The sequence below is a fragment of the Lathyrus oleraceus genome, chromosome 4, assembly GCF_024323335.1.
Source record: "Lathyrus oleraceus cultivar Zhongwan6 chromosome 4, CAAS_Psat_ZW6_1.0, whole genome shotgun sequence".
Lineage (NCBI taxonomy): Eukaryota > Viridiplantae > Streptophyta > Magnoliopsida > Fabales > Fabaceae > Lathyrus > Lathyrus oleraceus.
The window spans coordinates 134,503,683-134,575,771 of NC_066582.1; the positions used below are offsets into that span (position 1 = coordinate 134,503,683).

At 37.1% G+C, this 72,089-nt stretch overlaps 3 protein-coding genes across 3 annotated transcripts; all 3 read left to right on the top strand.

The window, feature by feature from the left end:
- Window positions 1-4,358: 4,358 nt before the first annotated feature.
- Window positions 4,359-15,871, top strand: LOC127074065 (subtilisin-like protease SBT5.4). The gene is made up of 11 exons (XM_051015333.1): window positions 4,359-4,523; window positions 4,658-4,767; window positions 4,848-4,945; window positions 5,075-5,236; window positions 13,360-13,474; window positions 13,573-14,113; window positions 14,204-14,301; window positions 14,389-14,634; window positions 14,712-14,826; window positions 14,905-15,118; window positions 15,206-15,871. The coding sequence occupies exons 1-11, from the start codon at window positions 4,428-4,430 to the stop codon at window positions 15,763-15,765; spliced, it is 2,355 nt and encodes a 784-aa protein (XP_050871290.1). The 5' UTR covers window positions 4,359-4,427; the 3' UTR covers window positions 15,766-15,871.
- Window positions 15,872-24,410: 8,539 nt separating this feature from the next.
- LOC127136392 (uncharacterized mitochondrial protein AtMg00810-like) lies at window positions 24,411-24,977 on the top strand. Its single transcript, XM_051062952.1, has one exon. It carries the CDS (start codon window positions 24,411-24,413, stop codon window positions 24,975-24,977), a length of 567 nt encoding a protein of 188 aa, XP_050918909.1.
- A 41,663-nt stretch (window positions 24,978-66,640) lies between these two features.
- LOC127074064 (subtilisin-like protease SBT5.4) lies at window positions 66,641-69,968 on the top strand. The gene is made up of 10 exons (XM_051015332.1): window positions 66,641-66,802; window positions 66,921-67,030; window positions 67,122-67,219; window positions 67,327-67,488; window positions 67,578-67,692; window positions 67,824-68,438; window positions 68,514-68,759; window positions 68,847-68,961; window positions 69,064-69,277; window positions 69,356-69,968. The coding sequence occupies exons 1-10, from the start codon at window positions 66,725-66,727 to the stop codon at window positions 69,904-69,906; spliced, it is 2,304 nt and encodes a 767-aa protein (XP_050871289.1). The 5' UTR covers window positions 66,641-66,724; the 3' UTR covers window positions 69,907-69,968.
- The last annotated feature ends 2,121 nt before the right edge of the window (window positions 69,969-72,089 follow it).

The following is a 72,089-nucleotide window of genomic DNA, read 5'->3' on the forward strand; positions in this document are numbered from 1 at the left end:
GCTGTTGTGTCTGATGTTTTGGGTGATGTTCTACTGCTGCAATATGGAGTTCTTAGTTTTCTTTCAAATTGTGTATTTTGTGGCAGTCCTAATTGATGCCTGTTTTGTAATATGTAGGGCTCTTAAAAGAGTTCCTTTGTGTTGTTCATTGTCTCAGCTATCACAGCTGTGTATAATGATGGTTTGTACTGCATAACTATTATGTTTTAACATGTTTAATGTTATAACATCTGTCCTGACATTCTCTGACAGACTAATTGACATTTATTTTGTCTAATTGGTCACCTTTGGTCAATTTTGACTAAAAAGGGGGAGAAGTGTTGATATGGAATTTGGAAGCAGTTGTGGAGTTGTGAGATATTTGTGGCTGATCTGGAGGACAACTATTATTGAAGGAAGTGCACAGGTGTTAAAACAGGTGTTATTCTGTTTAAACAGATGTCAAAGGGGATGTCTGATATGGTGTACAGGTGCTGATGTTGAAGCAAATGTCAGAATGACATTCTGGCTAGTATAGGTGCTGAAGTTACAGTAGCTGTTGTTTGATGAATGCACAGATTTAGGGGGGAAGAAGTACCCTTGTGCATTGTGCACTTTGTGTGTCTTACTAGTTGCATCCATAACTAGTAATTCTATTGTTTGTTGCACAGATTTAGGGGGAGGAGAAGTACCCTTGTGCATGTGTGCATTACTAGTAGTTATATCCAGTAATTGTTATTGCTTCTGTTGCTGATTAAACTACTGATAAGTTGTTTAACTGCTGATAGTTTGCCTTGTGAACAAAAAGGACAGATATATGTTTTAGCCAAAATTTGCCAAATGGGGAGTTTGTTGATTCTAAGTATTGGCAGCAATTTTGGTAAAACAAAGAGTGTTCACAAGATGTCATGTGTGATGTCTTAACATAAGATATCCTATGTACCTGCTGGAGTTCAAGAACATGTGCAAGCAGGATTGTTTCAGAATGCCACATACAATGTCATGGCTTCTGATATTGGATGTACCTGCTGGAGCTTAAATGAAAGACATGTTCATGCATGATTGTTTCAGATGACATACACAAGGTCATGACATCTGATATGGTTGCACCTGCTAAAAACTGTAAAAGGAATTATTGGATTTTGCAGGATTTTTCCAGGATGTCAGACCCGATGTCATGACATCCTGTACACAGAACATTCAGTATGAATGTCTGGTGTTTTGTGATTGCACAATTAATGGCAATCTTTGGATGATTGAAGATATGATTAGCTGGCACATTCAATCATGGATTACAACCAGATTTACTTATTTTCCAAAGAGATCTAACCAGCTGTTATAAAAAGATTTGATTGGAAAATAGATTTAGGGTTTTCAAGATGTCCAAGCCCAGCAGAATGCTTCTATAAAAAGGGACTTAGAAAACCTGTTTGAACACACAACCAATACTGAGCGAAATACAGAGAGAGAGCTAGGGTTTGTGTCTGTTTAGTCGTAAGACTTGTAGGTCATTCAAGTCATTCATTGATGATTGAATTGGATTGATTTGTGGTTGTAATTTGTCACTCTAAAGCTGTTAAGCAAGAGTGTGTGTCTTCTTGATCAAAGCTGTGAAGCAAGATCAAGAGTGTGCCTTCTTGATTGAAACTGTGAAGTAAAATCAAGAGTGTGTAATTGAAAAGTATTTTCTTTTCTCAAGGGATTGTTGTTTAAAATCACTGGTGTATGATTGTAAGGGAAGTGAGTGGGTTCTCATATCTAAGAGTGCTTAGGTAGAAATTGCACGGGTAGAGATTAGGTGAGAAACACTGTAACTTGTTGAAGTGTACGGAGAGTCTTTGAACTAATTATATTTTAGTGAATTTCCTTCCTGGCTTGGTAGCCCCCAGACGTAGGTGAGTTGCACCGAACTGGGTTAACAATTGCTTGTGTTATTTGTTTTACAATTCTGTATCTTTATCCATTGTGTGTTAACAGATATTAGTGTCGTAACATTACCTTCGACATCTTATATCTGATACCAGAATTTCAGAATGGATCTCAATTCGTATGAATCAACTCAGAAATTTTCAGATCCAAACTGTGTGAAAAATTGGCATCAAACTCGTGATTTTGGCTCTTTTCAAGTCGTTTTGTGTTATGGTCAGATGTGTTTGATCATGGGAAATAAGTTTGCACGTGTGAGAAGTGGTCCCAAGTTGATTTTCACATGTTTCCACATTATAGGTCATGATGCAAAACATAGTTTAGGCTACCATATTCATACTTAGGCCAATTTGAATCCACTCGTGCATTTTTCAATTTTCTTTTAGCCAAATGATCACTTCATGGAGTAAAACATGATGCAAAAAGAACCAAGTCCAAAGGAGCTTTGAGGTGAAAGTTACATGTTTGGGAAGTTGAGGTCGTGACCTGAGTTTTAGGGTGGGCAATTGGTTAAGTAGGTTAAGGCATGTTTGGTCATTTTGAGGTCCCAAGTTGATGACACCATAAATTTTGATTCCCTCATGCATTTTGAGCCAAACTTGGGCCAAATGATGTTTGACATAAGCTTAACAAGATGCAAAAGGAATGAGATCAAAAGAGTACTTTAGCTGAAAATGACAAGGGTGAAAAGTATGGGTCATAGAAAGGTTTTGGCCGATTTTTACAACCTGGTCTTTTGCAGAAATGAGGTCCTTAATGAATGAATTGATATTTTACCCCTGAATCAAAGTTGTAGAGATTCCAAAAGGCACATTTGGCTCAAAGAATCTTGCCAATTGGATAAAAATTGAAAGAGTTATGGAGTATGGACCAAAGGCATGTCATACTTGCAAATTAGGTCAAACCAACTTGTACCCCTTTGTGCAAACTTGATGTTGTCTTGCATCTCAAGTCATAATGATGATAGAATAAGCATCCCTCGATGGAAACTTGATTAGGGCTTGAGTGATATTGAGAATGGCTTGATGATTGAGTGATGTGCCATGAAAACAAACACATGGACCAACTTTGAATCACAATGAGCAAACTTGCATTTCCCTTGATCAAAAGATCTTTGTCATGCCTTGATTTGGAGCATGATCACCTATATGAGTAACAAGAACAACAAATACCAATCTCTCAATGAGGCTAGGGTTAGTTGTCAAGCATAACAAGATGAAACCATAAAGTGGCGATGCTTGTGATCCCATGCCCAAATGCAATAGTCATGCATGATATGATTTGATGCATGCAAAGGAAAAATGGAGGGTAAATTTTGGGGTATGACAACTACCAGAACTCTTTTGCAAAGTCTTTCGATATACAAAATAAAAGTAAAAAAAATATTAAAAAGTTGACTACCGAAACTCTTTTGCATAACATTTCAGAATACAAAATAAAAGTTAAAAAATATTTTTTTAAATGGTAAGTTAATTAAAAATATATAAGGGCATAGTTGATATTTTTTTATAAATTATCGGGATATAGGAACAAATGTAGAGGTATCAGATAAAATTTTCAGAAAATCAATACTTTTTTTTCCAGAAAATTTTCAAAAAATAAATACTTTTAAATTAATAATTAATTAAGACAATTCGATTAAATCATAACAAGACACTCATTTATTTCAAAAATAAATGTCATTATAATTTTTTAATGTAATTTTTTTTTACAATTGTACCATTTAAATATTAATATATACTCATCTTTTAACATGTTAATAATATTAATAAGGTTAATTCAGAAAAAAATAGTATTTTTTAACTACTTTTGTATTTTTTAATTTGCAAGCAAAAACTTTAAAAAACACTTATTTTAATAGGAACAAAATGGTAAATGTAAAGATAGTTAAATTGATATTGAATTTTAAATAAATAATAATAAAATAAATAAAAATGATAAAAATTTGAAATGCAAGTAAACAAATTTGTGTAAAATCAATGTTAAAGAGAGAATGTAAACACTTTGGGTTCTATTATTTTAAAAGTTTAGTAAAAGAATTAATGTTAAAGAAAGAATGATATTGTTACCACTTAAATAAAATAATATATCAAGTAAAAGTTCAATTACTTAAAAAGATAGCATAAATGAACTCTTGTTACCACTCTCTAAAGTATATTGTTCTGTTAAAATTTTTTACAGAATAATTTAAAAAAAGTTTTAAATAAAAAATTGATTTAAATAATAAATTTATTAAAAAAATGCAAAAAATGAGTAAAGCACAAAGAAGAAAGTTTAACATAGGTAAAAAATAATACTTATAAAAAACAAACATATACTATAAAATAGATTAAATTATTAATATAGTCTATTCAATTGACCTATTTATTACAACCCTGAAAAACGTTGAACAAATTATAGCCTTTTCACAACGCTTAGGCCAAATCGTTATTACCAGAGGAGGTGAAATTGGTTTTACAAACAGTCAGAAACAAGTTATAAAAACAGTGGAATGCATTGTTATTTTCTCAAACATAATTCTAATGAGAAAAACAACAATGTTTTCATCCATTGGTCATACCTTAATGTTACTTCTCCTTTGCCTTTTTCTCCATAAACCCACCCAAGCTATCAAAAAAGTAAGTTTATAACATTAAAAATTGTTACCATAGTTTGTAACATCATTGGAATTCATTTCATTTAATTTTTTGTTTTAAGTTTCCTTATGTTTTTTTTTCTTGACATAAATTTCTTCATGTCGTGTTTTTGTTAGTCCTATGTTGTATACTTAGGACAACAATCTTATGGTTCAAGACTTTCAGCTCTTGATGTTGAATCTGTCACAAACTCTCATTATGCTATGCTTGGATCATATATTGGAAGGTAAAAATTTTAACCCTATTTTCATGAATTTTGTTATAGAAAAATAAATATTTAATATTGAGATTATTTTTCTTAAACAGCGCGGAGAAGGCGAAAGAAGCAATATTTTACTCTTATAGTAAATATTTTAATGGCTTTGCGGCATTGCTTGATGAAGATGAAGTTGCAAAGATTTCAAGTGAGATGTGTAACTTTATTTGTTTATTAATGATGATTTTTTATAACTATATTGCACTGTAATTGATATGGTCATTTTAATTTTTAACATATAGTTATTTTAATCAAGTCTTTGTAATTGTTGGTGCAGAGAATCCAAATGTGTTATCAATTTTCTTAAACAAACCACGAGAGCTTCACACAACTCATTCATGGGATTTTCTTGGATTTGAAAGAAATGGTGTTATTTCAAATCGTTCAATATGGAGCAAATCCAAAGGAGAAGATATAATTATTGGAAATTTAGACACCGGTAATGAATTTTGATTTTTTGATTTTTTTTTTATTTTTTTATGTGCAATGTGGCTTATGAGATATGATTTGAAGCATTTGATAGATATTGTTATTGTTTTCTATAGACATTTCATTTATATGTTTTCACTCACCACTTAAGGTTAATTATCAATTTTATTCATTTTGTACAAGCTTTTTCTTTACTAAACCTCTTGGAGAAGTTAGCATCCCTTCAACAATTTTTTAAGATATAAATACAAAACTCTAATTATTCATAGAAACGTGTTATTGAATAAAAACATGTATTTAAAAAGCCAGTATGATTTTTATTAATCATGGTAAGCTCCTCCATTTGGGATATTCTTTCAGTAACTTGATTTTGTTGAGGGGTGTAAAGAGATGTAGATTGATGTTCAATGTCTACCTCTTTGTAGAAAATGGTGAATTTTTTGAAGTGTACTTTGTGATATCATCTGATTTCAAAACTTGAATCTCGCTACTAGTTTTCTTTTTCAATCCAATGCTTAAATCTCCAAAATACTAATGCAAGCTCTAACTTGGATTTGAAAAAATAAATACAACACGTTATGGTGTAATCATCTATAAAGATAATGTAATATTTTCTCTCTTTAAGTGAAGTCATCCTTTGAGGTCCAAATATATATAAAAGAGTTTTTTGGGCTTGGGCTGGAGAGTTGGAGTGGATTTTAAAACCCCAAAATATGGAACAGAGTTGGACGAATCATCTTTCCATCATAGAGGAAACATTTATTCATCCTTGATTATTTCTCTGGTATGATGCTTCTTATCAATGTCGTAAACACGTGTGATAGGTGGTGTGAATTATGGATTTAACCCAGGCCTTATCAAGCAGTTCATCTCAGGCGACCCAACCCAATTGGGCGACCAATAGATCTATTTTGAGTGGATATTGCTCTTTAGACATAAATCTACCCAGTCCCTTGTCACTTTCTCATACCTCTATTAGGGCCTAATAAAACTATCCCATTCCACAGTCCCTCAAACACAAGGCCTTGAAAAGGGTGAAGTAATTTATCCTAAACATATATACTGTTTTAGGATTTCGCGACTCCCCTAAGCAAAACATGAGGCGAGTCCCCCAAGTAAGCTTGGGTAGAATAAAAAATATAAGGAATCAATCTTACTTTGAATGTAAGCCCCTTTGGTGTTTTTGATTGTATTACCTCATTTTGTAGGCATCATATTCCTTCTGAGGCTTATTAATGAAAACATTCTGACTTTATGGCGATTCCCTTTTAACTTTGTCATGGTTTATCCATTAATTTCAAAGTTCACATTGCTTTGGCTACACAAATTTCATGCTTTGGACGAGTCCCTTAAGCACTACTTGGGGCAAGTCCCTTAAGGGTTGCTTGAGTTTTCCCTTTTTAAGGACCCTTTAGTGGCGGTTGTATGCCTCATAAGGCAGCAAGGATATTTCATAGAAGTTCCAGGGTTTAATAGCCTTGTGGGCGGAAAAGATACTTCATTGAAGTTTCAACATTCAACAACCTTATGGGCGGAAAAGATACTTCATTGAAGTTCCAACATTCAATAGCCTCATTTGTGGCAACGATAATTCATTGAAGTTCCAACAATTTAATAGCCTCGTGGGCAGAAATGATACTTCATTTAAGTTATATCATTCAATAGCCTAATGGGCGATAAGAATACTTCATTGGAGTTCCAACATTCAATAGCTTCATGGGCGACATGGATACTTCATTGAAGTTCCAGCGTTCAATAGCCCCGGGGGTGACAATGATTCTTCATAGATGTTCTTGCCTTCAACAGCGTCGTGGGTGGCAATAATACTTCATTTAATTTGCAACATTAAATAGCCTTGTGGGCGATAAGGATACTTCATTGAATTTCTAGCATTCAAAAGTCTCGTGGGTGGCAAGGATACTTCGTCGAATTTTCAACATTCAATAGCCTCGTAGGCAACAACGATACTTCATTGAAAATCCATAATTTAATATGCTTAACCTCATTAAAAAACCCAAACCCCATTAAAAAAATAGTGTTAACCTACCCTTAATATTGTTAAAATCAAAATGCAAAGGTAATTCATATATTGGAAGCCCAAAACCTCTCTCCTTATTAAAAAAGAATCAATAAATGACTAACTATAATAATATCTCAGGTTACTCGAGTTCTGAGTTTTTGAGATGAGTCTTATATCTAGCTCTTTAAGTTTGTAGGCATTGTGAGCTAGTTTTTGGCATACATGATATATACCTTCCCAATTAGGCCGCAGTTTCCCCAAGCGAGCGGTCATAAACACTTACCTAAGTACGATGTCACATTTTTGAGTTCCATTGGAACCACTTTGAATTTGTATCTTTTGGTGGATCTTTGTTTTGTGGAGAATTCCATGATGTAGGGGATGTCGCACATTTCCGTTATATATCATTTTTCACTTAGTTGAACTGAGAACGTCTCCATGTGGGCGTCTCAATCTCAACTGTAGCATGGCATCAATGCTATATACCATTATAAAAGGAGTCTCCTTGATAGTTGAATGAGGAGTGGTGTGATACGACCATAATACCTCATGAAGTTGTTCGACCCACAAACATTTGGTGTCGTCTAGTTTTTTTATATATCCGGCCTAATACCACCCTGTTTTCTAACTTAGCTTTCCCATTGGCCTACACACTAACATACGAGATGAACTTCGTTTTTATTCTTAGGTGGTGGCAGAAATCCACCACAACTGAGTTGTCGAATTATGTGACATTGTCTAAGAAATCCACCACTCCCTTTCTACTATGATCTTAGAGATAACCACCACCTCTATCCACTTTGTGAAGTAGTCTACCCCAACAATCAAGAAATTCATTTTCCCTGACGCTAGCGGGAAATGACCTAATATGTCCATGCCCTAGTGATAAAGTGGCCACAACTATGTGACAAAGTGAAGAGTTCCAACTGATGTGTGGTGTAGGTTGGAATGTCTCTGACACTTGTCACATTTTCTTATGCATTCTATACTATCCTTCAACAGGGTGGGTAAATAATGATCCTCCCTAAGTAGTTTATAGGCAAGAGCTCACCTGACAATATGACTGCCACATGTTCCTTGGTGGACTTCAGCGAGGACCAAGGCGATCTCGTTAACACGAGGGAAGCCCTTCCCATATCATAGAACTTTCTGTACACCATGGTGTATTTTATCATATGCTTTCAGACTTTTTCCGCCTCCAGCTTGTCTGATGGGAGTTTGTTTGTCATTAGGTAACACATTATAGGCGTCATCCAACTTTTGGGTTGGATGACCTCGATGGCGTTGATTTCTTTTGTCTCAATGTTTGGGGCATATAAAGTTTATTGTATGACAGTCTTTCTGTGTCCCGACATGGTACTAAAGAGCTTATAGAGGAGACCTGCTAGAGAGTTTTGTTCCCTTGGCACATATGTTATCTCAAAGGCTTTGAAATGTTCATATAACTTGTGTACCTTTGTGAGATACTTGACCAACTAAGCTTATTTCCCTTGATATTCCCCGATGACCTAGTTTGCAACCAACTAGAATCACTTCTAGATTTAAGACTTGAAATGCCCATTTCTATGAGTAAATTTATGCCAATGATGATAACTTCATACCCAACTTTGTTGTTATTGGCTTTAAACTCGAACCTCAAAGACTACTCTTTGAGGAGGTTTCCCGAGCCTTACGAAACTTGTTATACCCTTTCTGGTTAGCATGAATCTCAGGAAATTTCCACATGGAACACCAAAAGAGAACTTGGTAGGGTTCAATCGCTTATTATAACTCCTTACTAACTTCAAAGACGTCCTCTAAGGTTGTACGGTGCCTTCTCTCCTCTAATGTCTTTACAATCATATGATTGATATAGAGCTTGAGGTTCCACCTTATTTTCCCTGAGAATATTGCATCTACTAGCCTCTAGTAAGTGGCGCCTGCTTTCTTTAGTCCGATAGGCATGCCATTATAGTAGTAATTGCCACAGTTGGATATGAACATCGTCTTGAGCATGTCCAAAGGATCCATATTTATATGATTGTAGATAAAGTAATCGTCCATGAAGCTCAAAGTCTTATAGCCTGAGAACCCATCAATTAGCATGCTAATATTGATTAATGGCATGGATCCTTGGGACACGTTGAATTTAGGTCGGTGAAATTGATGCACATTCACAACTTGTTTGATGACTTCCAAACCAAGATCGTGTTAGCCAACCCGTACGTATATTTGATCTCAGTTATGAATCCCAAACTTCTTAACTTTTTGACTTCCTTATCAATTTTCGTCTGTTTCTCTTTGTCCACTTTACGATATCTCAGATATACAAGTTTCACTATGAAGTCGATGACGAGGCAATGACAGACTATTTTGGCATCTATACCTAGCATGTCGACGAGTATCTAGGAAAACTAATTGACATTTCTCTTTAGATGGGTGACCAACTCTTCTTTTTCTACTTTAGAGAGGGAGGTTCCTAGTTTGGTGACTTAGAAATCTCACGATCCAATGTGGACCTCATTTAGATCTTATGTGGGAGTTAGTCTTTCCTTCTCTGGCTTTATTATGGGATCTAAATTTTCAACATTCATTTTCTGCTCGTCTTGTTACATAATGGAGGTTATGACCATCCCTACTCTTTTTATTTCGAGACTACTCTGGTAGCATTCTTAGGCGGTTGCTTGATCCCCTTGGACCACCCCAACCCTCCTATTAGGTAGCATATATTTCATACTCAAATGCATGGTTGACAGGGCTCCCCTTAGCAGGTAGAAGGAGGGACGCCCCACAATGATGTTGTATGGAAAAATGGCTTTTACTAAGAGATATCTGACCTTGATTGTCTTTGCGTTCTTGTCTATCCCGAACACAGTTTCGAGAGGTATGTGACACGTACTTGTACGTGTTTGCTAGAGAGCCCACTAGGGAACCTCAAAATGTTTGGATGTCATCCGGATCTAGTTGGAGCCTTTCAAATGCATCCCAAAATAGGACATAGTTTGAGCTTCTAGGACCAAATAACACCTATTTTATATCCCAATTGTCATACTATATTTTTATGACTATGAGATAATTGTTATGAGGGATTTACGCCAATGACGTCTCTACTAGAAAAATAATAATTTCAGTTTCTGGATCCCTTTCCAAATTTGATTTAGAGCTGGTGGGTATGCCATCCCCTCCTAAAACCTGCTAAGCATATTTCCAGCTGGCACATTTGATTCTCCACCTCCAAAAACCCCTCATGTAATGGTGTAAACGAGCACATCTGCGTTGGTTGGTGTTATAACGCCTCGTTCTTCCAACATGTTGAGGGGGTAACTAAGGCGACTGATGAATGAAACATTAGTGTGGCTCAAATCAATATTACTGGACTCTACAATGTACACGAGTTGTACTTACTCAAAAGTACAATGAGGGGATAACCCTTTATGTTAAGGGTTATCTGATGCTTTAAGGTGTTTTAATGTGTTGAAAGCTCACCCACGTATGGGTTGTGTAGAGCTCATATCTTTGTGTTTTCTAAGAAAATTGGAGATCCCTTTTCTATCCTTTAAATGATATATATATATATATATATATATATATATATATATATATATATATATATATATATATATATATATATATATATATATATATATATATATATATATATATATATATATATATATATATATATATATATATATATATATATATATATATATATATATATATATACTATGAGAATGATATTTTAATGTGAGAATATGAGAATAAATCTGAACCATTAGATTAAAATAAGTAGGTGTGACTAGAACATAACTTAAGTGAGTCATGTGGCATTTTTATTCTCATTCAACTTTTTATCTCCTCCACTGTCAAATTCATTAGCGCTACTAATTCTTCTTCTCATGTATTATTTTCCTTCTACCAGCCTTATACTAACGAGACTTCTCATTTCCGACGACGTCTTCTTCTTTTTTGCATCATTTCTGATGGTGTCTTCTTCCCGTTTGCACCATTTCCGACCCCGTCTTCTTCTTCGCACCATTTTGAAGTCGTCTTATTAAGTGTGGTGTTGTTTATATTAATTATCAGTAGTTGTTTTCTCTATTTGTTATAGCATATCAGGTTGTTACATAAATGTATTTTTTTCTCTTTCATGTTGTTATAACATATTAGGTTGTTATAGAAATATGATTTTTACATTATTAGGTTTGTTATAGCATATTAGGTTGTTATAGAAACATATTTTTACTTTATCAGGTTGTTATAACATACTAGTTGTTATATAAACGTGCTATTTTCTCTATAAGATTGTTATAGCATATTAGGTTGTTATAGAATTGTTATAGAAATTTGTTATTTATTTTATCAAGTTGTTATAATATATTAGGTTGTTATAGAAATCTTTTTTTTTGGTATAATTTATGTGGTTAATGTCAATTTTGAAATTATTTATTTGTTGTGTTTATTTTTTAGGAATAATTTTATTCATATGGATGATAATGAAGTCGGTTTAGCCTAACCTTCAAAAGGTTTTAATGATATACAAAATATGTTAGAGGAATGGATTCTTGTGTGGTAATGAACTCAAACATGTGGATGAAAGGATATTTGATGCTTTAATAGAAGGAAGTAATTTTTATAAAAGTTATGCACATGTTGTTGTTGGTTTTAGTGTGCAAAGTTCGATGAAAACAAAGAACAAAGAATAAAAATGGTGTTAAGTGGAAGTAATTTTTTTCTCTAAAGATGGTTTTAAAGAGCAAACAAAAAAGATGTTGCTCAAAAGAATTTTCTAATGAAGATATCTTTTGAGTGCAATTTTTTTATAAAAATCACTTCTATTAAAGTATCAAATACTTTGTCAATCACAGGTTTGAGTTTATCATTGCACACAAGAATCCATCCATTTCTCTGACATATTTTCTAGATCGTTGAAGACTTTTGAAGGTGAGACTAAACCAACTTCATTATTATCATTCATCTCCATACAATTATTTCTAAAAAACAAACACAGCAAATAAATTATTTTAAAATTGACATTAACCATATAAATTATACCAAATAAACAGAAAATATCACAGGTTTCTATAACAACCTAATATACTATAACAAAAGACTTTTGAAGGTAAGACTAAAACAAATTCATTATCATCATTCATCTCCATACAATTATTCCTAAAAAATAAACACAGCAAATAAATTATTTCAAAATTGACATTAACCATATAAGTTATACCAAATAAATAGAGAATATCATATGTTTCTATGACAACCTAATATACTATAACAAAAGACTTTTGAAGATAAAGCTAAACCAACTTCATTATTATCATTCATCTCCATACAATTATTCCTAAAAAATAAACACCACAAATAAATTATTTCAAAATTGACGTTAACCATATAAATTAGACAAAATAAATAGAGGATATCACATATTTCTATAACAACTTAATATACTATAACAACTTCATAGAAAAAATAACAAGTTTCTATAACAACAATCTAATATGTTGTTACAATTTGATAGAGAAAATAACATGTTTATATTATAACCTAGTATGCTATAACAACACCGGATAGAGAAAAAACATGTGTCTGTAACAATCTGATAGAGAAAAAACACTTTTATGTAAAAACCTTATATGCTATAACAAATAGAGAAAACAACTATTAATAATTAATATAAACAGGACCACCTTTAATAAGACAAAGTCAGAAATGGTGCAAAGAAGAAGAAGACAACGTCACAAATGGGACAAAGAGGAGAAGACGACATCGGAAATAGTGTAAAGAGGAAGAAGTCAACATCGGAAATGAGAAGTTTCATTAATATAAGGCTGGTAGAAGGCAAGGAGACACAAGAGAGAAAGTTGAATGAGAATAAAAATGACACATGAATGGGACATGACTCACTTAAGTGATGTTCTAAATTGTCTTATAGCATAATTTTAGGTTAACATTCAATAAGAACAAATAACTTTGCTGCATCACAAGTCACAACACTTTTTTATGGTTATTTTAAAATTTATATAGTATCTTATGTTAAAACTGATTTATATATACAGACAGTGAAACTATCAAACTCTTATTAACACACAACCAAACTCTTATAAAATATTCTATAATTGTGATAGGTGTTTGGCCTGAATCAATGAGCTTTAATGACGAAGGAGTTGGTCCAATTCCAACCCGATGGCATGGAATTTGTCAAGTTGACAAAAATAATACCGATAATTTTCACTGCAACAGGTTTATTTTTGAGCCTTATTTATGAAACAAATTAATCCTTATATAAAGGACGTAGTAAATATATATCTTACTCTTTTTTGAATGCTCATGAAAAATAGAAAGCTTATTGGAGCAAGATATTTTTACAAAGGCTATTTGGCAGATCTCGGTGATGCTAAAAATGTAACATTTAACAGCGCACGCGACCTCGATGGTCATGGCACACATACTTTATCAACCGCTGGAGGAAATTTCGTAGCGAATGCAAATATATTTGGATATGGAAATGGAACAGCAAGTGGCGGATCACCACAAGCCCGAGTTGCAGCCTATAAGGTGTGTTGGCCGCCACTTGCTATTGGTGGCGGATGTTACGAAGCAGACATTTTGGCTGCTTTTGAAGCCGCCATAAGTGACGGTGTTGATGTGATTTCCGCGTCTTTGGGTGGTAGTCCAGTTGAGTTTTTTGAAAGCAGTACTTCCATAGGATCTTTCCATGCTGTTGCTCAGGGCATTGTTGTAGTAAGTTCTGCAGGAAACACAGGGCCTTCTCCTCACACAGTATCTAACTTGGAACCATGGTCTATCACAGTTGGTGCAAGCACAATGGATCGATCTTTTACTAGTTTTGTTACACTTGGTAACAAGAAAATACTCGAGGTATTTTATTAAACAAATTTTGGTTTTTTATATAAAAATGTTACTGTTATAGGATTATATCACAATGATGTTCATTCTCTTGGTCCTCAGGGAGCTAGCCTTTCAGAGTCCAACTTGCCACCTAACAAGCTTTACCCTTTATTAAGCGCAGCCGATGCCAGAGCTCATAACGCATCTTCAGCTAACGCGTAAGAATATTTTTCTAGCAACCTTTTTTGAAGTTTTGTTTAGTGAAAATTAACTCTATCTTACTCTAATCTGTTCCAATTTTGTAGCTTGCTTTGCAAGAATGGAACTCTTGATCCGACAAAGGTTAAAGGAAAAATATTGGTTTGTCTACGCGGTGACAATGATAGAGCGGACAAGGGTGTCCAAGCTGCTCGTGCTGGCGCTGTTGGTATGGTTTTGGCTAATAACAAAGAAGGAGAAAATGACATTATAGCTGATGCTCATGTGCTTCCCGCTTCGCATATTACCTTTAAAGATGGAATCTACCTTTTTAATTACATCAACTCCACCAAGTAATATATGCTGGATAAGTTCTTCATAGTTTTACGAACACAATCTTGATTTTTCTTACATAGCATGTATTATGCAGGTCTCCTATGGCTTCAATCTCTAGAGTGGAAACACAGATGGGTGTAAAGCCAGCTCCATTTATGGCTTCCTTTTCATCAAGAGGGCCTAATTCTCTTGATCCATCAATCCTCAAGGTTAAATATATGTTTTGTTTTTTTTCTTAAAATCTCATGTGAACTGTGTCAATGGAATTTTGGTTTTACGTGTTTCAGCCCGACATTACGGCCCCGGGAGTTGACATAATTGCTGCTTTTAGTGAAGCTGCATCTCCTTCTGATCAAGCATCGGATAAACGCAGATCTTCTTACAGTACTTTGTCAGGAACTTCAATGTCATGTCCTCATGTTTCCGGCATTGTTGGTTTAGTTAAATCTATTCATCCTGATTGGAGTCCAGCTGCTATTAAGTCCGCGATTATGACCACGGGTAACATAGACTTTTTATTGACCTATATGGTTCTGGACTCTAATTTATCATACAATCTTAATCTTAATCTTAATCGTATTGTTGCAGCGAGAATAAAAGATAATACTGGTCAGCTTATAACGGACTCGTCGCGGCAAAAGGCAACTCCTTTTGCATTTGGCGCAGGGCATGTCCAACCTAACCGCGCCGTGGACCCTGGACTTGTTTATGACCAAAATATTACCGACTACATGAACTATTTGTGCAATCGTGGCTACAAAGACTCTCATCTTAGTGTGTTCTACCGCAAGCCATACGCTTGTCCGAAATATTTCAGTTTAGTAGATTTCAACTATCCAACAATCACAATTCCTAACTTAAAGATTGGACATTCTCTAAATGTGACTCGTACACTTACCAATGTTGGACCGCCAAGCATATATGTGGTTCGTGTCGCAGCGCCTGACGAGGTTTTAGTCTCTGTAGAGCCTAATGTACTAAGGTTTAAGGAAAAGGGTGAAAAGAGAGAGTTTAGAGTGACTTTGAGTTTGAGGTCTCTAACTAAGAATAAGAATAGTAGTAGTATTGATTATGTATTTGGGAGGTTGGATTGGACTGATGGCAAGCATCATGTTAGGAGTTATATTGCAATTAGGCCACAAAACTGAGGTTTCAGTCTTATTTTCTTTCTAGTCCATAAACAATTTTTTGAGGTGTGTAAGCTTCTTACAATGCATAAAGTGATTCTATCAATATACATGTTCATTTGGCTTACATGTTTCCGGTTGAAATAACTTTTATTAGGATAGGATTTGAATCTTTGACGACATAATTCCGATCAAATTTTATTCATATTTCAACTCTAATTGTTATGGTCACTTTTTCTGAAATTACAAGTGTTTAAGTTTTATTTTTATAAATCATTGATCCTTTGCACACAAAGAGATTTAACAATGTTGTATTTTTAGAGATGAATTCAAATTTAAAACTTTTAGTTAAGACGAATATTCTTTTTTACTATTTCGCTTTTCTAAATTGTGTTTTTAGAGTTGAATACAAAAAACATATTTACATTTAATTGTCGTTTTCTAAATTTAATATGATATTCATTATTTAATTATCAAAAATACCTTTAATTATTTTCTACAAAAAGAAAAAATTATATAATGAAACAATAAATAATTCAAGGAATTAGAAGAAGACATAAATAATAGTATAACAACAACTACAAAACCTTATCACTCTAAGTGACTCGACTATATGGATCAACTTCAGCTATAATATTATATCCAAGACCATACTTTTATACAAATTGTTATATTTGATATTGTCGCATCTCGAAAAATACGATCCCTCGCGATGGTCGCGGAAAAATTTATGTTCGAACAGAGTCGCCACCGAACTTTATTTATCCCAATGAAGGAATAGGAAAATATCGATAAAACCTTTAGGAAATAGAATAATGGTCGTCGCAACCATATTTGGATTCGGGAGTGGATTACGTAAGGGGAAGGTATTAGCACCCCTTACGTCCGTTGTACTCAACGGGAACCTTTTAGTTCTAATGTGCGTTTCGAGTGTTAATTTATGTTTGTTTGTTATCTTTGGGTTATAAAATATTAAAAAATAGAAATGGATGAGAACCCCAGAAAGGGAAAGGGGAGGTTTTTTATTAGTGTGCTCGCCAAGATCTCGCAATCTCGTGCCTACGTATCCTTATAGTGCAATAAGGAAGTCAGAGCATTCGTAGTTCGGGGAACTACGGTTGGTTAGTGTTTTTTAATGAACATTGTTTAGATCACATCCTAAAGGCTAAACGTTGGCTTGTCTACTCTCGGCGGAGGCTTAAGCATTGGTTTGTTATGCGCGTTAGAAAGGATTAAATGATGTTCTTTTGAAAAGAGTTTAGGTCGCACGGAGGCGACAAGTGGGATTAATATGTTGGATGTTTTGATTGGTTGAGATGTTTTTGGTTAGATGACGATCACTCGGATAGTCGAGTAAGACAACTCGTATCCTAACAGTCGGGAAAGGGAGTAGAAGACTCTAGACCACTTTCTTTTTCATCTTTAAATATAGGAAATATTTGATAATAGTTAAGGTGTTTTGGAAAGATGACGAATACTCGGATAATCGAGTAAGACAACTCGTATCCTAATAATCGAGAAAGGGAATAGAAGACTCTAAACCATTTTCTGTTTCATCTGAATATTTATGAAGATGAGGTTGTATATGGTTGACGTATTTTATAATGAACGACAAGTACTTGAATGGCTGAGTAAGATAATTCATATCCAAGCATTTGAGAAGAGGAGTTGAAAGCTCAAAACCATCTTCTTTTTCGTATAATTTGTTATGAAAGTGACTTGATTAAGTTGTATGTTTGCGAAAAAATGACAATTGTTCGACTGACCGAGTAAGAGAACTCGTATTCGACCAATTGAGGAGTGAAGTTGAAAACTCAAAGTCAACTCCTTTTTCATTTAACTTACTGTGAAAATGTTTTGATTTAATCGGGGTTTGGAGATTTGTAGAGGAACGACAATTATTTGACTAAACAAGTAAAAGAACTTGTACTCAAATAGTCGAGGAGAAAAAATTGAAGACTCAAAGTTATCTCCCTTTTTATTTCTTATTGTAAAAGAATTTGATTTGTTTGTGCATAGGTAAATTAGAGATGACGATTGTTTGATTAATCGAGTACAAGAGTTCGTCTTCAAATAATCGGGAGAGGAGTTGAAAACTCAAAACCATTACCTCTTTTATTCTTAAGTGAAATAGTATTTGATTGTGATTAGGTGTTTTTAATTCTTAATAAAGAGTACTCGATGTTGGATCGAGGTTTTAAATTTGTATTTTTTGTGAATGAATTGAATTTATTTAGTGAATAGTTCATCTAATCGATTAATAAAAACTGAATAGGTCTCATTGTAAGAAGGCCCAAGAGTAAGCCATGTGAGGTTGATGGCGATACTTTTACAAGTAATCGACTTACAAAGGTGTTTTGAAAATGGGCTCGACTTTGAATCGAGAAGTATGTGATTTATTTTTGAAATTGGCTCGAATGATTTTAAATCGGTGAAAGCGGCATAATTTTGTCACAATTATAACATGTCATTCATGTGCACTCAAGGCTCGGTATAAATAAATAAATAAAGAATAATCATGCATATACACTCCACAAAAATAAACAATCATCTAAATTATAAATGACATTAATAATAATATAATTAATTAATTAAATATTTAGTAGATTATTTTAATTAAATAATAAGTAATTAAAAAATAATGAATATAACCAAATAATTACATATTTATTAAATATTAATAATAATAATAACAATATAATTGCATATTTACTATTAAGTATTAATAATAATAATAATAATAATAATAATAATTATAATAATATATAATTATATAATTTTGAAAGAAAGTAAATAAAATAAAATATTGTTTTATTTTTGTTTGATAGCCATAAAAATTTAATGTATGTGTTTTATATGTACATAAATAAAAGAAAATAAGTTGAATAAATTAACTAAAAAAATATAAAAGAAAATGGGCTAAGCTGAAAAATCAGGGAGTTTATTAGCAAAAAAAACGTTGGGCCCAAACTGAATTTGGCCAAAAATGAAATTATCAAGGCCCTGAATGGCCTGGTCAAACATTGACCTTGTGGAGATGTCTGGGCCACATGATGGGAAGACTTTGACTCATCCAGCGCATCAAGAGGTAGGGATGTGAGGGTGCACCACCATATGGTGGAGGGATCCACACAGGATCCCCTGGTTGACTCAGAAGTCAACCAAACGCGTGGCGCTGGCAAAAGGTGCCATGTGGCGCCCATGCAACCATTTTAAACAACACATAACAACCAAATTTGAGAGACAAAAGGGCCATTCTCTTGTTCTCACTCTCTCTCTTCACTTCCACACTCAAGTTGCTCTGCAACTTCTTCATCATCTCCATCATCGTTCTCACGCCCGAACCTGCCAGAGAAGACGGTGGCGGCCGGCCAACCGTGGCGGCGCCGCCCTCTTCTCCGGCGACTTCCAACCCCAATCCAAAAAATCCAAACACAAACCCTACTTGTTTTTCGCTCCTCTATCCAAATCCGACCCTGGTTTTTTCAAACTCTCCCTTAAATGGCCGGATCGGCGGTAAGAAAACAAGAAAACCCGAAACCTAAATTTAAGATCTACCCTTCAAGAATCATGATTATGTGAAATTAATATAGGGTTTCTGTCTATTTTGTAGTGACGAACCACAAGCACATGGATTCGAGCAAGGAAAGGAAAGAAAAAGATTACTTAGCATACGTCGCCGGTGATGACGAGTTCCTCCACCGTGCTCTAGATAAGCTTCTCTCTCTTTCCTTATGCTATTCGTCTCCCTCTGTTCTTCCTTCTTCTTTTGGACTGTTAAATGTTGTTTGTTGTTTGGTTTGAATGCTAGGGTTTGATGTTAAGAAATATTTTGATAATCTTCTCTTTTGATTTTCTAGAACGCGTTCTATGTTTGGTTTGTTGTTAACAAAAAATGTATTTTGATAATTTCTTCTTGGATATTCAAAACATGTTCTTCTGTTAATTTTTTGTTGTTGTTATATACTGTGAATTTTGTTTTGAGATAACTTGTTGGATTATCTCTTCCTGATTTCATGGGATAATTAATCTATGGATTTAAGATTGTTTGATTTGGATAATGAAATGTGTTTTTGAGCGTTCACCTTGATTCATCGTGTAAACAATTAATCTATTTATTTTATCATTTATTTTCTAGTTTTAAGTGCTTATTTGATAAGTTGTTTTAACCCTTGAGTTGGTTTTGCAGGTGAAGTGAAATGTGAATTGATTGAAAAGGGCGCGCTGCAAGTTCAATAGGCTTTGGAAAAAGTTTTTGAAGAGTTGCTTTTGGAATTGGGGGCGCTGCAAGAAGAGCTTCTTTGGCAAGGTCTTTGAAGCTTGCTGCTTCAAACTGTTGGATTTACAATGTTTTAATTTTTCTTAGACTCATTTGGTGTAACAGAGACTTTTGGATGTTTCCAACTTTTTCAAACTTTTTTGATGTAACAGAAACTCTTGGACAATGTATAATTTTAATTTAAAATCTTTTTTATTGTGATAATTATGTAAATATTTGGATCATTAGGAATTTTGAATTAATTAGAATATCTTAGACTATGAAAAATTGGGTTAATCGTGTAACCCCTTGTATTATGCATTGGCCTTTTTTTGATTATTTGTAATTTTGGATTATTTGGAATTTATTTGGAATATTATTTGGAATATTATTTGGAATATTATTTGTGCAATTAGTCTTTTTTTTAAAAAATTTAAACCTTGCCTCAACAATTTAATTGTATTAATCAAAATAAAACTTAAACTATATCTCAAACTAAAATGGGTTGGGACAAAAATACAATTTAATGGATTTTCAACTTGGTTAACTTTAGCACATTAATATTAACCAAAATAAAATGTGCCAAAAGGCCTAAAATAAAACATGTCACAAAAAAATATTGCAATTTCAAACTTTGATCATAAAAACCAATTAAATACTCATGCATGTGGTATCTTGATCTTAAACCAACATACTCATACTTAGAAAAGATGCAAGTTTAGTTTAAGATTTTTTATGAATGGTTTAGAGATTTGGCATATATATTTGAGATATGCAAATGGGTTTAATGGCAAGTGATCATCATAAAAATAATCATGTCTCTTAATACTTACTGATAATCAAATGGACTTTGGATCAGTGACGTAAAAAGATTTGAACCACACTTGGCAATATTAATTATGGACATGTCTATGTGAATGGGCCTTGTTAACCAAAAATGCACATACCATCCCATGCTTCAGTAAGAGACAAATGCAGCAGATATCTTCTTAAGGATCTCAACAGATGAAAATGTCATTGAAGACTTTATGTCACCAAGGGCTGAGAAACCCCGGACAAAATTAGGGTATGAGAGATATGTACTGATTGACTATATTCCGGAAAAATAGGTCTTATTGTCGGATGTTGAACAAGATGTCCTGACTTAGTTTAATATCTTGTGATATTTGTTTCCTTTTATGGTATATCTGAAGATTTAGTTCACGAAATATGTAGAGTGTTTTCTAAAAAGAAAAAGACTAGTTTGCCTTGACTTGTTTACGAAGTAAAGATGTCAAAATATTTTAGGAAACATTTGATCTGATTGAAATCAAATCGGCAGAAGATTGTACAGAGTCCTTGGATCTGTTGTGAATTAAGCTCGAAGCTCATACCATTCAAATGCTATATATAGATCGTCTCTAAGCCTTAGTAGGTATTGAAACAGTGTTGAATATTGTCGAAGTTAGGGTTTCGTGTCTTTGTATTGTGTGAGCCTTTCGAGTATCTCCTTGATACTTGAATTGGAAGGTAAAGGCATTCATTGTCATGGGTGTGAAGGATTTCGACACATTAGAGCAGAATGTCCTACCTATCTCAAGAAACAAAAAAGGGGTTGTCTGTCTCTTTGTATGATGATGATAACTCTGAAAGTGAACCTGAGGATGAAGTTTCTAAACATGTAACTAAGTTAATTGGAAGATATGAATCGGATGAAGATTCATGTGATGAAGAATTATCCTATGAGGAATTGGCTGCCTCCTACAGAGAACTATGCATCAAAAGTGAAGAAGTGTGTCAGTTGGGAGAAAAATAGAATAAAATTATATCTCAACTACAGGCTGAAAAAGAAAGATATTAATATACCATCTATGATCTTCAAGATGAGGTGATACCGTTGACTTCCAAACTTGATAACATAAAAAAGGTTGTAAGAATGTTGAACAAGGGATCTAATGTGTTAGATGAAGTTTTACAAATTGGAAAAGTGGATGGAGATCTGAGGGGGATTGACTTTAATTATCAATCTCTGGAAAAACAAGGAGAAAGCTCTATGACCAACTTTGTTCTTCCTAAAAGGGAGTCTAAGCCTGTAATGTCTAAACATTTGACTCAATATCATGTCAGACATCAGAATTCTCAAACTGAAGGCAAGTTATTATATTGGAGATGTCATTACTGTGGAAAATATGGTCATATAAAGCCCTTATGCTTCAAACTGTATGGATGTCCCAGGTATCCAACATAGCCCAGGGCTAATCAAATGGTAACTAACATTAGGAAGGAGTGGATACCCAAGCCTAGTGCTGACAGTGGATGTTCGAGACACATGACACGTGTCAAGAAGTTCTTGGAGAATATCAAGTCCTACTCAACCGGTAATGTCACGCTTGGAGATGGGGCTAAAGGTGAAATTAAAGAAGTTGGAAGACTAGCTTATACATGACTCCTAAGTCTTGGTAATGTCCTGTTGGTAAAAGGCATGACTACTAATTTGATTGGTATCAGTCAACTATGTGATGAGGGTCTTAAAGTTAATTTCACAAAATCAGAGTGTTTGGTCACTAATGAGAAAACTGAAGTTCTGATGAGGGGAGTCAGGTCTAAGGACAACTGTTAGTTGTGGACATCTCAAGAAATTATTTGCTCTTCCACATGCCTGATATCTAAAGAAGACGAAGTCAACCTATGGCACCAAAAACTTTGAAATCTACATCTGAAAGGCATGAAAAAGATTGTATCAAAATAAGCCATCAGAGGTATTCCAAGGCTCAATATTGAAGAAGGTAAAGTCTGTGGTAAGTTTCAAATTGGGAAGCAAACCAAGATGTCACATCCGAAGTTGCAACATCAAACCACTTCAAAAGTTCTAGAACTTCTTCATATGGACTTAATGGGGCCTATGCAGGTCGAGAGCCTTGGTGGAAAAAGATATGCATATGTAGTTGTTGATGATTTTTCAAGATTCACTTAGGTGAGCTTCATCAAGGAAAAATCATATGTCTTTGAGGTGTTCAAAGATTTACGTCAAAGGCTTCAAAGAGAGAAGGAAAGTGGAATTGTCAGGATTCGAAGTGAGCACGGGAAGGAATTTGAAAATAGAAAATTTGCTGGATTTTGCTCCTCTAAAGGTATTGTTCATGAGTTCTCTTCTCCCATCACCCCTCAGCAAAACGGTGTTGTTGAACACAAGAATATAACTCTACAAGAATCAACTAGAGTCATGCTTCATGCCAAGCAACTACCCTACCATTTTTGGGCCGAAGCAATGAATATTGCATGCTTTATTCATAATAGAGTCACTCTAAGAACTGGTACTTCAGCTACTCTTTATGAATTATGGAAAGGAAGGAAGCCCATTGTCAAATACTTTCATGTATTTGGAAGAAAATGTTATATTTTGGCTGATCGTGAACAAAGAAGAAAGATTGATCCCAAGAGTGACGAAGGAATATTTCTGGGGTACTCTACAAAAAACAAAGCGTATAGAGTTTTTAATTCCAGAATCAAAGTCATGTCGGAATCCATCAACATTGTAGTAGATGATAATATCACAGAAAAAAGGACTGATGTTGATGAAGATGTTGGCACATCATCTTAGCAGATTGACACTTATGAAAATGAGGAAGTTATTGAGTTAAACAGTGAACCAGCAGGCACTGAACCAGACAACCATCAAGGCAACAAAGGTCCCTCTATCAGAATTCAGAAAGATCATCCAACATAACTCATTATTGGAAATCTTAATGAAGGGGTCACCACTAGATCTAGACATGTGATTTCAAATGCTTATTTTGCCTCTAAGTTTGAACCTAAAAATGTGAAGGAAGCCTTGACTGGTGAATTTTGGATCAATGTTATCCAAGAAGAATTAGGAAAGTTTATAAGAAATTAAGTATGAGACTTAGTTCCTAGGCCTAAAGGAAGGAATTTTATTGGGACAAAATGGATCTATAGGAAAAAATCTGATGAAAAAGAAATTGCGACCAGAAATAAGGCTAGACTTGTTGCTCAAGGGTACACTCAAATTTAAGGGGTTGATTTTGATGAGACTTTCCCCCCTGTTGCTCGTCTTGAGTCAATAAGACTACTGTTAGGAGTGGCTTGTTTGCTTAAATTGAAGCTATTTCAAATGGATGTGAAATGTGTCTTCTTAAATGGGTACTTGAATGAAGAAGTCTATGTTGAACAAACCAAAGGGTTCATAGATCCTAACTTTCCAGATCATGTTTACAAACTAAGGAAAGCTCTCCATGGATTAAAGAAAGCACTTAGGGCTTGGTATGAAAGGCTCACTGAGTTCCTTGTCAATAATGGATATAGGAAAAGAGGAACAAACAAGACATTGTTTGTTAAAGAAAAGCATGGTAAACTAATGATAGCTCAAATATATGTTGATAACATTGTGCTTGGAAGGATGTTGAGCTAGATGGTCCAACATTTTGTCAGGCTGATGCAATCTGAATTTGAAATGAGTCATGTTGGTGAATTGGCTTACTTTCTTGGGCTTCAAGTCAAACAAATGGATGATATTATCTTCATCTCTCAAAGCAAGTATTCTAAGAGTATAGTAAAGAAGTTTGTCATGGAAAATGCTAGTCATAAAAGGACAACTGCACCAACTCACTTGAAATTGACTAAAGATGAAAAAGGTGTAAATGTGGATCAAAGTCTGTACAGGAGTATGATTAGTAGTTTGTTGTATCTCACAACTAACAAACCTGACATTACATTTGTTGTAGGAGTATGTGCAAGGTATCAGTCTGAATCCAAAATAAGTCATATTACTCAAGTGAAAAGGATCCTGAAGTATATAAATGGAACTAGTGACTATGGAATGTTGTATTCCCATAATGCAAATTCCTTGCTTATAGGATACTGTGATGCAGATTGGGCAGGCATTGCCGATGATAGAAATAGCACTTCTAGAGGATGTTTATTCTTGGGAAATAATCTTATATCTTGGTTCATCAAGAAGAAAAATAGTGTGTCTTAATCTACGGATGAGGCTGAATATATTGCAGCAGGAAGCAACTGTTCTCAATTAATTTGAATGAAACAGATGCTAGAAGAATATAATGTCCAGCAAAATGTCATGACATTATATTGTGGCAATATAAGTGCCATTAACATTTCCAAGAATCCTATTCATCACAGCAAAACTAAGCATATTGATATTCGTCATCATTTTATTAGGGATCTTATTGAAGACAAAATTGTTAATCTTAAACATGTAACCACTGAGAAGCAACTGGAAGATATTTTTACTAAAGCCTTAGATGCAAATCAGTTTGAAAAATTAAGGTGCGAATTGGGCATTCATATGCTTGAAGAATTATAGCAATTACTGATAAGGAGATATGGAGATATGGAAATCAAATTTTCTCTTCCCTCCACTTAATGGTGCATAAAACTCAAGGAATATCATTACAACTTTTCCTTATTTTTCCAACGGGCCATCCTAGCTATTCTATCAACATCATTCACGCTACCTCCTTTACTCTCTCTCTCTCTCTCTCTCTCTCTCTCTCTCTCTCTCTTAACCTTACTCTCATCCACTCTCATCTCTCTATCTTCTCTTTGTAGTCCATACCTCAAATCTCCAAAATGTCTCAACCTTTTGTCTCAATTCCTAGCAAGCATACCAAGGAGTAATCGAACCCTAAAAATGTCGGTACTGAGATAGATCTCTCTGATGTCATTATTGATATCGTCCCCCTATCGATGGTTCTTGTCCATGCAACCCCTATAAGGAAGGATAGAACATCTGCTTCGAGGAAAGGCAATCCCTCTAAAGTAAGTACCTTTTCCTCTCCATCCATGAATGCTAGAAATGTAAAAACTCTGGAACCCTCTACTGATGTAAAGAAACCCCATTCTATGACTAGTCTGTATCTTGATCCCATTAGTGTTGAACCTAATGTTGGTGTTTCTGAAGAATGTCCTGTTATGTCAAATGTTATGGAAGATGTTGAAGCCTTTGAAACCAGTAATAAACCTAGGTCTGTTACTACTTTGAGTAAATCCAGCATGATCGTTGCGGACAAAAACAACATAGATAAGAACGTTCATGTGCTGATCTCTCAAGTGTTGGGTATTGAACCTAAGATAATATCGTGTCGAATGTCTCCACATCCTTGGCCCAACCTGATAACACTACAGAAACCCCTATGGATAAATCGATGGCAATGTGTCTACTCTATCTCCTGAAAAATCGAAAGACAAAGATGAAAACTCTGTTGAGAAAAAGGATCAATCCACTGACATAGTAAATATAGAGGATCTGGACTCTGATGATGTACCCATCCGTCAAAGACTGGCTCCAGGATAGCTAAAAGATTGAAGAACAGAAAAGGTCAAGCTATTGAATCCTCCAGCATGCCCTCCAAATCTCTCAGGATAAGAGTTAGTGTTGGCCCTACAAAAAGATGGAGCAAGGCGGTTACTCATGTTTCTAACAAGAAATATCTTAAGAGGAAGGAAGTTCCTTAAGAGTCTAGTGATTCTGACCATGATGTCGAACACAATATTTAGGATATCATTTCTACTGCCAGAAAGCAAGCATCTGGGAAGAAGATTCCAGCAAACATTCCTGAAGTTCCAATTGACAACATTTCCTTTCACTCTGTGGAGAATATTTAAAAATGGAATTTTGCTTATCAAATAAGATTAGCACTGGAAAGGGAACTGGGCAAATATGCGTTTGAATGCAAAGAGGTGATGAGTCTGATTCAAGAGGCTAAATTAATGAAAACGGTGACTGGATTTGGCAAGTGTTATGAAATGCTTGTTAAAGAATTCATTGTGAACATCTCTAAGGAATGTGATAACAAGAGGAGCAAGAAGTTTATAAAAGTATATGTCAAAGGAAGATGTGTGGATTTTTCTCCTGAAAAAATAAATAGGTTTTTGGGCAGAAATGAAGAAGAACAGGCTGAAGTGGAAGTCTCTGACAATGTTATCTGCAGGGAGATTACTACTAAACAAGTAAAGGAATGGCCAAGGAAAATGAAGTTATTCGCAAGTGCCTTGAGTGTGAAGTATGTTGTACTTCACAGAATTGGAGCTACTAATTGGATTCTAACCAATCACACTTATAACATTGCTACAGGATTAGGTAAGTTTATTTATATTGTAGGGACAAAGTCAAACTTTGATTTTGGATCTTATGACTTTGATCAAACTATGAGGCATGCTGCCTCTTATGCTGTGAAGATGCCACTAACTTTTCCTTCATTAATTTGTGGTGCTATTTTGAGTCAACACCTAAGCATCTTAATCAGTTTTGATAGGGCAAAAATTCCCTCATTACAGGATCGTATCTGAATCTATTTACTTAAGGTAATTTTCGAGGGCGAAAATTCTTTAAGTGGGGGAGAGTTGTAACACCCAAGTTTTTGAATGGTTATTTTTTGTGTTTATTCATGATTTAATTTTATGATAATTTAATTATTATGTGTCATAATTGAACTAATAGGGATGTTAGGGGTGTATGACCTTAAGGTGGGTGTGTAGAGAGCAAATAGAGGTTAGTGTAATTTATTTAGAATAATTGAAGTTTATTTTTATAATTAAAATAATACATGATATTTTATTAATTAAAATAAGAAAATAGGAAGTCTGAGCCAATAATGGGTATTATGAGAAGTGGAAGGGAGGAAGGAGCAGGAGGGATAAAAGTTTGGGGTTAGAATTATAATTATTAGAAGATTACCATAATGATATAAATTAGGAAGTTAACCTTAGTTTAGGATTTTTTTATCAGTACGTAGAAACTTTGGAAGAGAGAGAAAGTGTCTTGAGAGTTAATACAATGATTTCCTGTTATTTTATGATCGATTTGTGTACCCATAATGGAAAATTGGAGTTCTATGTGAACTCCGTAGGAGAAAACGTAATTTCGTATTCTGCAGGTCAATGATAGGCGCCATCGCCATGACAGACGCCGTGGTCATGAAGGGTAACCTGTCATGAAGCCCAAACTGAATTTTGAAGCCATTCGTCACGCATGTGATGTGTGTGTTATGATGTCCATGGCAGGCGCCATGCCCGTGGAGAGTAACCCGCGATGAGCCTTATTTTGGCGTAAATAGTTGTTTTGATGATGATAAATGGCAAATTTTTATTTTTCGACTTTTGTAGATGTTTTGTGCATTGTTAGGCTCTGTTAAATGCTGTTTAGAATCATGTTTGTTATGATTTATGATTACATATAATTTTAATCAAATTTGTGGGTTAATTGATAAATGTTGGATATGTGCACGCATGAGGATGATGTTGTGTTAATTGATGTAAGTTGTGATCATGATGTACTGCTATATGAGCATGGTTTATGTTGCTAATGATGAGCATGTTGTTGTGGGATGATAGTTCGGGAGGGGAACTATTATCGTTGGGTCAATGCATGCTTTGTTTATTGTCGGGATGGGAATTTAAACATTATGTTGTTTTTGCATTGACATATTGTGACATGCATTCATATGTCGTTGTTATTGATGAAATAGGCAAGTTGCAATCTGAGCAGGGTGAATTGGTGACTTGTCCCGAATCCGAGCAGGGTGGATTGATGACTTGTTCCGAATTCGAGTAGGGTGGATTTGAGATTCGAGGAGGGCGAACCGGTTCCTGAGTGAAATAATTGATGATGATATGCTACCACATGCATATGAGTCTAGTTGAAGTTAAGAGTCTCATTGTATAATTAAATGATGAATATGTGATTGTTGTGTATATTGATGGATTGAGTGTGAGAATGATGTGTGTGATTGTTGTTGATTGTGTAGATGTTTAAATTCTATCTTTCATTTTATGCCGTGAATTCACCCCCTTTGCTTTGATGTTTTCCATCATGGGCATCTTACAGATAACCAAGATTAGGCATTGTTGCTGTGAGTGGAAGATAAGCTCATTGGAGTTTATTTTTACTTAGTTTTCATTCTTTACCTTGGTAGGTTATGCTTGGATTATGTAACATCGAGGTTGGGAACACTTGTTTTAATTATTATGGATACTTTTGTTTTGATCTTGAGATGTCAGTGATTTGGTTTTATTTGAGGAACAAACATGTTGTTTTGAAGAGTATCTTTATAGTTATTTTCGCTACAATTTGAATAATTGTTTAAGTGGTTCCTTGAGGTAGCACTTTGGTTTATGTATGATTCTTTTATATAAGTATCAGGGTTAGGGTGTTATAGTACCTTTGTGTCACATACTAGCCCTGAAACCCTCCTCTATTTCAGCCACACACCTTGCACTCGTTGATTTACATCCATTTCTATTTCTCCATCAGTTTGTATTATGGACCTAAGATATTTAAACTATATGACTTAGGAGATAACATGGTTTCCAACTTACACCTCTAGGTTAGAAACACTTCTTCTTTTGTTGAACTTACATTCGATATACTTCATCTTATTTCTTCTTAAGCAAAAACCACTTGTTTGTAAAGCTTATCTCAAAGTCTCTAATATTTCATTTATATCCTCCTTTGAATCTCTAAGTATGACTATATCATCTGCTAGCTCTTGGATGTATTATGTGAGTACATCCAAAATTAAGGTAAAAAGGTAGGGGCTTAGTGTTGAATCTAGATACAAACCTATTGTAATGGGGGAAATCGTCAGTCTCTCCACCTTGTGTCCGCACACTAGTCGACGCCCCATCAAACTTATCTTGGGCAACTCAAATATATGCAATCCCAACCCCTTTCTTCTCAGGACTTTCCATAAAATCTCTCTAGATACTGTATCATACTCCTTCTTAAAATCAATAAAAATTAAGTGCATGTCTTATTGGTCCATCTGATACTGCTCCATAACACTTCGTAGTTGATATATCACTTTCATAATCGACCTTCCAAGCATAACACCAAATTGATTATCAATGACTTGATTCTCTTTTCTTAACCTTTGTTCAATCATTCTTTCCCATAAAATCACGGTATGACTCATAAGTTTAATCCCAAATAATTTGCACAGTTTTGTATATCTCTTTTATTCTTATAGATTGAAACTAGAGTGTTTCTTCGCCATTCATCAGAGAATTATTAAGTGTTTTGATATATATATATATATATATATATATATATATATATATATATATATATATATATATATATATATATATATATATATATATATATATATATATATATATATATATATATATATATATATATATATATATATATATATATATATATATATCTCATAGATAAAAAAATTCTCAATACGTGAAGTGATTATAACTACCATAAGCCAACACACAATTGTGAAACTTGACGTTTGAATTTGGAACAAGGTGTCTAGTGAATAAAATTGACTATAGATGTTCTTTAATGTGTTTCTTTGGCATAATTTGAACGTGTCAGATGTTGGATATGTGACTCCACACACAAGAGGGGGGGGGGGGGGGGGGTGAATTGTGAAGGTTTGAAAAATGATGGTTTAAAGAAAAAAGCATTTTCATTTTTAGAGTTAAAAAATATTCACATGTTTGACATTTGAATTGTTTGCATATTTACTTTTTTGCAATGCATCTTTACCCGCATTTTTTATTTTGACAAAGGCGGAGAAGTATACTCTTAGGGAGAATAATGTATATTCTCTATCTAACTTGTGGGGATTTTAATACTCCAGATATATATGTTCTTCTAGCTTCCCTTTTTTCTACCCTTATGGGTTTCTTACCGATCAAGACACCGATTATACTTTATTATTTCGGTATCATTTTTATAACAAATTGGTGCGATGAGCATGGAGAAGATGCCCTAAACAGAGTATGAGATTGAAAAGTTCACTAAAGTGAACGATTTCGGTATGTGGTGTTTGAAGATGAAATCCCTATTGGTTTAACAAGGTTGTTTAAAAGACTTGAAGGGAGCCGAAGCCATGGACGCTGCATTAACGGAAAAAGAAAAAAACGAATATGGTAGAGAAAACCCACATCACCATCTTATTGAGCCTTGATGATAATGTAAGGGCAAACTATCATACAACATACAATCATAGGTTTCGATGATGACAAATGACCATCATGGATGAATCGGCAATGTCGATTCCACCTCTACAAAACAAATGCAACGTATCACCTATCATATCCTTTTCATTGCTCATCTGTACTGTTATATTTTGTACAACATATATGGACAAAGTGTGGTCATGACAAAAGGCATGAAAACCACAAAAATGTTATTTTTTGCAGATCTGCAGGGGATGAGTCGACCGTAGGGTTGGCGCATGATATAGCACATTCCCCACGGGTCAGCGCATGAACACAGCGCTTTTCCCACGGGTCAGCGCACAAGATGCTTGCGTCGACCGCAGGGGTCAGCGCATGAACCACGGGTCAGTGCACGCCGACCTATGGTCGACGCATACTGAAGCATTGTTCAGTCTGACCAAAACTGCAGGCCATGCGTCGACGCATAGTCCAGCTATGGTCGACCGTTCGTGCGCAAATTCAGTTTTCTGATGTTTCCCACTCTGTTTGAAAAGTTGTTAAGTGGGTTGGTTGGTTGGTTACTATAAATAGAATTTCAAGTTACTTGTATCAAAGAACATTTTGATATTTTGATTTAAGTGTTCAAAGAACAAGAAAAAGTGAAATATGTGTCCAAGATTCTTCATCTTCATCTTCAACATCTCACAACACATCAACTACACACAACCATTTTTGAGGTGTTTTGTGATTGGTTAAAGGTGATAAGGTTTGAAGCCGTGATTGGGGAATCCGGTTCGGGTTGAAGCTTGTGACAGGTTTTTTCTTGAATAAAACCTTTAGGGTTTTGTCCTCCAAGATAGGTTTGATTTTGGGGGTTTTTGGACGAATTGCTTCATCAATTTTCAGCTGAGCGAAGGTGATTGAGAAGAGGAAGTCTTCATCAGTCTAGTAGCGGATTCAGTGATATTGAAGGGAAGAATTCGGGTTCGATTTGTTGTAGTTGAGATCATCCGGGCCGAGGGTTTGAAGAACTGAGGGTTATTCAACAAAGGGGCTGGAATCGGAGGTCTATCAACAACAATCGAAGGACTTGATTCATCTTGAATCAAGGAACAAGGAGTGGAAGCAACATTCAACGTCTTGAGAGTTCTGTTGTATATTTGCTTTGCAATCCTTGTATAAACGGTTAAATTCAACAGGTGATATCTATTAAATCATCTAAATTCTAGTTTTAGAATTGAGGACAGACGTACCCCGAAGCGAGGACGGTGGGGGAACTGCCTCATCAAATCTTTGTCTTCTATAATTTTCTACATAATTGTTTTTAGCTTAAAAATTAAGTGATTTTAGTATAAGCACTTTTATCAAACCTTGATATTAATTGAGTAAGAGGTTAAAACTCTATTTTTGAATCCAAAGTACAATAGGATATTGTACTAGATTAATTGGAATCACTTACTCAACACAAATATCACTTGGAGTGTTTTCACACACCAAGTGTTTGATAATTTGCCTAAACCAAAATTATCTTAAGTGTGTATCTAGTTTGATTTGCTATTTGAATCACTGGAACTAGGAATCCTAGTAAGTGAAACAAATCATTGATTGTGTGACTAGTGTAGTGATTCTTATTCCACATTATCACTAATCCATAGGCTTGACGCATATCCGGTTTTCCAATAATAGTTCGTTTTAGACTATATTTTCTTCGGCCGCTTCCGCACTTAAAACAAAATTTCAAAACCAATTTTAAATTAGTAGCGCCGACTTATTTTTTAATTGGGATCTATTCAACCCCCCCCCCCCCCTTCTAGATCCGTGCCATAGTCTAACAAGTGGTATCAGGAGCTCCGGTTCACTCCGTGCATCAAAATATAACTTTGATAGAAAATGGCTAACGAACCTAAAGGGGCTTATAATAGAGCTCCCGTTTTCAATGGTGAAAATTATAGTTATTGGAAAGACTGTATGCGGATGCACATAAATTCCATAGATAGAAAAATATGGAACGTTATTCTCAATGGTCCAATTGAAATAACCATGACCAATGAGAATAATGAATTAGTGCCAAAGCCCGAAGCACAATGGACTGATGATGATGAAAAGAAATACAATTATGATTGGAAAGCCAAAAATATCCTAATCTCCTCATTAGGTGTAGATGAATACTATCGTGTATCCCATTGTCCTACTGCTAAGGCCATGTGGGATTCACTACAAATTGCCCATGAGGGGACGAACGATGTTAAGTTGGCAAGAATCAACACACTAACACAAGAGTTTGATCTCTTTTTCATGGAGCAAGGGGAAACCATTGCTGACATGCAAAAGAGATTTACTCATCTCATCAATCGATTACACTCATTAGGTAGGCCTATTTCCAATGATGTTGCTACTAATAAGATCTTGAGATGTCTTAACAGGGAATGGCAGCCGGAAGTGACCGCCATCAAAGAAGCAAATGATCCTACCATATTAGACTTGACAACATTATTTGGCAAACTATAAGAGCACAAACAAGTACTCTCGAGCCTAGAACAACACGAAAAGAAAGAAAAGAAGGACAAAGCAAAGGTGAGTGAAAAGAAATCGATAGCTCTAAAGACTTCCTCCTCAAAGTCTCAAGCAAAAGAGCAAAGTGATTATTCCTCGAGCGACGAAGAAGAAGAGGAAAAGAGCGAAGATATGGGGTTGTTCGTTAAACGTTACAATCGTTACATGAGAAAGAACGACATCCAACATTCCGAGAAGAACTTGGTAAACTTCCGAAAACAATCTAGGTACTCTAAAAATGATGACGCAAAAGGTAAAATGACTAGAGGGTCGTGTTATACGTGTGGAAAGCCCGGTCATTACAAACCGGACTGTCCGATGAACAAGAAGAGAAAGGAAAAGGAATCATACAAATCACACAAGAAATCATCAAAGCCAAGGAGAGCATACATAGCTTGGGAAAGCGATAGCGACTCCTCCGATGATGAAAGTTCTAGTGATGAAGATGAAAATGCAAACCTATGTCTCTCTGCTCATCAAAAGAACAAAAAGAAACAGGTGCGACATGCTAAATATGAAAAATCCTCTAGTATGTCTCATCATGAATTACAAGCTGCATTTGATACTTTACACTGTGAAGCTAAAGAGGCCTTTAAAAGGCTTGCCTCAAATAACAATTTTTTTTCTCATTTAGAACAAAAAATTCGAGAATCCGAAAGGAAACTTGAGGCAATTAAGGCTTCTATAGTAGAAAGCACAAAAGCAGGTTGTGAGGACCTTAGAAGTAGAATGATGAACTTTGGGTGTGATACTTGTTACATTTGGCAAGGTGAAGTAAGAAACCTAAAGGCCAAACTTGACAAGGCTCTTGAGCCCAAGATTACCTTTGCTATCGATAAATCAAACTTTCGAAAAAGTATGGTTAATCCATATCAAAAATATAAATATGTTATAAAGGATGAAGATAGTAAAGACAATCAAAATGTAAATTTCTCTTGTCTTTATTGTTGCAAGAAAGGCCACTCCATTGCTAAATGCAGGTTTAGGAGATTTTTAGTTCCTAAAGGCATTTATCAATGGCTGCCCAAATGCAACCATTTCGTTACTCACCATTCAGGACCCAATAAGCCATTGGGTACCTTCTCGTGTTAATTGCATTTCCATAGGTACAATGCCTCGAGACTACCGAGAGAAGATGGGTTCTCGACAGTGGATGCTCAAGGCATATGTCAGGAGACATATCACTCTTCATTGACTTCGTGGCTAAGAAGAAAGGATATGTAACCTATGGTGACAACAACCGTGGAGAAATACTTGGTAAAGGTAGTGTAGATAACCCTTCTTCCACTACTATTTCTGATGTATTGCTTGTCAAAGGTATTAAACACAATCTACTTAGCATCAGTCAATTATGTGACAAAGGATACAATGTATCATTTTCAAAAGATTGTTGCAAAATTGTACATAATGATGACAAGAAGAGTATGTTTAATGGCCTGCGAGTAAATAATGTATATATGTTAGACTTGAACGAAGTATCGTTAACAAGTGACAAATGCCTTGTAACAATGAGTGAAAATTCATGGTTATGGCATAGGAGTTTAGCACATGTTAACTTTGACTTACTAAATAAAATAGTCTTAAAAGATATAGTCCTAGGTCTCCCCAAAATAAAGTTCACCAAGGATCACCTTTGTGATGCTTGTCAAAAAGGGAAGCAAACGAGGATCTCTTTTAAATCCAAAAATATTGTTTCAACAACGAGACCTCTCGAACTTCTTCATATGGACTTATTTGGGCCGTCTAGGATTAAAAGTCTAGGAGGAAATTATTACGGTTTCATAATAGTGGACGATTTTTCTAGATTTTGTTGGACTATCTTTTTAGTAAGCAAGAGCGATACGTTCGCCGCCTTTGAAAGGTTTTCTAAGCTTTCCCAAAATAAATTAATAACAAACATTGTTTCAATTAGAAGCGACCATGGGGGTGAGTTCAAAAACCATTTATTTGAAGAATATTGCGGTAACCATGGTATCGATCATAACTTCTCCGCTCCACGTACTCCTCAACAAAATGGGGTTGTGGAGCGTAAAAATCAAATTTTGGAAGAATTGGGAAGAACAATGATTAACGAAAGTGGTTTACCGAAATATTTTTGGGCCGACGCCATTAGTACGGCTTGTTATGTTTTGAATAGGGTGCTCATTCGCCCCATTCTAAATAAAACACCGTATGAGCTTTTAAAAGGGCGAAAGCCAAATGTTTCTCACTTACATGTTTTCGGTTGCAAATGTTTTGTATTAAATAATGGAAAGGAAAACTTGGGCAAATTCGATTCCAAGGCCGACGAAGGTATCTTCCTCGGATACTCTCAATCGAGTAAAGCATATAGAATATATAACAAACGATTACTTGATGTGGAAGAGTCTGTACATGTCACTTTTGATGAATCCTATCCGAGAAACGTCGGAAAAGGTAGTGTTGTTCATGGTGCAGGTACATCTACGGAAGACATACTCAAGGGTGGCGAGTCGGGGATTGATCAACCCGACAAAGTCAAAGTTGAGGAGGATAAAGATGTACACCATGAGGAAACCGAGGTAGCTCATCCGCCTTCAAACGATGATCTCCCTTAAGCTTGGAAGTCTTCCAAAGACCATCCAATTGACAACATTCTCGGAGATATCTCAAAGGGTGTTACAACTCGATCGAAGCTAAGTAATTTCTGTTATCACTTCGCTTTCGTTTCACAAATAGAACCTAAAAACCCTAAAGAAGCCCTACTCGATGAACACTGGTTTTTGTCAATACAGGAGGAACTAAATCAGTTTACTAGAAATAAGGTTTGGGACCTTGTCCCTCCTCCGCGAGGTCATCGAGTAATCGGAACCCGATGGGTGTTTAGGAACAAGTTGGACGAAAACGGGGTAATAACCCGTAACAAGGCGCGTTTAGTCGCGCAAGGGTATAACCAAGAGGAAGGCATCGACTATGAGGAAACTTATGTGCCGGTTGCCCGACTCGAGGCTATACGCCTTCTCCTTGCCTTCGCTTGTGCGAAAGACTTTAAACTATTCCAAATGGATGTTAAAAGTGCGTTCCTTAACGGTCACCTAAATGAAGAGGTCTACGTCGCACAACCTCCGGGTTTTGAATCTCATGAGTATCCCGATCATGTTTACAAACTAAAAAGGGCTTTATATGGTCTCAAACAAGCTCCTAGAGCTTGGTATGAGCGACTAAGTAAACTTTTGCTTGATCAAGGTTACTCAAGAGGAAAGGTTGACATAACACTCTTCATTAAACATCAAGGAAAGCACTTGATATTAGTATAAATTTATGTTGACGATATTATATTTGGGTCTACTAACATGAATCTCGTGAGAGAATTTTTTGATCTTATGCAGGGTGAATTCGAGATGAGTATGATGGGGGAGCTCACATACTTTCTCGGTTTGCAAATTAAACAACTCAATGAAGGAACATTTGTGAGTCAAACAAAGTATTGTTTGGACCTTATCAAGAGATTTGACATGGCAAAAGCTAAGGCCATTGACACCCCCATGCCAACATGTGCAAACTTGGATAAAGATGAAAACGGTAAGGACGTAGAGGTAAAAAGGTATAGAGGTATGATTGGATCTCTTCTCTATCTTACTGCTTCTCTTCCCGACATTATGTTTAGCGTGTGTATGTGCGCAAGATACCAATCATGTCCCAAGGAATCCCATCTAAAAGCTGTCAAACGGATACTTCGATACCTATCCGGTACTCCGAAGTATGGACTATGGTATTCCAAAGGAAATGATTGCTCATTGGTAGGCTTCTCCGATTCCGATTTTGCCGGTTGCAAATCGGATAGGAAAAGCACTAGTGGCACTTGTCACTTATTTTCAAATTCTTTGGTCAGTTGGCATAGCAAGAAACAAGTTTTTGTTGCTTTGTCAACCGCCGAAGCGGAATACGTTGCCGTCGGTAGTTGTTGTGCACAAATCCTATGGGTTAAGCAACAACTATTGGATTTTAATCTCAAACTCGAACGTATTCCCATTTTCTGTGACAATACAAGTGCCATTAATCTTACCAAAAATCCTGTGCTGCATTCTCGCACCAAACATATTGAAATTCGACACCATTTTCTTCGGGACCATGTAGAGAAAGGCGATGTTGTATTTCAACATGTTGACACTAAAAACCAACTAGCGGACATTTTCACAAAGCCGCTAGCTACTGAGCCTTTCTTTCATATTCGCCGAGAACTTGGTATTCTCGATATTTCGGAACGGGCATTATAAATTGTTGGTTTTATCTTATTTCATTTAAGACTATAATCTTGTACTTCTAACAAGTTGATGTTGTTGCAAGCACAAGTCTATTGTTCATCAAGTTACTCCGGCATCGAGGTGATATTGTTCCTTTACCTTTCTCTCTCTCTCTCTCTCTCTCTCCAAATTTTCATGGTTAAATAGTTGTACTACATAATAATATTGTATATATATGACGTATCTTTTTGGATGTTTAATGTTGTGTGGCATTCTAATTATGCATCAAACATGTGAGTGTATGTGCAGAAAAGTGAAAAACTGGAAATTTTGCCTATATGAGTCGACCGTAACAAGGAAATGGTCGACGCACATTTGAAAATCTTTCTGTTTTTCAAAATCCAAACAGTATGCGTCGACGCATGCACAGTGTATGATCGACGCATCGCACGAAAACTCAGTTTTTTCTCTGCAGAAAACCTTCAAACTTCCCATGCATTTACCATTTCAAATTTGAATTCATTGTGCATTCAACTCATTACATTGTAAGTTGCATCTACCTAGTGCCTATTGTCTCTTGGCCTCTCCTCTTCCCAAAACCCTAAATCCTCATCTACAAAAGGGGCAAACTTCTTTCTTGACAATCATTCTCAACACACTTACACCAACCTTCACTCTCTCTTTTGCAAAAAGCCTCAGAACCATTACCCATGGCTTCCTCATCCCGAAGACCTACCGGTAAGAGATCAAGGGAAACATCCTCTGCCTCCTTACCCATCACCGCTGTGTCATTAGTTCCACCAGCACTTGTCGACACCTTCAACAAGGACATTGGTAAAAGAGGAGTTGTGCGACAACATGCTTTCTACAAACTCACCGCAGAACGCATGCATCTCACAGAAATCATGTATCTGCTACAGCATCAAGGCATTGTTAAATTCCTGGAATGCAATGCTAAATATAGAGAAGACCTGGTACGTGTGTTCTACGCCTGCCTGCATGACAAATTTCGTGGGCAAAAGTTTCACTCCAGGATCGGCACAACAAAGGTATCCTTTAAGTCTGCCGTTTGGAATAAATTTTTTGACACGACTGTGGCTGCTGATGAAAATCCTCTCGCTGAGGTAACTGATTCTAACACAATCGAAGGGTATGAATGTAAGAGCGCTCTGAACGCTATGCTGAAACGACCCTACCCGGACAACATTGTAAACAGTGACGCGTTCCCACGAACTGTCACTGCCGGGAAACTGAAAACAGGTGAGCGCATTCTCCAGTGGATTGTGTCACGCATACTGCGACCTAAGAAGGGTGGTCTCTCCCGAGTTGAACAAGCTGAAGTTCATCTCATATACATCTTAAAGAATCAGCGGAAAATAAACTGGCCCTACTACATTGCTAGTAGGATGTTCAGCTTACGAGACTCCGAACGAGGAACGGCTCTGGCCTATGGATCTTTCATTCAAGAGGTCCTTACGGAAGCTGACGTTGATTATCCGTACTTTCCGTATACCTCAATTTCCTCAGACAAAGAATTCAGTCCAAAAACTTTATCTATGATGGGATATTTTTGGTGTGATGAACGAAGAATATACAAGTTTGTTCGCAGAGGGTTTGTTCCTACGAGTGTTGAAGAAGATGATGAAAGTGATGAAAGTGAAGAAGATCAAGACGATAACGAAGAAGAAGGAGCAGGACAAGCCTTTGACTAGCATGATAGTCCTCTACAAGCGGACACACACGACTACAATCACTCCGCTTGGGTTCAGAGTTCACATTCAACTGAAGAAAATGCTCCCAACCAGGGTGGCTGGGGTGAATGGCAACATATGGGCTGGTCAACACAACGACAATTCTATCAGCCATATCAACATGGTGCTGAAGCATCTCCACCGTCTCCTCCGCAACAAGGCAACTCGTCTGAGCTTTTAGATATGATGCGAAATATGCAGTTGGCTCAACAATCCTTCATACAAACTCAGGATGAGCGCTATGCTCATATTAGCAGCCAGCTTCAAGCACAAAATGAGAGGCTCGATAGCCTCTCTACCAGCATGAGTGAACGGTATGCAGTATTCACCGAAACGTTTGAACGACAGGAGCGGTCCGTCGATGTGGGCCTCAAGTATCTCGGTAGTGTTGCTGATCAAATAACGGATGCTTGTTTCAGTCGAGGACGAGGCCATTAGGACATAGAACTACATATGCATCTACATTTTTGTTGTTTGACTGTATTCATTTTTCTGTTATGCTTGTTTGTGCAAATCAAATTTAATGATTATCTCCGTTTAATTAATGATTCTCGTTCAGTAATGATATTTGGTGTGATATTGTTATCTGATATTGTTATCTCCTGTTGTAGTTTATGTTTCGTTGACTACTCGTTCCTTTTCTCTTTTTGATGTTGTCAAAGGGGGAGAAGACCATGTACCAAACCAAAGCCAAGATGATATTCACAACAGTTTGTTAGACAGTCTTAAATTACAAAAGAAAGGGGTAGTGTGTAAATATTGCATGTTGTTTTCTCTTTGATTTCACACAGATTGTCATCATCAAAAAGGGGGAGTATGTAAGGGCAAACTGTCATACAACATACAATCATAGGTTTCGATGATGACAAATGACCACCATGGATGAATCGGCAATGTCGATTCCACCTCTACAAAACAAATGCAACGTATCACCTATCATATCCTTTTCATTGCTCATCTGTACTGTTATATTTTGCAGATCTGCAGGGGATGAGTCGACCGTAGGGTCGGCGCATGATATAGCACATTCCCCACGGGTCAGCGCATGAACACAGCGCTTTTCCCACGGGTCAGTGCACAAGGTGCTTGCGTCGACCGCAGGGGTCAGCGCATGAACCACGGGTCAGTGCACGCCGACCTATGGTCGACGCATACTGAAGCATTGTTCAGTCTGACCAAAACTGCAGGCCATGCGTCGACGCATAGTCCAGTTATGGTCGACCGTTCGTGCGCAAATTCAGTTTTCTGATGTTTCCCACTCTGTTTGAAAAGCTGTTAAGTGGGTTGGTTTTGGTTGGTTACTATAAATAGAATTTCAAGTTACTTGTATCAAAGAACATTTTGATATTTTGATTCAAGTGTTCAAAGAACAAGAAAAAGTGAAATATGTGTCCAAGATTCTTCATCTTCATCTTCAACATCTCACAACACATCAACTACACACAACCATTTTTGAGGTGCTTTGTGATTGGTTAAAGGTGATAAGGTTTGAAGCCGTGATTGGGGAATCCGGTTCGGGTTGAAGCTTGTGACAGGTTTTTTCTTGAATAAAACCTTTAGGGTTTTATCCTCCAAGATAGGTTTGATTTTGGGGGTTTTTGGACGAATTGCTTCATCAATTTTCAGCTGAGCGAAGGTGATTGAGAAGAGGAAGTCTTCATCAGTCTAGTAGCGAATTCAGTGATATTGAAGGGAAGAATTCGGGTTCGATTTGTTGTAGTTGAGATCAGCCGGGCCGAGGGTTTGAAGAACTGAGGGTTATTCAACAAAGGGGCTGGAATCGGAGGTCTATCAACAACAATCGAAGGACTTGATTCATCTTGAATCAACGTCTTGAGAGTTTTGTTGTATATTTGCTTTGCAATCCTTGTATAAACGGTTAAATTCAACAGGTGATATCTATTAAATCATCTCAATTCTAGTTTTAGAATTGAGGGCAGACGTACCCCGAAGCGAGGACGGCGGGGGAACTGCCTCATCAAATCTTTGTCTTCTTTAATTATCTGCATAATTGTTTTTAGCTTAAAAATTAAGTGATTTTAGTATAAGAACTTTTATCAAACCTTGATATTAATTGAGTAAGAGGTTAAAACTCTGTTTTTGAATCCAAAGTACAATAGGATATTGTACTAGATTAATTGGAATCACTTACTGTTGAAAGTATTTTTCGTGTCGGGTTTTTGTTATCGTATCCACAGGGATTGTAAGATATCACCGCCGTTCGATGGTTGTATTAATCTTAGCTCAATGTAACAATAGGGTTTTGGTTTTAATCAAGTTATCTTGCATAAAAAGTAATAAATTGCGGTAAAAGTTTTGGTTTGAATAAATGAGAAATATTGCCAAAGTTAGGTTTCAATGATCACTTTGCATGTATTTGCTCGGTCAACAATCTTATAAACTCCTTTAGATGATAAATCATTTCACAAAGTCCTCTCAATATGTTTCTCTCGAACACACATTGTGAGTTTTGCCATTTTGATCCATTGTTTCTCTCGAACACAATCTATCAAAATGACAACTTTTTGGTTCAACCTTATGGTGAACAAAATCATTCATTACTATCTCTAGCTAACAAACAAGTTTGGATGAAAACCTAGGTCAAGAGTCGGTAAACATCTCTCGATCATAAACCAACACAAAGAGTTTTAAATAGAAACAAAGTTTTCATCATATATTTACCATTAAAGAGTTTACATATGAGGATCCTTACATTTACACACAAAGCTAGTAATCACCTACATCTAACCTTGACAAATGGATGACTTAGCTACTCATTTTCATGGTAGCTTGGTCGGCAAGTAAGGAAAGAAGGTTGATCAACATCCAAGTCGGATAATCGAAGTTGGATGGGAATCCACCTTCTTTTTGTAGAAGATGGTTCTAAGATGAAGAGAAATGAAAATTAGGGCATAAAAGATCCCCTAGAACAATGCTGTAAAATATCTCTCCAAAGTACAAAAGTGGAAAAAGTTGGTAAAAATGAGGTCTGGTGCTCAAAAGTGGCACCTGCTACTTATAGACCTCTGCTGGGCTGTCATGCTCGCTAGGCGAGCAGAATGGCTCGCCTAGCGAGGGTCTAATATGGGCACATAAGGCACCTGCGCCCAGAGAAACAGGGTCTGCTGAACTGTCATGTTCGCCTAGCGAACATACCTTCGCCTAGCGAAGGACACGCTTCAACCTTCGCCCCAGCGAGGTTGAGAGGTTTTGCTACTGGAATGCTCGCTGGGGACTCGCTAGAGCTTCGCCTAGCGATTGAGTGCTTGCTGCGCTTTTCACCAAAACAGAACGAACTCGCTACCACCTTCGCTGTCAGCTCGCCTGGCGAATTTATTGACAATTTACTGGAGCTTTTCGCTTGGCGCTCGCCTAGCGAACCAGTGCTTCGCCACAGCCCTCGCCTAGCGAGCAGGCTGATGAATGCTTGTTTGCTTTGGTTCCTTTGCCAACTTTCTTGTGTCTTCAATTTCAATTATTTCATGCCTTCTTTCTGCACAATAACACACAAATCAAAGGAACCAAGCTTGTTTATCAATGTAATGCATTTCATCAAAAACCAAGGTGATTTTGACAATTTTAGCAGGGAAATAGAGTGAAAGATGCCCACATATGATAGCTCAAATAAGCACTTTTGGGCATCTAACAACTCTCCCCAACTAGATTCTTGCTTGTCCTCAAGCAAAGTATGCCTCTTGAAGGACAAGAGGATTTGCTTTAAGAAAATGGTTTCTCCGAAGTTGGATAAACGGCTCAAACACAAGCGAAATCAGCAAATACAAGTTTCCAACGGTTTGAATAAAATAATACACAAGAACTAAAACTTAAATAGCAATGCAAAATATTTATCTATCTACAACAGTACTATTCTGAATGAATCATCCTATCTCTCCTCTTCGAATAAGGAATGAAGATTTTACGCGTTTGCAACCGCGGGATTAATCTCACTCTCTAACAAACAATGAAGAAATCAAATAGATTCATACAATGTCTAACAATTATAAATGGTACTGTGGAAGCATAAAGATCACTAAGGGCTTTTCGGTTGAAGCTTGGTTAGGTTAACAAACAAGGGTCATTTCTAAGGCCATTGAAACGAAAGTGTCGATGCAAAAGAGACATTCACAGTATTATTCACACTACTCGACTTTGTTTCATTTGTTTCTTATTTGAAACCTTCACAACACATATTCCACAACTCAATTTTTATTTTTCACTATTTTTCTTCCAAGCAAGCATTCATTTTCATTCTTTCTATTTTTGTTCTTTTCTTTCACATCATATATACAAAACAGATGTTTCTTTTCTATATTTTCTATACATATATTTTTCTATGCTCGCTCGGTTTTTCTTTTGTTTTTCAAGAGTTGTGGTACTTACCGATTCTTTTTCGTTCTCCCCAACTTATTTCTTACTCACCCTAAGTGAATGCTCTTAACTTTTTACGGCAAAAGAACAATAATCAAGATTTTCCGGGTTGTAAAAAAAAAGATTTTTGAGATCTCGCTTTATTTCAAGCCGAGATTCAACTGTTTAAGCTCAAAGGGGTTAACAAATACTCTCTCTGCTCACAGGTAAGTTGTTTTTGGATGTAGTTGTGCTCAAAAGAAAACAAGTGCCTTGATCATTTCTAATTGCTTCCACAATTTCACAATAATAAAAGACAAAGCATGAATCTCATGAATCAACAAAACTTATTAGAATCCAGCATTTAAGTGTATAATGGAGGTTTCCTCACAATTTGTGGTTTTAAGTTCTAGATGAAACATTCATTCAATTATGTTGCAAAAAGACAATATTCAATTTACCAAAAAGAGTAAAGTTCCTAATGCATTCTAAAATTCTAGCCGAAGGTAACCATGTACCTTAGCTTCATTCACTTGTTTATTCTTATCATTGCCATCCAAGCTCGGATGCACCTTCATTGGGTACTTCTTGAGGAGCAACCAATCTAGAAGGGTTTGCCACTCAATCAACCAAAAATTTATTAAACACACAAAATTAAAAACATAAATAATTAACATTAACTGAAAATATAAATTTGTTCATGGGGGACAAAACACCCCAATAGTACAACACCAAAATCAAGATACAAAATCCGAAAATACAAATAGAAATGACATAAAAGCTGAAAAAATACAAAAACTTAACCCACTAAGGGCTCAGGACTCCTCCTCGCTACCGGCCTCAGAACCGGTAGCCTCATCATCAACATCATCATCATCATCAGCACCCACCCCCTCACTATACACTGGCGTGTCCACAGGCCAGTTGGCGTGAAGCAGAAACTGCTCACGCGTCATCAAAGCATGGGCACCACTTCCTTGCAGCTGCAACCGCTGCATAGAGTCGTGCATATCCAACATGGCTCTCTGGGATGCCGCCATCCATTCCAAACTGTAATTGCACACAGCTTGGACGTACGGATCAAGTCTAGGAGTAGAAGTACCAGGACCATCAGAAGCCCGAGTACTTCCTGAGGCTGCACTGCCACCGGTAGTCTTTGCTCTACAATATTTGGCCACATACCGATCATCGATAGGTGACGGGATCCTTACCTGCCCACGAGACGGAAGTCTCACCCTTGCCTGAACGCATAAACTCATGATCAAACACGGGAAAGCTAGGGGACAATTAACACGAGCCCCCGACTTAAGCCCGCTCTTGACCACGGACTTCAGCTCATTTGCGATGATCCTCGCCACATCGATCTCGACATTGGTGAGGATGGAATGGACCAAATGTGCCACTGGGATCGGCACAGTAGAGGTGTGTGATTTAGGCTGGATGTTGGTCAAAACCAAGAGCAGTATCAGTTGAGCCATGGGAGTCATGTCCTCCCGGTGATACCTCATTGGAACCCCAGATGGGTTCAGCTCAACCGATTTCCCTGGTAAAAGCAGGGCGGCAGTAATGGCAGGAACATCACGGTGAAGCCGTAGGTCTGTATGGTATGCGTCCTTCTCTTCAGCTCCCAGCTGGAGCGGTTCCCCAAGGATTCGGTTGATGGCATCCCGATCAAATGCAATTGGACGCCCGGCCACTTTAGATACCCAAGTAAAGGGCTCGTCGTCATCGGGCAGTGCGTTAGCATAAAATTCACGCACTGTAGCTATGTCGTAATGCTCCAAAGGATTAATCAACCGATCCCATTTCTTCGCGTCAATCAACCCGGCAAAATTTCTGTTCGTGCCCTGAGGGTTGATGACGAAACGCTTCTCTGGAAGAATTTTCCTCTTCTCCAGAGAAATGTATCTGGCGGCCTGCTTCGGGCCGACAAACTTATCTTGGTCAAACTGGATAGGCACGGTCCGGGAAGTAGTCGCTCCCTTTCTTTTCTTAGCCGCTCTAGACCTAGATTCCATCTGCAAAGTATACAAGGAAACAACACACACCAAACAAACAGATTAGACATCAAAGCATAATTTAAAAGACTGCCATGCTCGCTGCTGCTTCGCCTAGCGAAGTGGCAGCGAACGCTCGCCCCAGGCTCGCCTAGCGAGTGCTAGCGAACCTTACGGGTTTTGGGGTTTTTCAGCATGTTCAGAGATTCTCCCCCAAAACCCATACTCAATTGGTTCTAACATCAGAACCTAATGATATATCAAGTAAATAATCGTTCTATGCTATTGGGGATTACATATTTGCATTCAAAACCCAAAATCCCCAATTCTTAAAACCTAAAATCCCAATTTGCAAACCCTAAATACCACATGCAAAGCTAAAGTTTCCCATACTCCAATCATCCTAATTGCAATTCAAATTGGAATTTTAGAGTTCAAACAAAAAGAAAAATGTAGTAGGGCAAACCTTAGTTACACGGATTCGGAAATATGAAGAGAGTAGAGTTTGCAAATGACCGAATAGAGCAAGTGTTGGTGATAGAGATGCAAATGAGAGAGTGTGAAGAGCTTATCAAAAATTCCTCAGCAGAGCCGTACAGAAATTTTTTGAGTTTGGGGCAAAATAGTTGCCCTGCTGAGATTTAAATACAAACTGTCATGCAGCGCTCGCTGCTGCCTCGCCTAGCGAGCAGCTAGCGAACCTGCTCGCTACTGCCTCGCCTAGCGAGCTGCAAGCGAGCATGACAGCAAGTGCTTTTTTCAAATGCAGCACTTGCAAGTTCATCCAGAACAGTTTTATCATAAGGTAACCCAACACAACACAACACAAAAACAGTAAATACTTACAATGTTGGGGTGCCTCCCAACAAGCGCTTGTTTAACGTCGGCTAAGCTCGACGGTGCGATGCTCACAGAGGGGCATCGAGCGGTAGAGCACAGCTCTCGCGATCCACATGACCGCCGAGATAAATTTTTAATCGTTGGCCATTCACTGTCCAACTATCTTTCTGGTCTATGTCTTCAATGACAATAGCCCCATATTCCTTTACTTCTTTCACCCGAAATGGCCCCGACCATTTTGATTTCAACTTCCCGGGAAACAATTTCAACCGGGAGTTGAACAATAGGACCAATTGTCCGGGCACAAATTCTTTGTTACGGAGCTTCTTGTCGTGATACTTCTTTGCCTTTTCCTTGTACAACCAACTTGAGTGGTATGCGGCATTGCGCATCTCATCCAACTCCAGTAGTTGCACCTTCCTTTTGTTACCGGCCAACTCATTTTCAAAATTTAAAAATTTTAGGGCCCACAAGGCCTTGTGCTCCAATTCAACCGGCAAATGGCAAGTTTTACCAAATACCAATTGAAAGGGAGTTAGGCCAATTGGAGCTTTAAAGGCCGTACGGTAGGCCCATAATGCTTCGTCCAATTTTTGGGACCACTCCTTTTTTGAATTAGACACGGTTTTTTCGAGGATTCTCTTAATCTCTCGATTAGAGACCTCAGCTTGCCCGTTAGCCTGAGTGTGGTACGGAGTTGTCACCCTATGCGATACACCGTAATGTTTTAAAATAGTTTCCAAAGGTGCATTACAAAAGTGTGACCCTCCGTCACTTATCAACACTCGGGGGGTTCCGAAACGGGAGAATATGTTTTTCTTCAAAAAATTTATCACCGTTTTGGCATCCGCCCGAGGTGAGGCGATCGCCTCAACCCACTTAGAGACATAATCAACAGCGACAAGCATGTACTCATTCCCATAAGAGGGTGGGAAAGATCCTACAAAATCTATGCCCCAACAATCAAATACTTCCACTTCTTGGATATTTTGGAGAGGCATCTCATCTCTCTTACCTATCCCACCGCTTCTTTGGCAACTGTCACAACTTTGCGCATGGGTATGTGCGTCTTTGAAAATAGTTGGCCAATAAAATCCCGATTGAAGAATTTTAGTGGCCGTTCTAACCCCATTATAATGTCCGCCATAAGGCGAGTTGTGACAATGCCAAAGGATGCTCTGGGCTTCATCACCAGTTACGCATCTCCTTAATAGGTTATCACTACCCAACTTAAACAAGTATGGGTCATCTCAAACATAATACTTCGCATCCGAAAGGAACTTCCTTTTTTGGTTCGAAGTTAGGTCGGCAGGCACAAAACCACTAGCCTTGTGGTTCGCAAAGTCTGCAAACCACGGCCTAACTTGAACCTTAAACAATTTTTCATCAGGAAATTCTTCCCGGATTTCCTTTTCAGACGCGGTAACCTCCACGTTCACTAATCGGGATAAATGATCCGCTACCAAGTTTTCCGACCCCTTCTTGTCTTTGATTTCCACATCGAATTCTTGTAACAAGAGGATCCAACGGATGAGCCTTTGCTTCGAATCCGGTTTGGTTAGCAGATATTTAATCGCCGCGTGGTCGGTATACACAACGACTTTAGACCCTATAAGATAAGACCTAAACTTTTCTAGCGCATACACTATTGCAAGTAGTTCTTTTTCCGTTGTGGCATAATTTATTTGAGCCTCGTTAAGAACCTTACTCGCATAATGTATCGCATGGAAAGTTTTGTCTTTTCTTTGGCCAAGTACCGCTCCAACAGCATAGTCACTCGCGTCACACATTAGTTCAAAATTTTCATTCCAATCGGGAGCGACTATTATTGGAGCGGTAACCAATTTTTCTTTTAAAACCTCAAAAGCTTGCAAACAATCTTCGGTGAAGAGAAATACCTGGTCCTTGGCGAGCAAATTGCTCAAAGGCTTAGCCACCTTTGAGAAGTCCTTGATAAAGCGCCGGTAGAACCCCGCGTGCCCCAAAAAGCTACGGATGCCCTTCACATTCACCGGAGGGGGTAATTTTTCAATTACTTCAACCTTAGCTCTATCCACTTCAAGCCCCCTTCTAGAGACTTTGTGGCCTAGCACGATCCCCTCGGTCACCATGAAGTGACACTTCTCCCAATTAAGCACCAAATTGGTTTTCACACATCTTTCCAACACCGTCTTCAAATTTGCCAAGCATAGACTAAACGTCCCACCAAATACCGAGAAGTCATCCATGAAGACTTCCATTGTTTTCTCTATCAGATCGGCAAAAATGGCTTGGACACATCGTTGGAAGGTCGCCGGTGCATTGCACAGCCCAAAGGGCATTTTTCGGTATGCGAACACTCCAAACGGACACGTGAAAGCCGTCTTCTCATGATCAACCGGGTCAACCGCAATTTGGTTGTACCCGGAGTAGCCGTCCAAAAACAATAGTATTGTTGGCCCGATAGTCTTTCGAGCATTTGATCCATAAATGGGAGTGGAAAATGGTCCTTTCGAGTCGCGGTATTCAACCGTCTATAATCTATACACATTCTCCACCCCATTGCAACTTTAGTGGGGATCAATTCGTCCTTGTCATTTCGGATTACGGTCATTCCACCCTTCTTCGGAACCACGTGCACGGGACTAACCCATGGACTATCCGAGATCGGGTAAATCATCCCCGCATCCAACAGCTTCACAACTTCCTTTCGAACAACCTCTTTCATGGTAGGATTTAAGCGGCGTTGTGGTTGAGCTACCGGCTTGAAATCCTCCTCCATCAAAATCTTGTGCATACAATAGGATGGACTAATTCCTTTTAGATCGGAAAGAGTCCAACCCATAGCTTCTTGATTTGTTTTGAGCACAACGATTAGACGGGCTTCTTCTTCGTTTGTCAAAAGGTTGCTTATGATGACCGGCTTTGCCTCGGTCTCATCTAGGAACACATATTTCAAAGTAGAGGGTAGCACTTTCAATTCAATTGGCGCTTTTTCGTCAATAACCTCCTTTTTCAAGTTTTCCTCCTCTACTTCCCATGGTTGTAGGTCGTCTAAACTATCAAGTTCCTTTAAGCATTCCTCAAGAGCTAGCTCTTCTTCAACAGTGAAAACCTCCAATGAGTCGTCAAGAGCTAACTCCATAGGAGATATCTCATGAATATGCTTTGAAACCTCCATAATAGCGTCTTCGATCACATCGATGCGGAAGTTATCATTTCTATCTTTTGAATGCTTCATTGCCTCGAATAGATCGAATGTCACTTCCTCATTTTGAACTCTCACCTTCATTAAACCGTCATCAACATCTATCATCATTCGCGCGGTCTTCATGAACGGTCGGCCCAAGATGAGCGGAGCATCATCATCTTCCTCCATATCAATAACAATAAAATCAACCGGGAAAAAGAATTTGTCGACCTTCACCAAAACATCTTGGGCTACGCCATGAGGATGGGTCGTCGACTTATCCGCCAATTGCAACGTCATTCGGATGGACTTAATCTCAATGTTGCCAAGTCTCTTGATAATTGACAAAGGTATAAGATTAATACTTGACCCCAAGTCAATAAGTCCCTTCCCGACATACACGTCACCAATTTTAACCGACAATGTAACTCTTCCCGGATCAACCTCTTTCTTAGGAAGCGTCCTTTGAATAATGGCACTACAGCTCGCATCAAGGACGATGGTCTCCGGTTCCGTATACCTTCGCTTTTTGGTTAGTATGTCCTTCATGAATTTGGCATACTTAGGCATTTGTTCCAAGGCTTCGGCAAACGGAATGTTGATTTGCAACTGTTTAAAAATATCCATGAACCGGGCGTAATGCCGTTCATTCTCCCTTTTGGAAGGAGCATGAGGATAAGGAAGGTTTTGGATAGGAGTAATGTAACACCCTTCTAAAATACCCCAAATATTTAATTAAAATAACAACATATATAAATCAGAGTAATTATGCATCCAAGGGTGTCACACAACATTTCACACTATTCATCAAAGTAGCCTGTCATGCTCATTTATTTATCAAATAAAACAGTTGCATAATACGCAGCGGATAGAAATCAAATTATCATTCAAAACATGTAACATATTACATGTAAAATGGTTTACAACCAATCAATAAAATATTCAAAACATCCCATCCCGATGTTACATCTATCAGAGCATGACCCACTAAGGAGACCACACTAGACTCCAAGTATTAGCTTCTACTCAACTCATTGCTCGTTACCTGAAAAATAGTTGTAAGGGTGAGTTCCTCAATCGATATAATAAGCATTACAGAATAGAATGTCATGTTAAGTAATTTAACACATTAATCACCCTAATCGTATTCGTACATTCAGTAACGGCACACCAACTCAAACATCATATTCAACACCAATACAACTCATATTCATACTCAATAGCAACACCACACACGTATAATATTGGAATACATCCATTCATATTATACGCCATACATAATTTATGCAATGAGACTCCACACATGCGGTACCGACTATTCTTGAACATATAGTTCAAGCTCACCGATCAAATCCAGATACGGCTACTAAGCTCACTAGTCCCACTCATTTGAGATCTAATGACTCACTCACTAATTCCTCACCATGGGAATTAGCTACAGCCCCAAAGGCTATGCTATGCACACTAATCATCTAGCATGCAAACATCAACAACAAATCCACAATGATTCACTCACTAATTCCTCACCATGGGAATTAGCTACAGCCCCATAGGCTATTCCATGCACGCTAATCATCTAGCAATGCAACATCAACAACAATTCACAAGGGACAGATGCTCACACTCTAAGCCATACAACAGTCCATTCACAAATACATGCATAATATATATATTCACAGCATTATGCATATCATCATACATCATCAACACATCATATCATGTCAAATAATTAAACACAGTATTAGCACACTCTACTAATACCTATACTGCTCAAAACAGCGGGAAATAATCCCTACCATATCACACACTGATATAGGCAACCACCAATTAGGCACACAACATTTAAATTAACAATTTTTCCACTCTGCAACAGCGTTAACCGGTTAACGCCCTGGGTTAACCGGTTAACGCAGGCAAAACACGCTTACTGCCCAAAACTTAACAGTGTTAACCGGTTAACGCCCTGGGTTAACCGGTTAACGCAGGCAAAACACCACAAATTCTCAATTCGTAACAGTGTTAACCGGTTAACACCCTGGGTTAACCGGTTAACGCAGACAAAACAGTAGTTCCTGCGCTAACACAAAGCAGAATGCAGAATTCTCCGCATTTTCCGCCGTTAGAGGACTTCCGGACCTCCGATTCCAATTCCGTAAAAAGCTATACGTTAGGGAAATTACAACACACTCAATTACAGGTTCAATTTCAGTTTTTTTTTTACACAACATATCCATCACAATTTTCAGCATTCGACAATCCCCATTAGGGTCAATTCAACGGTTTATCACTACCCATTACATGCTAACCCATAATACCCATTAAACGACGATAAACCCCCCTTACCTGAGTTAATCGGCGAATCTTTAAGATTCCCGCTCTTCCTTCTTCAACCTTCTTCCTCTTGCTCTGCCTCTTTGCCCTTTCTCCACTTTCTCAATCGTTCTCTGTTTCACGTGAAAACTTTCTTTTCCAAATGAGACTCTTTTTCCTTATTTCACACTTATATATTTTCCAATTTATATTATTATCCCAATAATAATAATAATAATTCAATAATTCCAAAATAATAATAATAATAATCCAATTATCTAATTAAATTAATAAATATATTATTAACTTAATTTAAATAATTACCATATTATTATCGGGGTGTTACAACTCTCCCCCACTAAAAGAGTTTTCGTCCTCGAAAACATACCTCAAGCGAACAACTCTGGGTAAGACTCCTTCATCTTACTCTCCAGTTCCCAAGTCACATTGCCACCTGCTGGTCCTCCCCAAGCTACCTTCACCAAGGCAATCTCTTTACCCCGCAACTGCTTCAACTCTCGATCCTCAATCCTCATAGGTGATGTTTCAATAGTCAGGTTATCTCTCACCTGTACATCATCTATTTGGACTACATGCGACGGATCATGAATGTACCTCCTCAACTGAGACACATGAAAAACTTCATGCAAATTCGCAAGCGACGGCGGTAAAGCGATACGATAGGCTACTTCCCCTATCCTCTCCAAAATCTGATAAGGACCAATAAATCGAGGTGTCAACTTTTTCGACTTCAAAGCTCGACCAACCCCAGTTATCGGAGTAACACGAAGAAACACATGATCTCCCTCTTGAAATTCAAGTGACTTCCTCCTCTTGTCATGATAACTCTTCTGACGACTCTGAGCAATTCTCATCTTCTCCTGAATCATCTTAATCTTTTCCGTAGTCTGTTGAACAATCTCCGGTCCAACCACAGCACTCTCACCGGACTCATACCAACATAAAGGTGTCCGACATCTCCTACCATACAAAGCTTCAAACGGTGTCATACCAATACTCGAATGAAAACTATTGTTGTAGGTAAACTCAATCAAAGGTAAATAACAATCCCAAGCACCTCCTTTTTCCAAAACACAAGCCCTCAAAAGATCCTCTAGTGACTGAATCGTCCTCTCAGTCTGACCATCAGTCTGCGGATGATATGCAGAACTCAATCTCAGCTTAGTTCCCAAAGCCCTCTGCAAACCTTCCCAGAACTTCGATGTAAATCTAGGATCTCTGTCCGAAACAATACTAGACGGAATACCATGCAAACTTACAATCTTCTCAATATACAACTCGGCTAATCTCTCTAACGGATAATCCATTCTGATCGGAATGAAATGAGCCGACTTTGTCAATCTGTCAACAATCACCCAAATAGCTTCAAAATTCTTATTTGTCCTCGGCAAACCAGACACAAAATCCATACTGATACTATCCCACTTCCACTCTGGAATAGTCAACGGTTGCATTAGCCCAGACGGCTTCTGATGCTCAATCTTCGACTTCTGACAAGTCAAACAGGAATAAACAAAGCTCGCAATTTCTCTTTTCATTCCCGGCCACCAAAATAACTTTTTCAAATCATGATACATCTTCGTAGCTCCCGGATGAATACTCAGGCCACTACGATGTCCTTCCTCTAGAATACTCTTCTTAAGTTCGGTAACGTCCGGAATACACACCCGATTACCAAATTTCAAAACACCATTCTCATCAACTCTGAATTCACCACCTTGACCTTGATTCACTAAAGTCAACTTATCAACCAAACGCACATCGGATTTCTGGCCCTCTCTAATCTCATCTAGAATACCACTCGTTAACTTCAACATTCCCAATTTAACACTATTGTGAGTACTCTCACACACCAAACTCAAATCTCTAAACTGCTCAATTAAATCCAATTCTTTAACCATTAACATAGACATATGCAATGATTTCCGACTTAATGCATCAGCTACTACGTTTGCTTTACCCGGATGGTAATTCAAACCAAAGTCATAATCCTTCAGAAATTCTAACCATCTCCTCTGTCTCATATTCAGCTCTTTCTGATCAAACAAATACTTCAAACTTTTATGGTCACTGAAAACTTCAAATCTTGACCCATACAAGTAATGTCTCCATAACTTCAGAACAAATACCACAGCTGCCAACTCTAAATCGTGCGTCGGATAGTTCCTCTCATAAACTCTCAGTTGTCTCGAAGCATAAGCTATAACCTGCTTATTCTGCATCAACACACCACCCAAACCCAACAATGAAGCATCACAGTAAACCTCAAATGATTCCGACGAACTCGGTAATATCAGAATAGGAGCACTAGTTAACCTTCTCTTTAACTCTTGGAAACCTTCTTCACATTTGGAGTCCCAAACAAACGCTTGTCCCTTTCTAGTCAACATCGTCAACGGTAACGCCAACTTAGAAAATTCCTCAATGAACTTCCTATAATAACCTGCAAGTCCAAGAAAACTTCGAATCTCAGCAACAGACTTCGGAGCTTCCCACTTAGACACCGCTTCTATCTTAGAAGGATCAACAGCAACACCACCTCTTGAAATCACATGACCAATAAAACTAACCTCCTCTAACCAAAATTCACACTTAGACAGTTTAGCAAATAACTTCTTTTCTCGGAGAACTCCTAAAACCACTCTCAAATGCTCAGCATGCTCTTCTTCAGATTTCGAATACACCAAAATGTCATCAATAAACACCACAACAAACTTATCTAGGTACGGATGGAAAATCCTATTCATATACTCCATAAATACTCCAGGCGCATTAGTCACACCAAAAGGCATTACAGAATACTCATAATGTCCATACCTTGTTCTGAAAGCAGTCTTCTGAATATCCTCAGTTTTCACACGTATCTGATGATACCCAGATCTCAAATCTATCTTGCTGAACACACTCGCACCAACCAATTGATCCATCAAATCATCAATCCTCGGCAAAGGATACCGATTCTTGATCGTCACTTTATTCAATTGCCTGTAGTCCACACACAACCTCATAGTACCTTCTTTCTTCTTAACCAATAACACTGGTGCACCCCACGGTGACACACTCGGACGAATAAATTTCTTATCCAACAGATCTTCCAACTGACTCTTCAATTCAGTTAACTCAACAGCAGACATACGGTACGGAGCCATCGATATCGGTCTAGTACCAGGTACCAAATCAATCGAGAACTCAACTTCACGCTCTGGCGGCAATTCATTCACTTCTTCAGGAAACACATCAGGAAAATCACACACCACGGCTAGATCACAAATCACCAGTTTATCTTTAGCCTCCAAAGTCGCTAACAGCATAAACAACTCTGCCCCATCTGCTACTGCCTCATCCACTTGTCTCGCTGATAGAAACAAATCCTTTCCTTCCTTAACCTCAGGAAATATCACAGTCTTATCAAAACAATTGATAGAAACTCGGTTAAACACCAACCAGTTCATACCCAGGATAACCTCAACCTGTACTAGTGGAAGACACACAAGGTCCATTCCAAAGTCTCTACCAAAAATACTCAAAGGACAACTCAAACAAACTGAAGTAGTAGTCACTGAACCCTTTGCAGGAGTATCAATCACCATACTACCATGCATCTCAGATATCTCTAACTTAAGTTTCACAGCACAATCCAAAGATATAAAGGAATGAGTAGCACCTGTGTCGATAATAGCTACAAGAGGAAAGCCATTAATATAACACGTACCTCTGATCAAGCGATCATCTGCAGAAGTCTCAGAACCCGATAAGGCAAAGACCTTGCCTCCTGACTGATTCTCTTTCTTCGGCTTAGGACACTGTGGACTGATATGACCCACCTCTCCACAGTTGAAACAAGTTACAGTCTTCAACCGGCACTCTGCAGCCAAATGACCACCTTTGCCACACTTGAAACACTTCATCTCAGCACTGGTACACTCATGGACACGATGTCCAGCCCGACCACATCTATAACACTTAGCAGGGGCACTGGAGTCTCCCCCACTAGGCCTCTTCATCCCACTCTGCTTCTGAAAACCTTTGCCAGCTGCATACGGTTTTCCACGATCATTCTGATTCTTGCCTTTCCTACCAACCCTTTGCTGATAGCTCTCAGCTCTGGCTTTGGAATCCTGTTCAAAAATCCTGCAACAGTCCACCAAGTCAGAAAACACTCTGATCCGTTGATATCCAATAGCCTGTTTGATCTCGGGACGCAACCCGTTCTCAAACTTCACACATTTCGAAAATTCTCCAGCAGCCTCATTATAGGGAGTGTAATACTTCGACAGCTCTGTGAACTTAGCAGCATACTCCGTAACAGACTTGTTACCCTGCTTCAACTCTAAGAACTCTATCTCTTTCTTTCCTCTGACATCTTCTGGAAAGTACTTCCTCAGGAATCTCTCTCTGAACACAGCCCAAGTGATTTCGGCATTCCCAGCAGTTTCCAACTCAGTGCGGGTAGCAACCCACCAATCATCAGCTTCCTCTGACAGCATATGCGTACCGAACCTGACCTTCTGGTTATCGGCACACTCAGTCACTCGGAAGATTCTCTCTATCTCCTTCAACCACTTCTGAGCGCCATCTGGATCGTATGCTCCCTTGAACATTGGAGGATTGTTCTTCTGGAACTCACTCAGTTGACGAGCAGCTCCCATTCCCACATCATTCGGGTTCCCTCCAAGTACTCCAGCTAGCATACCCAGAGCCTCAGCAATCGCAGCATCGTCTCTACCTCTTCCAGCCATCTCTATTCTGAAAACCCAACAAGCCAAACAATAAGTACTGATAGGGTTACACAACACCTATCCCGTACAGGGAAACAGAATAATTACGACTCGACTCGACCGACTATGCTCTGATACCACTAATGTAACACCCTTCTAAAATACCCCAAATATTTAATTAAAATAACAACATATATAAATCAGAGTAATTATGCATCCAAGGGTGTCACACAACATTTCACACTATTCATCAAAGTAGCCTGTCATGCTCATTTATTTATCAAATAAAACAGTTGCATAATACGCAGCGGATAGAAATCAAATTATCATTCAAAACATGTAACATATTACATGTAAAATGGTTTACAACCAATCAATAAAATATTCAAAACATCCCATCCCGATGTTACATCTATCAGAGCATGACCCACTAAGGAGACCACACTAGACTCCAAGTATTAGCTTCTACTCAACTCATTGCTCGTTACCTGAAAAATAGTTGTAAGGGTGAGTTCCTCAATCGATATAATAAGCATTACAGAATAGAATGTCATGTTAAGTAATTTAACACATTAATCACCCTAATCGTATTCGTACATTCAGTAACGGCACACCAACTCAAACATCATATTCAACACCAATACAACTCATATTCATACTCAATAGCAACACCACACACGTATAATATTGGAATACATCCATTCATATTATACGCCATACATAATTTATGCAATGAGACTCCACACATGCGGTACCGACTATTCTTGAACATATAGTTCAAGCTCACCGATCAAATCCAGATACGGCTACTAAGCTCACTAGTCCCACTCATTTGAGATCTAATGACTCACTCACTAATTCCTCACCATGGGAATTAGCTACAGCCCCAAAGGCTATGCTATGCACACTAATCATCTAGCATGCAAACATCAACAACAAATCCACAATGATTCACTCACTAATTCCTCACCATGGGAATTAGCTACAGCCCCATAGGCTATTCCATGCACGCTAATCATCTAGCAATGCAACATCAACAACAATTCACAAGGGACAGATGCTCACACTCTAAGCCATACAACAGTCCATTCACAAATACATGCATAATATATATATTCACAGCATTATGCATATCATCATACATCATCAACACATCATATCATGTCAAATAATTAAACACAGTATTAGCACACTCTACTAATACCTATACTGCTCAAAACAGCGGGAAATAATCCCTACCATATCACACACTGATATAGGCAACCACCAATTAGGCACACAACATTTAAATTAACAATTTTTCCACTCTGCAACAGCGTTAACCGGTTAACGCCCTGGGTTAACCGGTTAACGCAGGCAAAACACGCTTACTGCCCAAAACTTAACAGTGTTAACCGGTTAACGCCCTGGGTTAACCGGTTAACGCAGGCAAAACACCACAAATTCTCAATTCATAACAGTGTTAACCGGTTAACACCCTGGGTTAACCGGTTAACGCAGACAAAACAGTAGTTCCTGCGCTAACACAAAGCAGAATGCAGAATTCTCCGCATTTTCCGCCGTTAGAGGACTTCCGGACCTCCGATTCCAATTCCGTAAAAAGCTATACGTTAGGGAAATTACAACACACTCAATTACAGGTTCAATTTCAGTTTTTTTTTTACACAACATATCCATCACAATTTTCAGCATTCGACAATCCCCATTAGGGTCAATTCAACGGTTTATCACTACCCATTACATGCTAACCCATAATACCCATTAAACGACGATAAACCCCCCTTACCTGAGTTAATCGGCGAATCTTTAAGCTTCCCGCTCTTCCTTCTTCAACCTTCTTCCTCTTGCTCTGCCTCTTTGCCCTTTCTCCACTTTCTCAATCGTTCTCTGTTTCACGTGAAAACTTTCTTTTCCAAATGAGACTCTTTTTCCTTATTTCACACTTATATATTTTCCAATTTATATTATTATCCCAATAATAATAATAATTCAATAATTCCAAAATAATAATAATAATAATCCAATTATCTAATTAAATTAATAAATATATTATTAACTTAATTTAAATAATTACCATATTATTATCGGGGTGTTACAAGTAGCGCTCACTACCTCCTTTCCCTTTGCAACTCTAGCACTTTTCCATCTAGGCTTTTTCACTACCTCCCTTATTACCTCATCACTTGTATTTTTTTCCATCTCCACACCTTTCTCTTTTTCAACTTCACCATTATTTTTATTCTTTTCAACTTCTTCCTCATCACTCCACACTCCTACTTCACCATCAACATTTTCCTCCACTATTTCCTCCTCAATTTCTTTCTCTTTCTCTCTTTGTTCACTCTCAACTCTTTTTTTATTCTCACTACCCAACTCCCTCCCACTTCTCGTCATAATCGCCTTACAATGTGCATTAGGATTTATTTGCGTGTTTGCCGAAAAGGAAGGACCGGTTTGTTGTTCCGCGAGTTGCTTAGCAAGTTGCCCAACTTGAGTCTCGAGATTTTTTATGGCCGCGTCATTGCTCTTTTGGTTAGCCATTGACATTTGCATGAATTGCGTCAATGTCTCTTCCAATTTAGAAGTTACGACCGGCGGTTGTTGAGGTTGAGGTTGATAAGGATTTTGGGGAGGGTTTTGACGGCTAGAAGAACCACCTCCATAACCTTGGTTATGATAATAGTTGCTTCTAGGTTGGAACCCTTGGTTCCCTTGGAATTGTTGTTGTTGATTTTGAGGGTGCGGTTGATAAGGTTGTTGTTGTTGTTGTTGTTGTTGTCTCGGTTGATAGTCCCGTTGATTGGCCATGTAGTTTACTTCGTCAAAACCGGGAGGTGGACAAAATCCGGTATCATGTTCACCTTTACAAAGTTCACAACAAGCTATTTGTTTAGCTTTTGACGGTTCTCTTAACTCTTTGATTTGTTGCGTTAAGAGTTCCACTTGTTGTGAGATGAGCTTGTTTTGGGCAAGGATGGCATCGTTCGTCCCTAGCTCAAGCACTCCCGCCTTCTTCAAAGAATTTCCTCGACTTTGACTCTGAAGATCATTCAAAGTCATTCGATTTATAATGTTCGTGGCTTCTTCGGCACTTTTTGACAATAAAGAGCCACCCGAGGTAGCATCCAACAACGTTTTGCAGTTTGGTTGAAGTCCATTTCTGAAGATATGGATTTGAGTCATTTCATCAAATCCATGCCCTTTACATTTCCGAAGCATGGACTTGAATCTTTCCCACGCTTCATTCAAAGATTCACTGGTTCCTTGTGAAAACACCGAGATGGCCGTCTTGGATTCCATGAACCGGTTATGGGAGAAGAATCTTTCGATGAATTTCTCTTCTAACACGTTCCAGTCTGTCATTACGGCTGGTGTTTGATCTAGGTACCAATCCTTTGCTTTACCGAGCAAAGCGTGGGGAAATAATCGTCTGAACAACGGAAGCTCCTGAGCCTGATCCACTCCGGCAGCCAATGCTATCTCATAAAATTTTGTGAGAAAAGCAAATGGGTCTTCATGGTCCATTCCGGTGAATGGACTTCCATATAATAGATTTAGAGTTCCCATTTTCATCTCAGCTTGCCTTCCGGTGTGGTTGGCAAACTGAGCGGTGTTCCTTGGACTATTGATGCATGGAGTAGAAATAGGTGGTGGTGGTTGTGGCTCCATGTTTGGTATGAATGGTGGTGGATTTGTGGTTGAAGAACTTTCTCCTTGCTCTTGGCGTTGTCTATCCTGTTGCCTCCTACGTCTCGTTTTGCTATTGAGCCTCCTTGTGGTTCTCTCGATCTCAGGATCAAAAAGAAGTTCGTCCACAGGGATTTTCCCTCGCATAAAACGTAAGCTGCACACTAAACCAAACAAATTACAAGCACAAGTCAAAAATTAACAAGCTAAAACTTAAACAACCATTGCGATGCTCGCAATATCAATTTACAATCCCCGGCAACGGCGCCATTTTGTTGAAAGTATTTTTCGTGTCGGGTTTTTGTTATCGTATCCACAGGGATTGTAAGATATCACCGCCGTTCGATGGTTGTATTAATCTTAGCTCAATGTAACAATAGGGTTTTGGTTTTAATCAAGTTATCTTGCATAAAAAGTAATAAATTGCGGTAAAAGTTTTTGTTTGAATAAATGAGAAATATTGCCAAAGTTAGGTTTCAATGATCACTTTGCATGTATTTGCTCGGTCAACAATCTTATAAACTCCTTTAGATGATAAATCATTTCACAAAGTCCTCTCAATATGTTTCTCTCGAACACACATTGTGAGTTTTGCCATTTTGATCCATTGTTTCTCTCGAACACAATCTATCAAAATGACAACTTTTTGGTTCAACCTTATGGTGAACAAAATCATTCATTACTATCTCTAGCTAACAAACAAGTTTGGATGAAAACCTAGGTCAAGAGTCGGTAAACATCTCTCGATCATAAACCAACACAAAGAGTTTTAAATAGAAACAAAGTTTTCATCATATATTTACCATTAAAGAGTTTACATATGAGGATCCTTACATTTACACACAAAGCTAGTAATCACCTACATCTAACCTTGACAAATGGATGACTTAGTTACTCATTTTCATGGTAGCTTGGTCGGCAAGTAAGGAAAGAAGGTTGATCAACATCCAAGTCGGATAATCGAAGTTGGATGGGAATCCACCTTCTTTTTGTAGAAGATGGTTCTAAGATGAAGAGAAATGAAAATTAGGGCATAAAAGATCCCCTAGAACAATGCTGTAAAATATCTCTCCAAAGTACAAAAGTGGAAAAAGTTGGTAAAAATGAGGTCTGGTGCTCAAAAGTGGCACCTGCTACTTATAGACCTCTGCTGGGCTGTCATGCTCGCTAGGCGAGCAGAATGGCTCGCCTAGCGAGGGTCTAATATGGGCACATAAGGCACCTGCGCCCAGAGAAACAGGGTCTGCTGAACTGTCATGTTCGCCTAGCGAACATACCTTCGCCTAGCGAAGGACACGCTTCAACCTTCGCCCCAGCGAGGTTGAGAGGTTTTGCTACTGGAATGCTCGCTGGGGACTCGCTAGAGCTTCGCCTAGCGAGTGAGTGCTGGCTGCGCTTTTCACCAAAACAGAACGAACTCGCTACCACCTTCGCTGTCAGCTCGCCTGGCGAATTTATTGACAATTTACTGGAGCTTTTCGCTTGGCGCTCGCCTAGCGAACCAGTGCTTCGCCACAGCCCTCGCCTAGCGAGCAGGCTGATGAATGCTTGTTTGCTTTGGTTCCTTTGCCAACTTTCTTGTGTCTTCAATTTCAATTATTTCATGCCTTCTTTCTGCACAATAACACACAAATCAAAGGCACCAAGCGTGTTTATCAATGTAATGCATTTCATCAAAAACCAAGGTGATTTTGACAATTTTAGCAGGGAAATAGAGTGAAAGATGCCCACATATGATAGCTCAAATAAGCACTTTTGGGCATCTAACACTTACTCAACACAAATATCACTTGGAGTGTTTTCACACACCAAATGTTTGATAATTTGCCTAAACCAAAATTATCTTAAGTGCGTATCTAGTTTGATTTGTTATTTGAATCATTGGAACTAGGAATCCTAGTAAGTGAAACAAATCATTGATTGTGTGACTAGTGTAGTGATTCTTATTCCACATTGTCACTAATCCATAGGCTTGACGCATATCCGGTTTTCCAATAACAGTTCGTTTTAGACTATATTTTCCTCAGCCGCTTCCGCACTTAAAAACAAAATTTCAAAACCAATTTTAAATTGGTAGCGCCGACTTATTTTTTAATTGGGATCTATTCAACCCCCCCCCCCCTTCTAGATCCGTGCCATAGTCTAACAGATAAGATTCTTTGACAAGTTTTGAATGAGACGACATCGTCGGTGTTATGGGTGAAACTCAAAAGCTTGTACATGATCAAATCGTTGATCAATCGCGTCTACTTGAAGCAAGCTCTATATTCATTCAAGATGAGTGAAGACAAAGTTCTGGCTAAGCAGTTGGATAAGATGAACAAGCTGATTCTTGATCTTGAAAATATCGATGTCAAGATCGAGGATGAAAATCAAGCGTTGTTGTTGTGTGCTTTGCATATATCACATGCTCACTTTAAATAAACTCTCTTGTACGGAAGATAGTCTTTGAACTTTGAAGAAGTTCAATCAACCTTGTATTCTAATGATTTGAACGAACAAAAGGAGCACAAGCCATCTTCGACTGGTGAAGGCTTGTCGATTAAGGAGAAATTCACAAAGAGAGATGGCAAGTTCAACAAGAAGAAGGGTAAAAGTTAGCAAAAGTCTTATAGTGGTGATGTATCTGGCATTCGATGTTATCACTATAAGAAGGACACTCATACAAGAAAAGTATGCCCTGAATTCCTGAAAGATCATGAAGGTAAGGATAATGGAAGCACAATCATTGTTTAAGATGATTTTGACTCATCTGATGTTCTTGTGGTTTCAAGCGGCGACACAACTAAAAAGTGGATTATTGATTCAGGTTTCACTTGGCACATGACTCCAAACAAAGACTGGTTCGAGGAACGACGTGATCAAGATGGTGGATATGTATTGCTTGGAAATAATAAAGCTTATAAGATTGCAGGTGTTGGATCTGTAAGATTAAAGCTCAATGATGAGTCAATAAGGTTATTGACTGTTGCCAGGTATGTACCTGATTTGAATAGAAACTTGATTCCTCTTGGTGAATTCGACAAGAAAGGATATGTTTTCAAGGAGAGAAAAGTATTCTAAAATTCATGAAGGGGTCGAAGGAAGTCTTAAGAGGCGTGAAGAAACAATGCTTGTACACCCTTGAGGCTGAAGTTGTTAGTAGTTTTGCAGATGTTGCATCCATGAAAACTTTGTTGAAGACATAACTTTGGCACATGATATTGGGCCATGTCAGTGAAAAGGGTTTGGTCGAAGTGGGGAAACAAAATCTACTTGGTGGAGACAAATTCGAAAAGCTGAAGTTTTGTGAACTCTATGTACTTGGAAAATCTTGCAGAATGAAGTTCAATAAAGGAAAACAAATAGCACATGAATCCATTGATTACATCCATGTTAATCTTTTGGGGGATGCAAGGTGTCCATCACATTCAGAAGCAAGGTATTTTCTATCCATAGTTGATGATTATTTCAAAAAGTTATGGGTATCCATCGAGAAGACTAAGGATGAAACTTTTGAGAACTTTAAAAGTTGGAAGACTCTGGTCGAAAAACAGACTGGCAGAAAGGTCAAGAGGATGAGAATCGACAATGACCTTGAATTTTGTAATGAGGTGTTCGACAATTTTTGTGCAGCCTCTGGTATTCCAAGGCATAGAACTACTGCATGTACTCCCTAACAAAATGGTTTGGCTGAAAGGTTTAATTGAACCATTTTGGAAAGAGTTAGATGCATGCTGCTAGTGCTGGGTTAAAGAAGGTATTTTGGGTAGAGGTTATTTTGACAATAACATATTTGATAAACAAATGTCCTTCGATTGCGTTAGATATGAAAACACCTAAAGAAGTTTGGTTGTGACACCCACCGGATCTCAACAAACTTAGAGTATTTGAATGCATAGCCTATGCTCACATTAGGAAAGACAAGGTCAAACCTAGAGCTCTGAGATGCATGTTCATGGGATACCCTGAAGGAGTCAAAGCTTATAGGCTATGGTTCCAAGAGCCAGGTCACAAGAGGTGTATCAGCGGTTGAGATGTACTTTTCAATGAAGTTGCGATGGCTTTCAAGAAAACTGATGGTGCTAGTCGAAGTGCATAGATATTTGAATAAGAGATGGAACATGAAGAGATTCCTGTTGAGGTGGAGCATGTTGATGCTAAATTGCGTATCCCAGATCAAGTCAAAGAAGAAGCACAAGATGCTGAAGATACTGAGGAAGTTGAGGAAATTGCCAATGACTACCTATTGGCAAAAGATAGGCCGAGAAGAGTCATTAAGCCACCTCAAAGACTTGGGTATGCATATCTCATAACTTTACCTTAATCTCTGCAAGTGAGGTTCTAGGTGAAGAACCTAGAGGTTGTAAGGAAGTTATGAGGAGTCAAAATAAGGCTGAATAGCTGAAGGTCATGGATGATGAGATGGAGTCTCTTTATGATAACCACACTTGGGAATTGATCAAGAAACCTGTTGGAGCCAAGTTAGTCATCTGTAAGTGGATTTTCAAAGTTGAGGAAGGAATCGAAGGAGTGACGTTGATGAGATATAGGGATAGATTGGTCGTAAGGGGTTTCACTCAGAAAGAAGGTGTCAATTTCAATGATGTTTTCTCTCATGTTGAGAAGCACATGTCCATTTGAATGTTACGTGCCATGGTGGCACAGTTCGACCTATAACTAGAACAAATGGATGTGAAAACTGCTTTCTTGTATGGAGATCTATATGAAAAAATCCTAATGAGACAACCTGAAGGGAATGCAAAAAAGGGAAAGGAAGATTATGTGTGCAATCCTAATGAGACAATGGAATAAGAGATTCAACAAGTTCATGACACACGTTTCATTAGAAGTCAGTTCAATCACTGTGTTTACTTCATATTTCGACCTAGAAATTCATTTGTTATTTTGTTGCTTTTATGTGGATGATATTCTCATAGCAAGAAACAATGTCGAGGATGTAATGAAGGTGAAGGTTGAACTCAATAAGGAGTTCGATATGAAGGATTTAGGAGTCGCATCCAAAATCCTTCATGTTAGCCTTACCATTATTTTATTAACTCTTCATTAGTGGTGTTCAAATTCAAACCGATCAAAATAAAAGTCACAAACTGATCTAAAAAAATTGAAAGCTCCCAAAAACTAAGATTATTAGAGATGCATTTGAATGTCATTTTATGAAAATATAAGATTTTTAATTGATTTTTCAAAATCAAATTGCATATATATATTTCAATATTTATTTATCTATTATTAATATGATATATTGCGTTAAATTATTGTTCATTAATACTTCTTTTTAATATTATTTATTTTAATTCATTTATTTTTATTATTTCATTTGTTTTAATCATAATCGATCCTTCTTCTTTTGAAATACTACTTTTTAATATATTATAGGTAATATATCACGTCAAAAATATTATTTTATAGTATTTAATAATATTAATAAAAAAATATAATTTGCAAATTAGTTATCAAAAAGTTGATACAAATTAAATTGCATGAAATTGTATCAGGTTTGAATTTTTCTAATTATCCTCCAAAACCTAATCTAAATGTGAATAAATTTATATTTAAAATTTATATTTGATTCAGATGAGTTTTTGATCCAAATTCGATTTTAACCGCACCACGAGTCGGACCCTCTTATTCTTTATTACTCATTCTTATTTAAATAATCATTTCTATTAACTGTTAATTATTATTAAAATTTTCTTTTTAGTTATTTCCTTGACAACATATCTGTCCAAATTCATTCAATTCAATGGTCAACATAATTTGTTATATTTCTCTTTAAAGGCTATTGATTAAATTTAATATTTTAAAAAGAAAATTCTTAATTGCTATAATATTACCCAAAAAAAATACCATAAAAGGTATTTCATAAATGTTTGCCAGGCAACTTTCCGAAAATATAAATATATATAATTTGTGGATTACATATCTTCAGTTAAAAATAATTTTCAAACACGAGTATTCTTAAATAACACGATTTTATTTCATTTCTGAGAATAAAAACAACACATTAGGCATGTTGCCTTGATATGTTACCTTGTTTTTCTTGTTTATAAATAAATACACCTGATTTATTTCCAAAACAAAATCCAAATTAACTAAATTAAATTAAATTTATTTATTTAACATAAGTGTGCATTGGAAAAAAAAATCACAAAACTGGGTTATAAAAGCTAGTGAAACCAGACATTTGAGCATCACTGAAAAAAAATGGCATCGTCCATCTGTCACATGTTAATATCACTTCTTCTTTTTGTTTTTCTGCAACATACCTTTGCAATTAAACAGGCATGATTTTCTCAATTTTTAATATTTTCACTTAACTAATCTGATTTTTTTTCTTCATATTTTAGTGTTTAACTGTATGGTCTAATATTCAATAATTCATGTGTTTTTTTTGTCACAGTCCTATATTGTATACTTAGGATCACATTCTTTTGGTCCAAATCCTTCATTATTGGATTCTGAAATTGTCACAAACTCTCACTATGATTTACTTGGATCTTACCTTGGAAGGTATGAAACTACACAACCCTAAAATTAAGTGAATTAGTTGGTGATGTTAATTATGAAATGATGATAGTTAATTTATTTTTTTCATACACAGTACTGAGAAGGCAAAAGAAGCAATGATTTACTCTTACAATAAATATATTAATGGCTTTGCTGCAATGCTCGATGAAGATGAAGCAAAAGAGATTGCAAGTAAGTAGTTATATTAATCCATGGATTTATCTTCCATATTCCAAAATGTTGTTTTATTTTAATATTTTAGTTGGTGCTATATATTAATTTTTTTTTGGTGAATACAGAACATCCAAATGTTGTATCATTGTTTTTGAATAAAAGATATGAATTACACACAACCCGGTCATGGGAATTTCTTGGATTAGAGAGGGGAGGTGTATATCCTACTGATTCAGTATGGAAAAAAACATTGGGTGAAGACATTATTATTGGAAATTTGGACACAGGTAATGAAATATAACTTACATTTTTTTCATGATATTATTAATTTATTGAATATTTTATTTAAATTTCTTTATGTTTTTCTATTTGAAAGGTGTTTGGCCAGAATCAAAGAGTTTTAGTGATGAAGGGTTTGGGCCAATTCCAAAGAAATGGAAAGGAATTTGTCAAGTTGCCAAAGGAAATCCAGATAAATTTTATTGCAACAGGTCTTATTCTTTAGATAATTGAACTAGCATTTCATGATTGAAGTTATACTATAATTGTGATTTGAGTTAGTTGTAAATGCTACTGTATCAGAAATGCAGCAGAAATGTTTTAATTTTCATTACATTTGTAGGAAGCTTATTGGAGCAAGATATTTTGCAAAAGGCTATATTTCAAAAGGAAAGCCAAATGTAACAATGGACAGCGCACGCGACACTGAAGGCCACGGAACACATACTTTATCAACTGCCGGAGGTAATTTTGTTGCTGGAGCCAATGTGTTTGGGTTTGGAAATGGAACCGCAAGTGGTGGATCACCAAAAGCAAGAGTTGCAGCCTATAAAGTCTGCTGGGATGGATGTTATGATGTTGATATTTTGGCTGGTTTTGAGGCTGCCATAGCGGACGGTGTTGATGTACTTTCTGTCTCCTTGGGTGGAGATTTTCCATCAGAGTTTTTGGAAAGTGGTATTTCCATAGGTTCCTTCCATGCAATTGCTAACAACATCGTTGTTTTGGTTTCGGGAGGAAATTCAGGACCTCAACCCTCATCTGTAGCAAATTTGGAACCATGGACTTTCACAGTTGCTGCTAGCACAGTTGATAGAGACTTCACAAGCTATGTCATTCTTGGTAACAAGAAAATATACAAGGGAGCTAGTCTGTCCGAGGTTGATTTATCTCGTGGATTGTATCCATTGATAAGTGGTGTAGATGCCAAATTAGATAATGTGTCTCCCGACTCTGCGTAAGAATTCTCTTTTTCTTTAAACTTACATTTTCAAATAATGATATATATTCTAATCCATTTAAATTTTTGTAGCTCTGTTTGCAAAGAAGGATCTCTTGACCCCAAAAAGGTTAAAGGAAAAATATTGGTATGTCTTCGAGGTGACACTGCTAGAGTTGACAAGGGCGTGCAAGCTTCTCGTGTAGGTGCTGTTGGAATGATATTAGTTAATGACGAGGATTCAGGGAATGGAGTTATAGCAGATCCTCATGTGCTCCCCGCTACAAACGTTGGCTTTGCAGATGGAAGTGCCATTTTTAGTTACATCAATCGCACAAAGTAATTCTTCTCATCATGTCTTTGATATTACACTTTTGATTAATCACACAGAAAGAATTTTACATTTTATACATATATACTGTGTAGGTCTCCTGTGGCTTACATTACTAATGTTAAAACACAATTGGGCGTAAAGAACACTCCAACTATAGCTTCATTTTCATCAAGAGGTCCTAATAACCTTGATGCAACAATCCTTAAGGTTTATCGAAACTTGCAACAATAATTATAGCATTCAATTATTATTTAGATTATCTTACAACAAATTGTGAATATAATTGTATAATTTTCTTTTGTACTTCAGCCAGACATCACTGCACCAGGCGTCAGCATAATTGCAGCCTATACTCTAGGGACATCTCCAACGGAGCAACCATCTGATAAGCGGAGAGTTCCGTTTCTTACAATGTCAGGCACTTCAATGTCATGTCCACATGTTGCCGGACTTGTTGGACTAGTTAAATCTGTTCATCCTGATTGGAGTCCAGCTGCTATCAAGTCAGCGATCATGACCACAGGTAATAATCAAATTACAACAAGATCGTTGATTTTATTTTCATATACTGTTTTATTTATAACATTTTCACTTTTTACAGCAACAACAAAAACCAACAACGGAGTGCAAATATTGGATTCGTCGCTTGAAAAGGCAACTCCTTTTGCATATGGTGCTGGGCATGTTCGACCTAATCTTGCAGTGGATCCTGGACTTGTATATGACCTGAATGTTACTGATTATTTGAACTACTTATGTGGTCGTGAATACACCAGTGACCAACTTAAAGTGTTCTACGGAAAACCTTACACTTGTCCAAAATCTTTTAGTTTAAAAGACTTCAATTATCCATCCATCACAATTTATGATTTTAACAAAATTTGGAAGACTTTTAGTGTTACTCGGACGGTTACCAATGTCGGGCCCCCAAGTGAGTATAGAGCAAAGATCGAGGCTCCACCACAATTTCAAGTCGCAGTTGAGCCTGAGATATTAAGATTTAAACATAAGGGTGAGAAAAAAGAGTTCAAGGTTACATTCACTTTGAAGGCAGGTAGTAAATATGTTAGTGATTATGAATTTGGGAAGTTGATTTGGACCAACGGAAAGCATCTTGTTGGGAGTCCTATTTCAATAAAGTACCCTCATTAGTGATGTTTAGGTTGTGACTCTCTTTTTCTTCCGCTTTTAATAAAGAGACATGTTTTTGTTAAGGTTGTGAAAATTATATATCAATGTTGTTTTTAATGTTCATAATTTATTGTGTTAGTATCAGTTGGTCAACGTTCCCAACCTGCAAAGTTCTTATCTTTTTCTTGTCCCCAAACTTGTATGGTTAACTCCATTCTATCGACAACACAGGTCTAACGATCGTCTCCTCCCTTCTAAACAATTTTAGAGCAATCTTTGTAGCCATGCGTTTGAAAAATAAAATATTCCCAGATGGAACCCTAGCTCATTCTACTGAAATTGATCGCCTTTCTCTTGCATGGGATAGATGCAACATTATGGTCATGGCGTAACCAAGTCCATTGAAGGAGAAATTTCTCGAAACGTCCTTTGGATGGACAACATTCACATATTTGGGTGGAACTTTGTGATTGCTACCGTCAAGGTGATGTTTTATGTATCTCTGACTTTCAAGAAGATAACTTTAGCCTTAAACAAATAGATCGATCTACCACTCAGTTCTACACAGACCTAAAGAAATTTTGGCGAGCTTGAGAATTTATGCCTCTACCCACATGTTCTTACAATTACAATTGAAGAAGATCACTTAATAACAAATTTTTATGCATGCGGTATAAACCATTTTATATATATATATATATATATATATATATATATATATATATATATATATATATATAAAGTTAACATTATATTAATTTAAAATCAAACATGTAATGTCAACCAAAACGTATAAAATTGAGACTTTTTATTTCTAATTCCACTTAACATATTATGTCGTTCCACATATCTATAAATTGAAAACAATTTAAATATATTACATACTAAGTTAACTATAAAATCAAAAAAAAAATTACTAAAAGTCTCATAAAATATAAACATGTGGATTATTTTTAATTTTAAAAAAAAAATAGCGCCTATAAAAAAGGTAAAACGTATCATCACAATTGCAATATTCAATCGTAGTGAAATCTGACTCATATTTAATTTAAAAATAAATAAAAAATAAAAATATTACTGTAATTTTAAAGAAATCACAAAATTGTTAAAAGTGAGATTCGAATCAATAAACTTTATGAAATTTTACCACAATTACTTTATCCAATCGTGGTAATATGCAAACTAGTTTTAATTTTAAAAAAAAAATGGTATTTGATTTTCAAGATGTCACCCGGATTCTTCAATTAACCGTGGTGAAATGGGCATACAATTGTAGCTTTCTTTTTAAAAAGCATGGATTGCCTCTCTATCTCAAGAAACCCAACATCAATCAAGCTACCACTCTCTCTCAGACAACTTGAAAGGAGTTCAACATCAAGACTTGGAAGATCAACCACCTATCACAAACACCTCTTTTTTCATTGCTGATCAACATAAATCTTTACTTACTTCCTTAAAATAGCTTTGCCTTCAAGTTCGGTCAACATTCAACATTTCAAAGCATTGTAAACAATTCTTCAAGTATTTTCAATACTGTGTTTTTTTCAGATAGAAATAACACCTGGATATTCGACAATGGGGCCATAGACTTTTTGTGCCATTGTCGTTCCTTTTTTATAAACTTTTGTTAGCATACCCACTATAACTATTAAATTTCCTAATGATGGAACCATTACTACTAACTAATCTGATACCATAAATTTCAACAATGACTTTTACCCCATTACATACTTAAGTTCTTCACCAACCTTATATCTATCCCTATGTTAACTAGATTCCTAAATTTCAATATTAAATTTAACTTCAATTATTGCACTATACAACCTTACTATGAAGACAACTGGTGCAACTAATCTTCACCGAGGCTTGCACTATCTTAGCTTCCCTCGTCAAATTGATACCTTTATGACTAGTTCCCTTAATAATTCTAGTTCACTACTCTTAACCATTGTAATCTTTAGCATTATCGCCTTGGGCACCCTGCACATATTACTGCCACTCATAAACATTTCCCTTTAAATGGTTTTGCTAAACATATTACTCCATGTGATTCTTGTATTTCTGTTGAACATAAGATTTTACCTTTTTCTCATAGTCATAATTATTATTCTAATTGCATTGAATTGATCCACATGGATATTTGGGGCCCATACTCCACTTCATCCATGTTTCGTCGCAAATATTTTGTAACTGTTGTAGATGAT

Coding starts and splice junctions, on each gene's coding strand:
- LOC127136392 (XM_051062952.1), top strand. CDS start 24,411: ATGGTCCAACATTTTGTCAGGCTGATGCAATCTGAATTTGAAATGAGT.
- LOC127074065 (XM_051015333.1), top strand. CDS start 4,428: ATGAGAAAAACAACAATGTTTTCATCCATTGGTCATACCTTAATGTTA. Junction 4,524..4,657: donor CCACCCAAGCTATCAAAAAA/GTAAGTTTATAA, acceptor TGTTTTTGTTAG/TCCTATGTTGTATACTTAGG. Junction 14,635..14,711: donor AATTACATCAACTCCACCAA/GTAATATATGCT, acceptor TGTATTATGCAG/GTCTCCTATGGCTTCAATCT.
- LOC127074064 (XM_051015332.1), top strand. CDS start 66,725: ATGGCATCGTCCATCTGTCACATGTTAATATCACTTCTTCTTTTTGTT. Junction 67,031..67,121: donor CTTGGATCTTACCTTGGAAG/GTATGAAACTAC, acceptor TTTCATACACAG/TACTGAGAAGGCAAAAGAAG. Junction 67,693..67,823: donor GATAAATTTTATTGCAACAG/GTCTTATTCTTT, acceptor TTACATTTGTAG/GAAGCTTATTGGAGCAAGAT.